A 60,948-nucleotide genomic window follows, 5' to 3' on the forward strand; every position below is an offset into this window, starting at 1 on the left:
CAGTGGGTTAAGCCTCTGTCTTCAGCTCAGATCATGATCTCAGGGTCCTGGGATCGAGCCCCGCATCGGGCTCTCTGCTTGGTGGGGAGCCTGCTTCCCCTTCTCTTTCTCTCTCCTGCCTCTCTGCCTACTTGTGATCTCTGTGTCAAATAAATAAATAATTTTTTTAAAAAAAGTGAAATATTTTAGTTAAAATGATGTGTTAAAAAGAGTAAAGTGAATGAGTGGTTACTAAAGACAAGACAAATATGGTGACAATAATGAAACCACCTTTGTGACCTCAGAACCCTCAGTTCCCAGGTGATTATCAAGAGATACTTCCATTCATTCATTCATTCATTCATTCAATTAGTGTGACTTGTATCACATATCATATAATATAGGTGTTAAAGTAAGGTGAAGTCATTAGAGTTGTGTTTTATCATTTTTATATTTTTCTACAACTAATATACATAGCTTTTATATAAAAATGTGTAAAAATACCTCAAACCTAAAGCACAGTATCATATAATGGTTAACCCCTAATAGATTAATAGATTAAACAGAACTGCAAAAAACATTCTCTCCCTTATCCAGTAAGTTCACTCAAAAAATTTCCAACCACCCACTGAAAAGAAACAAATTCAAGATAATCCCTGCCCTAGGCGAATCTATATAGTAATCTCTTGTCAACCTCTGGGCTCTCTCTTCCTGGGGAATCTTACTTTTGTCAAACTCCAGGTTGGCACAAATGAAGGTCTCATATAAAATAGTGAATTAAAAATGACTGACATGGCATTAAATATATTTTTAAAAGAATAGACAAATATTTCGAAAAGCAGTTTCCAAAACAAGGCAGATCCATCGTATTAAAACCCAGTCATATTAGATAACATTTTTCATGAATCACCTTCTGTCATTCAGGATACATTGCTGTGGCATCATTTTGCTAAGGCAAAATTGATTTCCCTGCAATTTCAATATCTTGCAAGCCTTTTGGGTCTTCCTATGTTTGAACTAGCCCTTACTGGCTTGAAATGTAATGTCGTTAACACTTGCATTCTTGCTGTTTTGTTTCAACATGCTCTGTAACACCTGCCTTATCCTAAATGATCACAGTGCTTGAGGGCAAGGTTTTCCCGACCTGTAGAGAGGATGGAGCTTACACACACGTATTTTCTCTCTGTAATATCCTCATTAATTATACACCTGTGATCTCCCAAGAGCGAGGAGCTAAATTTGGGTTCATTAACAAGACTGAACTAAACGACATATATTTTTTTCATCAGTGTTGTTTATATATACAAGACCTCATTATCTTTGTTAAAAAAAAATGTCCAAAACCTAGTATGAGACAGAACCCTATTTTATAATGTTATTCCAGACTTCCTTCTGGGAAGAAATTAGCCCTCCTGAGAAAAAAATGGATAAGCATTTCCTCATGAGGTTTAATAGGTTTAAGACTTGTTCTGGGAAAGCAGTCATCCTGCAAGCAGGAGCCTGATGTGGGGCTTGATCCCAGGACCTGAGGATCATGACCTGAGCCGAAGGCAGACTCTTAACAACTGAGGCACCCAGGTGCCCCCAAAATATTATTTCTTACATTTAAACAAAGATTAGATAATCACTTCCTTTTCCTATAGGTGTTTTTACCCAGAGTGAATCTTTGAACTAAACTTGTGATGCCTTTTTGCTTGTGTCATGCTCATAATTAGTTCCTCCAAAAACTTTTTAAACATTAGCATCATGGTTTACAAGAGATTCTTACAATAAAGAAGACAGCAAAGTAAGCTTATAATTACAGTGCAGTGTAATAAACACCACTTTATATTTTTTTAACTTACCTTTTTTTTAAAGATTTATTTATTTATTTGACTGAGAGAGAGAGAACACAAGCGGAGGGAGCAGCAGGCAGAGGAAGAGGCAGAAACAAGACCCCTGCTGAGTGGGGAGCCTAACGCGGGGTTCGATCCCGGGACCTGAGATCATGACCTGAGCCAAAGGCAGATGCTTCACCAACTGAGCCACCCAAGTACCCTAATGCCTCTTTATAAATCTCTCCAGTGTGCCATGAAAATAGAGGAAACGTGTTGAAAATAGACTGGGGCCAGGTTAACATAAAAATTGAAGGTTGGGGAATTTTTGTGAATATTTTGTGGACCACTTTTCATTCAATGCATTTGTTTTGTTTAAGTATTAGTTGTAATACAGCTACCACTTCTACCGATTTTTGCTGAAAGTACATGGTTTTACCTAGGTTACAGCTCAAAAAAGTCTTTTGGGAATAACTTGCAATTTAACCACCATGGTAATATCATTACTTAGGGGAAAATGTTCCAAATTCTAACCAAGAAAATCCCAAGTCGGTGTTTGAATCACAGCCAGTTAGTAAATCAAAACTTCTTGCTATTTGTATAGGACAATACAAAATGATGGAAGTAATACTTAGATGAATTCAACTGGATTTTGCTCTGCAAGGTCATTCTCAAAAAAGCAACTTTCTGACTGAGTTAAAGTCCCAGTTATTTGATAATACGAAGGGTAATTTCAGCTGGTGGACATGATGATAACATTAGTCACAGCATATAAATCTTTTGTTATAACAACCCATTGGCATTCTGTTATATGATGGATTAGACTTTTTTAAATTTTTTAATTGTTTTTATTTTTTTATAAACATATAATGTATTATTAGCCCTAGGGGTACAGGTCTGTGAATTGCCAGGTTTACACACTTCACAGCACTCACCATATCGCATACCCTCCCCAATGTCCATAACCCCACCACCCTCTTCCTACCCCCCTTCCCCCGGTCACACTCAGTTTCTTTTGTGAGACTAAGAGTCTCTTATGGTTTGTCTCCCTCCCGATCCCATCTTGTTTCATTTATTCTTTTCCTACCCCCCAACCCCCCCCCACATTGCATCTCCACTTCCTCATATCAGGGAGATCATAGGATAGTTGTCTTTCTCTGATTGACTTATTTTGCTAAGCATAATACCCTCTAGTTCCATCCACGTTGTCACAAATAGCAAGATTTCATTTCTTTTGATGGCTACATAGTGTTCCATTGTATATATACCACATCTTCTTTAATGGATTAGACTTTTGTAAGTCAGAAAAGGCTGTGTTAATGCTAAAGTCGAGTCCATGTATATATACACATGGTAACAGAATCAATCCAACTGCTTGAACTAAATATTGACTCTGTCCTTGGTGCTGTCTAGTTAACATTTCTTATTTGCTTCACTGTTTATTGTTAATGACTTGGATAAAATGATAGCCGAAAAATTTCCTGATGATAGTTTTAATGAGATTTTTTTTTAAAAGACCTACATGAACTAAGATGAACCAAATATTCACCAATAAGAAGTTAACTACAGACAGCGGCACCTGTGTGGCTCAGTGGGTTAAAGCCTCTGCCTTCGGCTCAGGTCATGATCCCAGGGTTTTGGGATCAAGCCCCGCCTCGGGCTTTCTGCTCAGCCAGAAGCCTGATTCCTCCTCTCTCTCTCTCTGCCTGCCTCTCTGCCTACTTGTGATCTCTTGTCTGTCAAATAAATAAAGAGAGAAGTAAACTAAGGACAAATATAGGAAACAATTGCAGAAATATAAGAAGATGTGACTTAGTAGCAGCAGGTATAATAATAATTTTAAAAATTAGTTGGGCTTTGATTGAAAGCTTATTATGGGTTAAATGTAGGATACAGAAAAAAATATTAACTTAGCCTATTTTCAAATGCAATTAATATTCAGTAACTTCTTATTTTACACTATGCTTGGGTCCTCCATATCATTATTAAAGATTTATAGTGAGAAGGGGGATCAATCAGTTTTATTCTTTGAGGGTCAGACCCCATCTGAAGAACAGGGCTATGTTTAGAGTGAAAGAAACATTTCTGTTTATTGGATGGAATTGGGAGTTTGGGCTTGTCCGTTTTTAGTGAAATAAAGTCTGCAGGGTGCCTGGGTGGCTCAGTGGGTTGAGCTTCTCCCTTTGGCTCAGGTCAGGATCTCAGGGTCCTGGAATTAAGCCCCGCATCGGATTCTCTGCTCAGCGGGGAGCCTGCTTCCCCTCCCACCCCTTTGCCTGTCTCTCTGCCTATTTGTGATCGCTGTCAAATAAATAAATAAAATCTTAAAAAAGGAAGCCTGCATAGAAAATGTCTACCAGAGCATTTATTATAGAAAGTGTTTAATACAGAATTTCATGTTTACCATTTGTTTTGAATTCTAAAAGGCAAAATGATTAATATAAAAGGATGAACTTGCATGGAACGTTGTTTAATTTTTACCATCTGAACAGCGCTCCTGAAAATACCTCAATCTCAGGTCACTTCAGCCTGGCAGTCTAATGACTGAATCAACAATTTCTGACATTGGCTGGGAACTGATTTTTGTCTGTATCACATGTGTTAAAAAAAAAATTCACTTAATCCCATACAGACATCTTCTTAAAGTAAAATAGAATGAGAATCACCTAATTAAATCAATGAACAAACTGTGGTCTTCGGCAAAACCAATCTCAGCATAGCAGCAAAGGTTTTTTCCATCAGGGAAAAGGACTTTCCTTCAACCCTGAATTTAGGACAAACTCTACAGAACTAGAGTTCCATGAACTATTAATTTAACAGATAAGAACTAACTCCAAGATGTTTCATGCTACTTAAAGTGAAAGATTCACTTGCCTCTGAGCTACACTCAGAAAACTTCAGACAGTAAAAGGCTTCTCAACATAAATGAACTAAGAAAATTACATGAAAGTCAATTCGCTCTCCTACTTGGAAACTTTCAACTTCTGAGATGAAAAAAATGAGTATAATTTTCTATAAATTTATGGATTCAACCACATGAATGCAAGCACCAATAATATGTATGGGAACATGGGAAGTTATCGCTGGCTCCTCTACTTTCCCATTAGAAAACCCAAAGACTCCCGCTGTCCTGTATTTCATAAAGTGGACTACTTGGTCTCTATGGTCTGTATTTGGAACAAGAATAATAAATGTCGTCGGGGATGAGTTGTAAAACCATATGAGATGTGCTGGAATTGCACAATTTAAAAGAGACACTGGATTCTTGATCCTATCTTAGACTTCAGGCAGAGTTTTTATTTCCTTTTATTGGGAAAGACCTGCAGGATGCAGCAGAGACCACTGGTAAAATTAAATTTCCAAAAGCCAAGTAAGTATTACCTGACAATTGAGCACATGGTTATGGAGTCAGACAGACCTCAGTTCAAAGAGTGTGCCTGCTACTTATAGCAAATACTTAAACCTCCTCAAGTCTCAGTTTCTCTTATCTGTTATATGGGATAAAAATATTAACTATAGCAAAATAAATATATGTATATAGATAAATATAAATATATAAATATAGATAAAATGTGTGGAGATAACATAATACATGCATAAAATAGTTTATTTCTTTCAAGAAACTAAATGGTGTCATGTCTTTCACTCACCACCTATCAAAGCTCCTCTAATTAAATAGAAAATGCTCAAGAATAGCAGTGATTATCAATATCATGATTACAACTACTGACAAGAATTAACAACATTAGCCCAGTAGTTAAAATTGCAGTCTACGAACCTAAATTTTCAAGATTTAAATACAACCTCCACCCTATTCTAGTAACCTTGGATAAGTTACTAAACCTCTCTGCTATCAGTAAAAGGGGATGACGAGGGCGCTTAATTCATAAGGTTTTCAAAAGTATTAAATAAATTAACACCTAAAATGTGCTTAGATTTTCAACAAAAGGGTCTGAAATGAGTAGATAGCCACATACAAAAAAAAATAAAAAATAAAAGGGAGAGAGAGAGAAAGGAAAGAGAGAGGGAAGGAGGAGGAGGGGAAAGAGGAGGTAGAACTTAAACTCTTCACAAAAGTTAACTTAAAATGGGGCGCCTGGGTGGCTCAGTGGGTTAGGCCGCTGCCTTCGGCTCGGGTCATGATCTCAGGGTCCTGGGATCGAGTCCCGCGTCGGGCTCTCTGCTCATCGGGGAGCCTGCTTCCTCCTCTCTCTCTCTGCCTGCCTCTCTGCCTGCTTGTGATCTCTCTCTGTCAAATAAATAAATAAAATTAAAAAAAAAAAAGTTAACTTAAAATGGGTTAAAGACCTAAATGTAAACCACAAAACTATAAGAAAATTTAAATGATCTTCAGTTTGTTGATGATTTTTTAGATAAACCAACAAAGGCACAATCCATGAAAGAAATAATTGAGAAGCTGCACTTTATTAAAGTTAACACTTAATGTTCTGCAAGACATTATCAAGATAATAAAAAGATAAACATGGCAGGGAGTATTTGCAAAATACATATCTGATAAAGGAGTGTTACCCAAAATATACAGAGAACTCTTTAACTCAACAATAAGAAAAGTACCTGATTAAAAAATGAGCCAAGGATTTTAATACACACCTCACCAAAGAAAATTCACAATGACAAATAAACATATGAAAAGATGCTCCACATCATATGTCACCAGGGAAATGCAAGTTAAAATGAGATACCACTATGCACATATTAAAATGGTCAAAATCCATTGATAAGCCAAATGGTGGTGAGGATGTGGAACAACTTTCACTGCTGGTAGGAATGCAAAGTGGCACAGACATTTTGGAAGACAGTGTGGTGGCTTCTTACAAAACTAAACATAGTCTTACCATCAATCCAGCTGTCATGCTCCTTGGTATTTACCCAGCGAATTTTAAAACTTATGCCCACACAAAAACCTGTACACAGATGTGTTTATAGCAGCTTTATATTTAATTGCCAAAATTTGGAAGCAGCCAAAATTTGCTTCAGTAGGTGAAGGGATAAATACGCCGGTACATCCAGATAGTAGAATATTTTTCAGCACTTTAGAAAAAAGAGCTGTCAAGCCACAATGAAAAGACACAGAGGAACCTAAATGTATATTACTAAGTAAAAGAGGCCACTCTGTAAAGGTTCTATACCGGATGATTCCAGCTATCTGGCATTCTGGAAAAGGCAAAACTATGGACACAGTAAAAACATCAGGCATTGCCAGGGGTTGAGGGGAGAGGAGGGATGGATAGATACAGCACAGGATTTGGGGGGCAGTGAAAATACTGTGTGTGATGCTGTAATGGTGGTTTGTGCTCCTCTAGCTCATTGTCCCACTGGACATGTTTCAAGAACATTATTACGATCCATGTTGGACCCCATTGTCCATTGAGCATGTGAGTCTTGTCCTTCTACACTCACCCTTTTACAGCCATTCCTTTTATTGATTGAATTGTTTTCCTATAAAGATTGTTACCAAGTGTAATCCGCCCATGTTGTAGCCACGAAGAGAAATACAAGCCACAGAGTAACTGAATCGCTCTCATGACATTTTGGAACCTTGAGAACTGCTTGGCCAAGTTTGAGCCAAGTTTGAGTTCCTCCTCTTCCTGATAACATTACGCAGGCCTGATGACTTCAGGGTTCCCCAAACGGGCTTGGACTCCTCTTTATTTCACAGAGTAATAGGAAATCCTAAGGATTACACATCATTCACTTTCTAAACATGCTTTGACTCTGTATTTTCTTGGTTCTCCTCCTTCCTTTTTGATTTCTTCTTCTCTGGCCCAGAGAAGAAGAAATGGTAAAGTGTCAAATACTACAACTGCCTTTCTTTTGCTGTCTTTTTTTTTCCCCCATTGTCTTATGCTGCAGTGCCTTGTGTCTTTCCGGCTCTGGCCTCAGCAAGCAGCTCTTTTTTTTTTCTTTATCTTTTTCTTTTCTTTTCTTTTCTTTTTTGTTGTTGTTGTTGTTGTTGTTGTTTGTTATTTCTTTAATAATAGTCAGTCTACTCCCTTGGAAGATGATTACCAAAAGTATGTCTTTACCTGTATCTTCTCATGAGGATTCTGGTGTCATATACCTAGAGGATACCTCCTTTTAGTTGCCTGTTTGTTAGACTTATATGTGGCAGCAAAGACCCCTTTTTAGCTCTACAATGCCCAAAACAAAGTCATATTGTGATAATACAAACTCCTATTACCCATAAACATTTGCCACCACTGGTGAAATTTTGCTTATGCTGTTCACCATATCCGGCTCTCTCATTCGTGTTTTTTTTTTTTTTCCTTCCACCCACCTATGCATTCATCAAGTGGCAGCTCAGTCCTTCTCCCTCCCTGAAAGTCTAGTTCATATTCTTTTCTCTCTTTTAACAAGGGTCCCTAGTACAATTGAGTTCATGGCTTTTTTTTTCTTTATGATTTTATATATTTATTTGACAGAGAGAGACACAGCAAAAGAGGAAACACAAGCAGTAGGAGTGGGAGAGGGAGAAAAAGGCTTCCCGCTGAGCAGGGAGCCCACGGCAGGGCTTGATCCCAGGACCCTGGGATCATGACCTGAGCCAGAGGCAGATGCTTAACAACTGAGCCACCCAGGTGCCCCAAGTTCATGATTTCTTATTGCTTCATACACAATAGTTCTTTTCTGTGCAATTATGTAATAAACTATTCTAAGGACTCAAGCCTAAACTATTCTAGGACTCAAGCCTAATCCTCACTTTTATTTCAAAAGTGCAGTAGCCTATTGCTAAACCTGTCATAGCAATGCAATAAATATCTGGTGACTGACTGACTAGGATTGTGATTTGAGTCTGACAGTGAGAGACACAGTCCCTGCCTTCCAGTATCTTACAGTCTAGTCCAAGAAACACATACTAAAATAGCAATTATGACCAATAATTATTTAACTAGAGTTGTAGTTAATACTAAAACTGTCTCTGAGATCCAGTTTTTAATCACTACGTCTCTGTTCTGTGAGTTCTCATGCTCCCAATAACCATAAGTTGTCTCTTCCAGATTTCAAGCTCAGATCAACTTTAAAAAATTGTATCACTCCTCTGACTAACTCTGTGGTCCTCAACCTGGGGTATTTTTGCCCCCAGGAGATATTTGGCTATGCCTAGAGACATTTTGGGATGCCATTTAGGGAGGGGAAGGGAAAAGTTACTGGCATTAGTAGGTAGAGCCCAGAGATACTGCTATAAAGGTCCTAGGCACTGGAAGGCTGCCACGACAAAGAATTATCCAGCCCAAAATGACAATAATGCCAAGGCTGAGAACTCCTGCTCAAATGCTCACTCTCTCACGTGTCTTCTGAGTAGTCTTCTTCCCAGCCCACCTTCCACATCTCTTTTAATCCCTAGACCTGTATACAATTAAAATGACAGTGGTTTTTACAGTAAGATCTCTTTTGTCTCAGACAGAAACTAATATTCATAGAATATGTATACTATTTGTGAGGGCAGAGTATTTGTCATAAAAAGATAAATGTAAGCTGCTGTCTCCTACAGAAATGAATTTATTTTCTCCCTTTTAGCTTTCCATTGAAAAGAGGTAGTGTGTCAAACCTACCTACTATTCTCCACCATTAAGACATGTTTCTATGATGCATCTGACAACTTATATACAGATTTTCTTTAGATGTAATAACTGTACTGTAATAAAGATGAAGTCTGTTCACATGAAAAACTGCTCCACATCACTTGGCATCAGGGAGATACAAATCAAAACCACAATGAGATACCACCTCACACCAGTCAGAATGGCTAAAATTAACAAGTCAGGAAATGACAGATGCTGGTGAGGATGCGGAGAAATGGGAACCCTCCTATGCTGTTGGTGGGAATGCAAGCTGTTGCAGCCACTCTGGAAAACAGCATGGAGGGTCCTCAAAAAGTTGAAAATAGAGCTACCCTACAACCCAGCAATCACACTACTGGGAATTTACTCTAAAGATACAAATGTAGTGATCTGAAAGGGCACGTGCACCCGAATGTTTATAGCAGCAATGTCCACAATAGCCAAACTATGGAAAGAACCTAGATGTCCATCAACAGATGAATGGATAAAGAAGATGTGGTATATATCTACAATGGAATACTATGCAGCCATCAAAAGAAATGAAATCTTGCCATTTGCAATGACATGAATGGAACTATAGGGTATTATGTTGAGTGAAATAAGTCAATCTGAGGAAGATAATTATCCTATGATCTCCCTGATATGAGGAATTTGAGAGGTAAAGTGGGAGGTTTGGGGGATTGGGAAGGAGAAAATGAAACAAGATGGGATCAGGAGGGAGAAAAACCATAAGAGACTCTTAATCTCACAAAACAAACAGGGCTGCTGTGGGAAGACGGGTATGGAGAGGGTGGTTGGGTTATGGACATTGGGAAGGGTATGTGCTATGGTGAGTGCTGTGAAGTGTGTAAGCCTGATGATTCACAAAACTGTACCCTAGGGCAAATTATACATTGTATGCTAATAAAAAAAAAAAAGATGAAGTCTGTTGTAAGAAGCCCCTAAATGATAGATTTAATAATGTAACTCATTAATTCTTCGCACAAAAATGTTACATCAAAGACATGTATTTTAAAATTTTTCATTGATAACATCTAAAACAAATAAGGAAAAAAGTACCAAACTACATATGACATCCTTAATAGCACACTGTGTTATTTGAAAGCACAGTGGCTTGAAATATATTGGTATTAGTAGATCTGTTCTTTCATCTCAAAACATATATTAATTTGAACACTATTCAAATCTTTGAACATCCTGACTTAAAATACATGCAATTAATATAGCAAGCCAAGTGATTAATTACATAGGAAATCTCTGAAGAAATTTCTACTCTGGAATAAGTGTGAATCTCTGACAAAGGGCTCATCTCTTCACTTTATCCAGCCATCTGGTCTCCTTACTGCTCCTTGGAACTTTAGGGAAGCTTCTAACTCAGAGCCTTCTCACCTTGTCCCCTCTCCCTGAACCCCCACAAGGCTCATCCTCTTACTTCCTTCAAATCTTCACTATCACTTTCTTGGGGCGGGGGAGAGGGACCTTCCCTCACCCACTCAATACTCTCCACATTTCTTGCACTATTTTTCTCCCCTGTGCTTATCCCTCTCTAACATGACAAATATTTTACTCATTTATTGTAGTAAGTATTCAATCAATGTGTGTTACATTCATTTAGTAAATAAAAAAGAAGGAAGATGAGGATACCACCAGCAACATCCGTTGTGCTGGAATGGATTTAGTAGGTGTGGTCTGGCTCTGGAGTACTAATGCTTGTGGCAGCTTCCAACTCCAGTCCAAAGCCAAGGCGGTGTGATTACGGAACCAAGTGTCCCAACCATGCTTTTCTGAATTGTCAGCTTCCCCATAGTGGCAGAGATGATTTTTTCTTAGAGGGTGGTTCTCAGCTGATATTCTGAGAGCCACACCTGGAGACCCAGCTAGAGCTAGCCCTTCTCCACAATCTGTCTCATTTGCCTTAGATTATCTGGATGTTTCCGATTATACACAACTGAACCCTGACTAGTAGTATGTGCCCATTTTATGACAAGAAAGCTGAACATCAAGAACCCTAAAGGATAGCAATAAGTCAAGCACAAGTTTATGTGATCCCACAAACAAAATGAACATTTCTAGATTCTTCTTTCAATGACTCAGAATAGTTAAAACTTACTCAGTCCCAGAAATTCCTCCTACTAATCCCTCAGAAACATCAATTTCTGGAACCGATGAACACGTAAATTCTTTCCAGCCCAGCCCTCTGCCTGGAATAGCTTATTCCTGCTACTAATGCCTGTTACGACCGCTCCCAAGAGGCAAGAAATTTTGCATCTCAGTATCTGAGTGTTTTACATAATGTATCCTGTATGATATTATTGTGGGATTTTCAATATATGTTGTACTGGGAAACTCAAATTGAGTCACAAAAATCAGCTTGGTTTGGTTATGAAACATCTGTGTGGGTTCACAGTGCATATTATGGATTCAGATCTTCTTGCAACTAAAATGGCTTGTTTTTCTTTTCTGATTACTCAGTTGATGACTTGTGTGATTTGGGACAATGAAAGACAGAATCTAGCTGTTGCTTCCTGTCTTTTGCACATTCTGTTGAACCAGCTAAACTGTTTTGGTGTCTAGTTATTTTTCATGGCTCTGTAAAGTTTGCTTTTGAAACTGAAAACATTTTTAGAGAGAAAACCATCTCAGAAAAACATCATGGGGGGAAATCCTCTCCATAATTTATATAGTGTTATTCAGAAAGCCAAGGAGGGACTACTCCTCTGAAGAAACAAACTTATTAAGAGGGGATTCCATAATATAGAAAACAAATGAAGTGGAAGGTATCAGAGGATGAATAAAAGCAACATTTTTTTCAGGGATACTTGAAGCTCAGTAACACAAGGTTGTCAAATACCATGTGTTAACTATATTGCACTTTTTTTTCCAATTTATTTATTTTCAGAAAAACATTATTCGTTATTTTTTCACCACACCCAGTGCTCCATGCAACTATATTGCACTTTTAACATACTGTTTTTTCTGTTTCCTTGAAGAGTATTCCATGAGTTTTTAAGAATTGGTCCAAGAAATTACAGAAGGAATGAACAGCCCTTCTAAAGTCGTAAAATAGATAATCATTAATAAAAGTTATTAAGAAATATTCTGGTTTTGCCATCAAAACCAACCATAAATTTCCCATTGCTCACATTGAAATTAGACTCTAACAACAAAGAAAATACCTCTAAAAAAATTGCACTTTCATATTATTTAGCATAATAGCTTATTAGGTTTAAAAGGAGGAATACAGAGGAGGGTGAGAATAAAATCTTTCCTATCATCAATAGAAATTATACATATATACATATAATTATAAATATAATTTATATAAATATATCATATAATATATAAAACCATATTTATATTATATAAATTATATAAATAAATATATAAGTTAATGTTTATTTGTAAAGGAATCTTTAAATATATATAAATTATACATATAAATAGATACATATAAAGATTTATTTGATAGAGAGACAGTGTGTGAGTGGGGGGGGCAGAGGGAGAGAAACTTAAAGCAGACTCCCCACTGAGCATGGTCGGACCCGGGGCTCAATCTTACAACCCAGGAGATCATGACTTGAGCCAAAACCAAGAGTCAGACATTTAACCAACTGAGTAACCCAGGCTTCCTGATAGAAATTATATTAAAAAAAAAAAAAAAGATTTTGTAGTAGTAAACTGTATCATGAAAACCCATTACAAAAAAGTCATCCTTGGGGTGCCTGGGTGGCTAAGTTGGTTAAACTTCTCAGCCTTTGGCTCAGGTCATGATCTCAGGGTCCTGGGATTGAGCCCTGAGTTAGGCTCCTTGCTCAACAGGGAGTCTGCATGTCTCCCTCTCCCTCTGCCCCTCCTTTTCCCTCCCCCTGTTCTCTCTCTCTCTCTCTCTCTCTCCCTTTTATTTATTTATTTATTTGACAGAGAGAGAGAGAGACAGAGAGGGAACACAAACAGGGGGAGTGGAAGAGGGAGAAGCAAGCCCCCTGTAGAGCAGGGAGCCCAAGGCAGGACTCAATCTCCAGACCCTGGGATCAGGACCTGGGTCAAAGGCAGACACTTAATGACTGAGCCACCCTGGTGGCTCTTTCAAATACATAAAATCTAAAAGAAAACAAAAAGCTATCCTAAAAACATTATATAGTAAGAATAAATAAATAAGATAACTGCTAGGATGTACCAGTTGGACTCAAGGCAGAGGAATTGCCTGAAAGTGTGTAGGGGTTGGAGAAAGACTCTGCTATGCAAAGTCAAGCGTGTATAGGGTAGAAACGGAAACCCTAGGAAGGACAAGTTTCATATCTGGATCTGTAGGAAGGGCCCACAATGTACATTTTTATAAAATCATTAAATTCCACAGCCTGACACATTGCCACACACACAATGGTTCAATAAACTTTTTGTCCAACAGTTTGATGGCAATGATGTCTACTGAGCGCAAGTGGACATAGCAACTCCTTTCTTCCTTCTTCTTGTCTTAAATACTGAAGTGATACCAGGGGCAACAGATGCCATGTTCCAACCATGAAGCCACAAGCCAATATTTTAAGGATGAAAGAGCAGAAAGATGTAAAAGTTGTGGGTCTTTGAGGTTATCAAGGAGCTTCCTCCTCCAGATGTTTCATTATATGAAGTAATTAGATGTCTTATTCTTTATTCCTGCAACCACTGTTATTTATTACTCACAGGGAAAAAAAAGGTCATTTATTAATTTCAGGGGAAAAAATGTATTCTTAATTGATACACACCTAAAAGGAAAAATTTATCTTTTATCCTCATAAACAGGCCTGGTCTAATTTCAAGTCCTCTTTGCCACAGCACTCCCAAAAACAAAACAAAAAAACAAAAAAGTCTTCTGCTTGCTGATATCTGCAGTTCTTCATTTAATACAACACTTTATCTTGATCATGTGCTATTGGTTCATTCTTCATTGTATCGCACCTGCTTTTGGCATTGCCTTTGGGTCTGATGCAAAAGAGAATTTCCTGTTTGGGGAACTTTTGGCTCACAAATTCAGATAATCCTCAACATATCTATTTTTTAATTATTACACGTTTCCTGGTTCAGCTACGGCTAAACTTTAGTACTCACATTAATCACGGTGCCATCATGCATTGCACAATTAACCACCTTTGAGTTTTTTTCAGCATCCACCATATTTTTTCCTGGATTCTTCTCTCAAACAGTCTCAAAACACCATGTGTGCCAGTTATCAGTCCAAATCCACCTTTCCTGGTCTTGCTCTGTGACACAGGAGCTGAACTATGTGAACATCTCCCCTTCAGCAGCTGGTGCACTGTCACGCTTTGCCAGCAGGGAGCGTAGAAGGGACATTCTTGGAGAAGGTCCAGGTGGCGGGGAAGAGGGGGGTTGCTGGTTTGCTCCCACAACCCTTTTTTTTTTTTTTTAATGATTCATTTATTTGAGAGAGAGAGAGAGCACGAGAGGGTGGAAGAGCAGAGGGAGAGCAAGAAGCAGACTCTCTGCTGAGCCGGGAGCCAGGTGCAGGACTGGATCCCAGGACGCTGGTTTCATGACCTGAGCTGAAAGCAGAAATTCAACCAACTGGCCACCCAGGCACTCTGCTCCCACAACTCTTAAAAGCAAGCAACCTGTGGGACACCTAGAAGTGTTCATGCTCCACCAAGTTTTGCCAGGACCACTGCCAAATCTCACTAGCACCTCAGAGGGGAGCTTCCCAATGAGTTTCCCCAACATCCCAGAATACTGATTACCAGCTAGTTTCATTGGTGCCCCAACTGGCGGTTTCTAGTCAGCCATGACTGGTCACACTGCAGTAGACTTCTCTGCCATTAAGTAGGCCACAGCCACACCCTCTCCACCATGGTCTGGGTATCAGTGTTGGCCTCCTTTCTTTTCATTCCATGGCTACTGGCCCTCAGCTGTAGAGGTAGCAGCTGTTCCCTGTGTCTACTGTTCTTGTATTCTGAGTTCTCTTTATTGCTTAGTCATTAATCCTCTGTTATTAGTTAACTATTAACTATAAATCCCTTAGTAGTTAATTCCATGCTATAAATTCATTATTAGTTCATTATGAAAGAGTAATTCTTTTTTTTTTTTTTTTTTTGACAGAGAGAGATCACAGTAGACAGAGAGGCAGGCAGAGAGAGAGAGAGAGGGAAGCAGGCTCCCTGCTGAGCGGGACTCGATCCCAGGACCCTGAGATCATGACCTGAGCCGAAGGCAGCGGCTTAACCCACTGAGCCACCCAGGTGCCCCATGAAACAGTAATTCTTTATATTAAAATGTACCACTCAAATTACTAAGTGATTTCTATCTCCTGGGTAGACCCTGATCGACAGGTCATCTCTAGGACATTTATAAGACTTCTGCATGTGGTATCTTTATTTCACAAAATGTCAAGAGTCTATTGACTTCCAAATATCAGTTGTAATGTCAGGCCAAATTTCCAAGCCTGGTAATCCAGTGCATTAAATTTAATCAATATGTATTATTTCACCAAGGTCCAGCAACCGGAAAGACTCAAAAACATTGAATTTCAGTTGTGGTGTTCTTCCTTAAACCCATTAACATTCATTTTAATTGTAGTCCAACACAGTATTTCCAGTATCAGTCTGAGAATCAAATTGCTTATCTAAATACTTCAATATTCGGGGAAGTGTTAGGTATTAGAAATAGATCCTACTATGGCTTACAACTGAAGAATTTGAAATATTTTTTATTTCTGCTAATAATGAGACTATAGGCAAACTACAGTTTTTAATCTATACTTTTAGCCCATGCTATTGAATATCAGAACATTAGAGATCCTTAGGCTCTGCACTGTCCTAGAATGACCAATCATAGAGAAACTATTTGCAAATCATGTGTCTGATAAGGATCTATCATTCAGAATATGTTAAGAATTCATACAGCTCAACAAAAAGACAACCCAATTAAAAATGGACAAAGTATTAAAATAGACATCCTTCAAAGAAGATATATAAATGGCCAACAAGCACATGAAAAAAATGACTAATGTCATTAGGAAACTACAAATTAAAATCATAATGAGCTATCACTTCATATCCACTCAGATAAATTTTTTTAAATGAAACATAAAATAACTAGTGTTGGTAAAGATATAGAGATACTGGAACTCTGGTACATCGCTGGTAAGAATCTGAAATAGTGCAGACACTGGGACAGAGATTCACTGTGCCTCAGTGATTATCATGTGACTTAGCAATTCTCCTCAGCATATATCCAAAAAGAATTGAAAACAAGTATTCAAACAAATATCTGTACCCAAATGTTCATAGCAACACTATTCACAATCGACAGAAGGTGGTATCAATCCAAATGTTCATCAACTTATGAATGGATAAACAAAATCTGGTATATCTGGAACATTGTTCTGTCATAGAAAGGAGTGAAGCAAGCACACAATGACAATGTGGATAAATCTGGAAACCATTCTGCTAAGTTAGAGAATAAGACAAGAGGGGCACCTGGGTGGCTCAGTGGATTAAGCCTCTGCCTTCCGCTCAGGTCACGATCTCAGGGTCCTGGGATCAAGCCCGACATTGGGCTCTCTGCTTAGTGGGGAGCCTTCTTCCCCCCTCTCGCTTCCTGCCTCTCTGCCAACATTGTGATCTCTCTCTCTGTCAAATAAATAAATAAAATCTTTTTAAAAAAGAGAGAGAGAGAATAAGGCAAGAAAAATGTCATATATTGTGTAATTCCTTTTATATGAAATATCCAGAATAAGTAAATCCTTGGATTAGTGTTTTCTGGGGGCTGGAGGGAAGAGAAAATAGGAAATGACTGCTGAATGGGCATGGGGTTCTCTTTTGAGGTGATGAAAATATTCTAGATAGTAGTGATGGTTGTTCAACATTGTGAATGTACTAATGTCACTGAATTATATACCACAAAATGGCCAAAATGGTGAATTTTATATGTATTTTACCACAATAAAAAGATAAATTGTGGAAGGGAAGGAATTGAAGGTTGGAAAACATAACCAATTCTTTCAAGATGTTTTGTTCTAAAGGGAAACTGAGTAGAGTAGCTGTAAGGGGATATGAAGGGAAGAATAAGTTTTTAAAATATGGGAAATCTTATCTTCACATAACATTTTATCAAAAAGATACTTGTTGAATGGATGATTGGATGTATGGTTACCAGACAGACACAAAGGCTGGTGGAGCTTACCTCAGGATGAATAAATTAAGATCACGATTGACCTGCTAGATCCTTAACAGATGAAATCATGACCCACCATTGCCTCTGGTATTCATGGTCTCACTATGATTAAAAAAAAAAAAATGATGACAGTAGGGAAGCAACATAAGGCATGAAAGACCATCAGACTAACTAATGCATTGCTTAAAATATCAGATAGATGATTTCACCCAGTTCTCCTTCCCATAGTGAGAGAATAGATAAAGGGTCTGTGCTAACAGCAAGGTGTGTGAATGAGAAATTCCATTTCTAATTGATTGTTGATGAATGAAAGAGATGAATAACTTGTCAAATTGGGTGGAGATATATATATTATATTTTAATAAATTCCAAATGGCTGACAGTAAATGCTGTTTGAAAAACATTCTGTAAATCCTTGGAAATTTGTTTAAGGTTAAACTTATTCATGTCTCAATCTCATATTTTTACTTTTTTATAAAATTTTCAATATTTTAAGCATATGCAAAGGTAAAGGGATAAAGTGATCCTTTATATACACTTCACATATTCGACAACTATCAACTCACAGCCACTCCTGTTTTTATTTATAATCCTACCCACTCCTCTTCCTACTTTTTGGGGATTATTCTGAAATACCTGCCAAACATCCTGTCATTTAACATGTAAATATTTTATTATGGATCTCTAAAGGATAATGGTGCTCTTTAAAAATACAGCCACAAATGGAATAACAAGATGGCAGCAGAATAGAAGGACCCTAGGCTCATCTTGTCCCATGAACACAACTAAATAACTATCAAATCATCCTAAATACCCCATAAATTGGCCTGAATACAGGCAGAACAACAAATAAAGGGAGAAAAGAGGCCACACCAAAGAAGGAAGTAGAGAGATGTGGTTTATGGGAGAAACGGATTGTGAGTGCTGTGGAGGAGAGAGAGCCATGGTTACAGAAGAGGGCAAAAGAGAGGAGTACACAGGAGAATGCACAAGGAGGACATTTTCTCAGTCATTGGCTTGGAAACTGAGAGGGGCTGAATTTCATGAGTTCTTAAAACCAACAGGGCTTAAAGCTGGGAGTTTTAAAGGTCAGTGAGCTTGGCTGGTATAGAGCCTGGAGGGCACTGTCTTGTTCCTAAAGAGAAGGCAGGCAATCAGTCCAGGGGCAGACAGCATGGAAACCACAATCTGAAGAATGCCTGGGGCACACAGTGGGCAGATTATTCACTAGTCAAGGAGCACTTTCCTGAGAGGCATAATTCATGGAGATGCCTCTCTGGAAACAAAGGACCTGACTGGTGCCATTTCCCTCACCCCTCTCTCAGCATAAACACAGAGCCACTTGCAGGAAGCAGTGCCGCTCTGACACTGGCTGCCTAACTTGCTTACACCAAGCCCCACCTCTCTGCACTGTGGAGGGACTGCCCTTTTCAGTCAAGCTTGCTTCAGTCCCACTGTGGTGGTCCCCTACCCAGAAGACCAGTACAAAGCCCTGTCCACATTGTATCTCCTGACCAGAGTTCTAGAGGACCTCAGTACTGGTAGGGTTGGGGTCAGGTGTTATTTCACAAGCCCACCAGAGCACACCTGGTGAAAAATCACCACATTTAGGCCAGGGATCAAACACTGCCCACAGCAGGCAAGGAGAACCTCTGAAAATGATTGTCCTAAAGGATAGAGCAGCCAAAACAGGGAGCACATACAGCACACACTGGAGACTCCCTGAAGTACCAGAGCCTGGGCACTACATGACCTTGTCTTTTTCATAAGGCCATCACTTTCAGGAGCAGGAGACATAACTAGGTCTTCTAACACAGAGAAGAAGGCAGAGATTTAGACAAAATTCCAAGATGGAGGAATTTATCCCAGATGAAAGAACAACATAAAGCCATAGCCAGAGATCTAAGCAAAATAGGTAAAAGTTAACAAGACTAATGGAGAATTTAAACCAACAATCATAAGGCTATTCATTGGCTTGAGAAAAGAAGATATCAGTGAGACCCTTAGAAGAGATAAAAGAGTTAAAAAAGAATCAATCATAGATGAGGAATGGAATAAGTGAGATTGGAAACAGGCTTCATGCAATGAACAGCAGTCTGGAAAAAGCAGAGGGATAAATTAGTGACCTAGAAGATAAAATAATGAAGCTGAACAAAAGAGAGAAAGAAGAATTATGCAACACAAGAATAGATTTAGGGAACTCAGTGACTCCATCAAATGATTGTCAAACATAATATTCATATTATTGGAGTCACAGAAGAAGAGAGAGAAGAGAAGGCAGAAAATTTATTTCAAGAAATAATAGCAGAAAACTTCCCTAATCTGGGGAAGGACACAGACATCCAGACCCAGGAGGCACAGAGAACTCACACCAAAATCAACAAAAGCGACCAACCCCAAGACATACTGTAATTAAATTTATAAAATATAGGGATAAAAAATCTTAAAAGCAGCAACACAAAAGAAATCCTTATCTTACAAAAGGAAATCCATACAGCTAGCTAGAGATTTCTCAACAGATACTTGGCGAGCTAGAAGGGAGTGGCGTGATATGTTGAGAGTGGTGAGTGTGAAAATCTATAGCTAAGTAGTGAATAGTAGTGAAAATCTACAGCGAAGTATATTCTATCCAGCAAGACTCTCATTCAGAACAGTAGAGATAAAGAGTTTCCCTGGCAAACAAAAACTAAAGGAGCTTGTGACCACTAAACCAGCCCTGCAAGAAATATTAAAAGGGACCTTTGAATGCAAAGGAGACCAAAAGCAACAAAGACAAGAAATGATCAGAGAAAATCTCCAGAAACAGCAACAAAACAAGTAATAAAATGGCAATAAATAATTTCTATCAATAATTACTTTAAATGTAAATGGACTAAATGCTCCAATCAAAAGACATTGTCAAAATGGATTTTAAAAAAAAAGATGCATCTATACGCTGTCTAAAAGAGACTCGTTTTAGACCACAAGACACCTGCAGGTTGAAAGTGACAGGATGGAGAAACATTCATCACACAAATGGGTGTCAAAAGAAACTCAAGGTAGCAATACTTATATTGGACAAACTAGACTTTTTTGTTCTTGTATTGTTTTTATCCTGCTTTGGTATCAGTATTATTACTGTCCTGATGGAGTGTTTTTGAATGTGTTCCTTCTATTCCCTTATTTGTAAGATTTTTATAAAGCTTGTCATTTTTCTAAATGTTTGGTAGAATTCACCAGTGAAACCATGTGATTTGGGCTTTTCTGTGCTGGGAATTTTTTTTTTTAATTTAAATTCAATTCACCAATTTTCAGTAATCATTTGTTTCAGATGTAGTTTCAGATATAGTACTTTATCAGTTTTGTATAACACCCTGTGTCCAGTGCCCAGTGCTGAGAGATTTTTGATTCCCAATTCAACTTTAATTCTTATTATTGGTCTAAGAAGAACTCCTACTTCTTGGATTCAAGATGCATGATTCAGTCTTGGTAATTGTGCATTTTTAGGAATTATCTGGGTTTTTCCTCTGAGTTATCTGACATGTCCATATATAATTGTTTATAGTAATATGTTATCACACTATGTATTCCTGTGGTTATCTGTTGTATTGTTTTCTTTTCCATTTCTCATTTTGGTTTTCGAGTCTTCCCTTTTTTTTTCCTTAGTTAATGTAGTTAAATCATTGCCAATTTTATCTTTTTTGGAAAATACTGTCATTATTTTCAATGTTATGTTATTGTTTATTCTGGTCTCTATTTTATTTATTTCTGAATTTCCATTGTTATTTCCTTCCTCTACTAAATTTCAATTAAGTTTCTTCTTTTTCTAATTCCTTGTAATGTTGTTTATTTAAACCTTTTTCTTAGTATGAGCATTTACAGCATAAATTTCACTGTAATATTTGCTTTTGCTGCATCCCATAGGTTTGAGAATATTTGTGGGTTGTTTTTTTTGAGACATATTTTGATTTGCCATTTGACTTCTGATTTGGCCCATTGTTTTTGCAGTAGTGTGTTATTTAATATTTATAAATTAAATATTTAATATTTACACTGTAGATTTTCCAGCTGTGTTTTATTGTTGATCTTTAGTTTTGTACCATTGTGGTTGGAAAACATACTTGTTATATTTCAGTCTTCTTAAATTTGTAGTATTTGCTATGTCTCTTTTTACTTGATTTAAGCAGGGGATTCTTCTGTGTGTATTTGAAGAAAATGTGCATTCTATTTTTCTTGGATAGGATGTTTTATATGTATCGTTGAGAAACATGTATTCTGAAGTATGCTTCAAGTAAAAAATATTGAAAAAGAAACTTTAACTGAGGGTACTCACTTAAAATAAATAAAGCATATCAGAGGGAAAGTGGGTGGGCGGATGGCTGAAGTAAGTGAAGGGGATTAAAAGTACACTCACCATGATAAGCATGAATAAAGATGTATAGAATTGTGGAATCATCATATTGTACATCTGAAGCTAATATAACAATGCATGTTAACTATACTAGAATTAAAAGATTTTAAAACTTAATAAAAACTTTTTTCAGTTTTTTAAAAGATTTTATTTATTTATTTGACAGACAGAGATCACAGGTAGGCAGAGAGGCAGGCAGAGAGAGAAAGGAGGAAGCAGGCTCCCTGCGGAGCAGAGAGCCTGATGTGGGGCTTGATCCCGGACATGGAGATCATGACATGAGCTGAAGGCAGAGGCTTTAATCTAATCCACTGAGCCACCCAGGCGCCCCAGAACTTTTTTTAGTTTTTTAAAATGTAAATGACAGGGGGCATCTAGGTGGCTCAGTCATTAAGCATCTGCCTTTGGCTCATGTCATGATCCCAGGGTCCTGGGATGAGCCCAGCATCAGACTCCCTACTCAGCGGGAAGCCTGCTTCTCCCTCTCCCACTCCCCCTGCTTGTGTTCCCTTTCTTGCTGTCTCTGTCTCTGTCAAATAAATAAAATATTAAAAAAAAAAGTAAACGGACAGAAAAATACATACCATGTGAATAGTAACAATAAGAAGAGTGTGGTGAAATTAACAGCAGATAAAACAGAATTCAAGACAAAGATCATTATTAATGATAAAGATATTTTTATAATAATAAAAGGAATCTTTATTAGCAAGTGATAACAGTCATAAATGTATGTAAGCCTAAGAACAGAGTTTTAAAATACATTGATTAAGAATTGATAGAAGTAAAGGGAGCGATAGTCAATTCCATAATTATAGTTTGAGATTTTAATGTCTTCCTTAGAAACTACTAGAACTAGATAAAAACAATAAAGATGTAAAGTATCAGAACATTAAAAAAATAAATAAAACCATATACTATTTCACACATAAACTAAGTAATTTTTTACTATCATCCTTTTTTAAAAGGATTTCATTTTAGAAAGAGAGTGAGCATGCCTGTATGAGCAGAGGGAGGGGCAGAGAGGGCAGAACAAGACAAGCAGACTCCGCCGTGCTGAGCTTGGAACCCAAGGTGGACCTCAGTCTCATGACCCTGAGATCATGACCTGAGACAAAATCAAAAGCCAGACGCTTAACCGACTGAGCCACCCAGGTGCGCCTACTATCATCTTTTTGAACCTGACCTTCCTGAGCTAGTAGACAAAGAATCTGCCCTGTTTTAAAAATTTTATTCTGTAACTTAAGATCCTGTCAACAGTTGAAGCAAAACATTAACATAAATTAAATCCAACAGATTCCATAGAGAAAAAGTAGTGCATAAGAAAAGTTTTACACCAGATGCACCTTTGCTAATAAAGGATGATTGATTCTGGACCATCCGGAGAAGCAGCTATAGTTACCTACATTCAATATAATCCTAAGAAAGAAAAGATTCTAGTGAGAAAACTCTGTCCCAGGAATAATCCATGACTGTTGCACCTTGATAATTTTACAACATTTACAGAGACTCTCCTATATGGGCTTGACATGGGCAAAGAGAAATGCTGTTTGGTTTAGGAGACAGCATCTTGGAGAGAAATGTAATAAAAAGCTTTCTGGGCTCAACATATTCATCATCTCATAACAATTTCAGATAACATGAAAAGCTGCCTTCAAAGGAAACTTGTGAAGTATTGCCAGTGAACCTAAAATCTAGAATAGGGAACTGCCAAGTCTTGGGATTAAACATGTAAATTTATTTCTTTACCATGAAGCTAGGGACTGTGAAAGCTAAAGAAAAATGCTGGAGAAACTGACCATGACTATTGATTCACAGGTCCTGGTTTTCTCCTCTATGATTTAAAAGTGGTTTTAAAAGAAGAAATGGAATGTATGACAAAGATTTGAAAGAACACATTTAGTCGGGGGCACCTGGGTGGCTCATTGGGTTAAAGCCTCTGCCTTTGGCTCAGGTCATGATCCCAGGGTCCTGGAATTGAGCCCTGCATAGGGCTCTCTGCTCAGCGGGGAGTCTGCGTCCCTTCCTCTCTACCTCTGCCTGCCTGTCTGCCTACTTGTGATCTCTGTCTGTCAAATAAATAATATCTTAAAAAAAAACAAAACACATTTAGTGGGAGACTCATCTGCATCATCAAAAAATAATAATGAGACAGGGTGCTTGAAAGTGACGTTTATAGGTGACAAAATTCTTTCAATGAAATTATAAAATATAAAATATTAAAATATATTATAAAATATATAAATATATAAAATTATAAAACATATTAAAAATATAAAATACTCTATGAAAGACCACTAAATGATATAACATAGAAGACTGAGGTACTTGAAGGTAGAGACTAGACATTCATTTTTATATCCCTTGTATCATATAAAGCACTTGAACCAGGTAAGTGTTTGTATCAGTGGAGGACTGAATACAGCTGCAAATAATAGAAGAAACAAAAATATCAAGGAAGGCATGACTTCTCTTATTTTGTAAGAAAGAAGTCTGAAGGTGGGCACTCGAGAGGTCACATGAGGGGCTCTACAAAGTTATCATGGATCCAAACATGTCCATCTCACTGCTCTACTACCCTTAGCATAACCCTTGTGGCTCATGGTTCTGACTGGCTGCTGGAGCACCAGCCATCACATCCACATTCCACATTCCTTCATCCAGCAAGATGAAGGAAAAAGAAGTCTGGGCTGCTCCTTCTTAAATCTTTTATGAACACTCACATATCACTAAATAGAACATATTTACTTCCCCACCTCTACATGCAAGAGAGGTTGGGAAATGTAATGTTTTACCTGGAGCCATATGCCAAACCAAAGGAAAAGAAGAAAATGTTGGGAAGCAAATCTCAGATTTTGTCATGGAACTCAATATAGATCTTTATTCTGTGGGAATAGTGAAGGAGAAAATTATCAGATCCAACTACAATGATATTAGAATAGTAACTGTTATTTACTGGGTTTAAATAATGTGCCAAGCACTATGCTAGATACTTTAGATCATCTTGGGTAGTGAACACCACAACCAAGAGGGTATAGATATAATTAGCCTGATTTTACAGATGAGAAAACTGAGTCTCAAGAGAAGTTGAGCAACTTGTTGAAGGTCACACAGCTACTAAATGAAAGAGCCATGATATAAACTCAGGTCTACTTCGTTCCAAAGTCTGTTCTGTAAAAAATCTTTGTTGCTTGATGTGGTCCATGTACTAGCATGGGGAAGCTTGTCCCCCCCAACCACCAAAAAAAAAGAATTTGGGGCCCCACCCCAAACTGCCAAATGCAAATTAGCAATTTCACCAAGTTCCCAAGTTATAAGCCTATTAAAGTTGGCCAAGCATCATTCTCTGCCATTCTACCATGAATATATCAGACCTCATTGAAAATAAAGTTTGCCTTTAGTCTTAGGGAAATAATTTTGGTCCATTCTTTTTCATTGTGAGTTTATTTAATAGTGTTAATTCCTCACACAGGATTAGCAGATAGGGAAATAATTTCCAAATTACATGCAAGTTACAATAGTTCAAGTATGATTCCTTTCCCCAGCCCATTAACTTTTTGTCCCCATCAAGTTAAAGCAAAGCACATTTACACAGCTGAGGCCACGGAGGACAGGGGACTGTACATGATGCCTATTTACTTCAAGTCAGCTCTTGGCTCGGTTTAGCCACAAGCTGTGTCTCTGAAGTGCTTACTGCTAGAGTTTCATTTATCTCTGTCCCTGTCTCATAACTCGGCAGCTTCTGCCTTCCTTTCCACCTCTTCCAACAAGTCACCGTCACCTTCTACTTAGGAAAAGTACTATATTTATTGCATGACTTCTTTATTAATGGTAATTTAACGTGTCTTTTTTAAGTTGGCAAGGACTTTTCATTAAGATGTTAGCTTGTTAGTCATATAGGATTTAAGAGATCTACCCAACCTTATTTGCTTCCAAATTGTCCTACTATTTTTAGTAAGCAGTTTCGCAGAATGAAAGGAACAAAGTGAATCATGTTACAATAAAAATGTCTGCATTCTGCAATGGCTGGAAGGGTTCAGAGGAAACACTATCCATCTGCTTTTGAATAAACACCCAGTCTCAAAGGTGCTGTAGGACGCACAGAAGAGATGATGGGCTTGAAAACAGAAGGAATCAATCCAAACGGTCACAGACAAAAACTCCCAGCTTAAGAGTTAAAACTGATCTCAGCGTTGAAATGCAGTTAGCAGGAAGATATTTTCTGAGAGAAGTCTAAGTAATTAGCATAGACCCTGACCCTGCTTCTGTGTCTGCAGCACTCCCTGGTCTCAACCTTAACCTTGACAAACCCCCAGTCGCACCTGCCCCATACACCTGCAGACCCCAGGGCCTGCTCTGGCCCTTTGCGATTCTTTGCTGAAACCTACTTGCCCAAGCAGACCTTTAGTAAACCCAGACAGAGATATTTACAGCCACCCTAGAGAGCACAATACTGACTCAAACCCCCGTGCCCCACGCTGAGCATGTGGCTATGAATAGGGTCTACCATTTCTGTGACTTACAAAACCCTCCCTCACACCGCATTACCAATCATTTTCTTAATATCTAAGCATAGTAAGAATTGATATTTCAATGTTTTGTCCTTAATCTGTCTGCTTCTTATATAACTTCTTTGTCTGATTATAACATTTTTGACTAAAATTGTTGTCCTTAAAATGCATTAAATGTCCTTAAAATAGTACATTCTCTTTTAGAGATAAAAAGAATATTGACAAGAAAAACCAGAATCTACTATTGTTTTTTCAGTTACTTTCTATCCATTTCTCTGCCTAGTCCCAAATCTGAAAGAAGTCTTTCTGGATTTTCTTTTTCTTTTTTTTTTTTTTAAAGATTTTATTTATTTATTTGACAGAGAGAGATCACAGTAGACAGAGAGGCAGGCAGAGAGAGAGGGAAGCAGGCTCCCTGCTGAGCAGAGAGCCCGATGCGGGACTCGATTCCAGGACCCCGAGATCATGACCTGAGCCAAAGGCAGCGGCTTAACCCACTGAGCCACCCAGGCGCCCCCTTTCTGGATTTTCTTTAATGAGGTTTAAGAGTCTCATGCAACAAATATTTTATACTTTGATTTTTCTTTGTTTAAAGAAGACTTAAAATTCTGGGGCAAAATGTTCACTACTCACCCATTACTATCATTGAAATACTCCTGAAAATCTCTCCATTTTCCTTATTTCTCTCCTAATGCTATACCTCCTACTTAATATATATACAAATAATACATAATTAATTCTGTTTTTGAAATTTGGCAATTCAGAGGAATAAGTCTACAGAATGGCGTCTAATTCTTAAATAACTCTGCTATCAGTTGGTTGTCTTTTCCTGTAACGTGTCTTTTTCTGTAACAGTTTTTATTTCACACTAAGTCTCAGTTATGGGTGTGTATGTCATTGTGAAGTAAGACAGAAAGAGCACAGCTGCTTTCATAAACCTATGATGATATTTATGTATATGATGATCGGGATGATGGCATCATCATTCAGTGATTGTCCCAAATCAGACAAGTCATCAACTAAGTAATCAGAAAAGCTGACTGTTTTCAACTAAAGGAAGATTAAAGCTGTAATTTAAATCAGCCCCATCATGGTTTCCGTTAAACAAATTCACAATTATTAAAATGAACTTATGCAGATTCATCAAAGAAGTCTTTCCAGATAAGTCTTTTCCAGGTAAAGGAGATGCTGACTGCAGCGAACTTCTGTAACAAGAAAAGTTAACTTGACATTTTAATACACAGAAATTAATGAATATGTTGATAGGATGGGACTCTGCGCCAAAACAGAACATACACCTTGTTCAAAAGAATTAAATCAAGCAGATTTAGGGGACTAGGGATGTATATGAAGAAATTATATAAAATCCACGAAGGGGAAGAAGGTGGGCTTGGGTGGAGATCTAATGGATAAGAATAAAAAATAGTTCCAGAGAGAAGAAGTGATAGTACCTTGAGAAGTCAGTACTGGAGGGAGAGAGGAAGGGGGAGGAGAAACAGTGGGGAAGAGAGAAAGGGGGAGAGAAAAGGAGGGGAGAGTGGAGAGGGAGATAAATTTTCAAATAAGGATTACAAAATGGGCCTAGAGCAAGTATAGTTAAGAGGGACATTTAGAGATACAAGTATTTTCAATGTTCTTAAAAGTTGGGTATCTGATAAAGCTTTACCCTACCTTGCTGGCTATTTCATTGTTCAGAAAATAGAGGGAACAAGAATAATAGCCACAATTTACTGAGTAATTGCTCAGTTTCCAGCATTATGCCATGTACTTTGTACATATGACCTCATTTAATTCTTTCAGAAATCATGAAAATTATTATTCCCATACAGGTAGTAAATGGCAGGGCCATCTTGCAGAGCCCTGAAATTTGGGGTAAGGAGGGGGATCTATTTTATAGTAATAGCATTACCCTAAATAATATGGAGGATCAGGGAAGACTCTCTTGAGGAAGTGACTGTGGAATTAAGATGTGGAAGATGAAGAATTAGACCAAGGGGAAGGGATGGAAATGCAAGACTGTTTTAAGCACAGCAAACAGCCAGTGCAAAAATCGTGAGGCAGAAGTGCTCATAGTGCATTTAATGATTTAGAAAGTGGAGTGTCTGGAGTAGTGAGAAAGTGGGAGAGCAAGCAGCAGAGGAAGCTAGAGCAGGAGGCAGGGGCTACATTAAGTATTCTGGGTAATAACCTGAAAGCTATGAAAGAGTTTTTAGAAGGGGAGGGGAGTGATTAGACATGTGTTTTGCAAAGGTTCTTTAGGTTGAGAAAGGTTCTTTGCAGGGAAGTGATTAATTGAAGGAAGACAGGAATGGAAGTGGAGAGACCAGTTAAGGAGGCCACAGAGAGAATGGAGACTTGATGGTGGATAGACAACAAACTGAACAAAACAAAACTAATCTTCATATAACCTTCCTCCATCTGTTCTGTCTCGGTGTATGACTTCCCAGTCCAGTCCATTTAATCCTTGCAAGTAAGTCCCAAACTAGAGGAATCATCTTTGGAACTCTCTCTACTACAACACCATAAGGAATCTGTTGACCAATTCCTGCTGGTTTTATTTCCTTAAAAAAAACTCCACAAACGTGGGCGCCTGGGTGGCTCAGTGGGTTAAGCCGCTGCCTTCGGCTCAGGTCATGATCTCAGGGTCCTGGAATCGAATTCCGCATCGGGCTCTCTGCTCGGCAGGGAGCCTGCTTCCCTCTCTCTCTCTGCCTGCCTCTCCATCTACTTGTGATTTCTCTCTGTCAAATAAATAAATAAATAAAATCTTTAGAAAAAAAAAAAAACTCCACAAACGAACATAAATTACACCTAGACATTTACTCAAGTCCTCTCCAATATGCCTGAATGGTCTTTCTAAAATGAAGAAGCCTCCATTATGTCCAGACGCATAAAATTCTGCCACGAGACTTTTGCACATGATGACATGATGTTCTCTCTTCTTGGGAACTCAACCTCCACATCCCAGCTCCTCCTCAATTGCTCAAGGAAGACCTTCTCTTCCATTCCCAAATTCCCCACTTTTGGGTCTCCTTGTACATTTGGCTTTTTTGTGGCACAAGTATTTCCAAAAATTCCTCCCTAGCTATACCGGAAGCTTCATGAAGGCACGTACCATCTCCTTCAGTTTCATCATTATGCCCTGGACCCTATCTGTCACAATATATGGTTCGGAGAAGACCATCTATAAATATAGATTGACTCAATGAATTCCCCAGATTTTGTGGATCTTAAGGGTTTTATGTTATCCTCGTCACTATGGAACCATTAAAATTAATTTTTGCGTCCTGGCAAACAAATCTGTACAACATATACTCCCTCTAAAACAAGCGTAGGAATAAAGTTAAACCCAGATATTCACTCCACTGGCAAGCACTGCGCGTGCGCTATCTGCCAGGTCCGCAACACTTGAAGACCCTCGGGCGAGAGAATCACTTTTGCGCTTGCTCAGTTTGGGGCCGCACAACCAGAGGGCGGGGGGCGGATGGGGGGGGTGAAATCCGAAGAAAAGGAAATGGTCACTGCGCCTGCGTCGCTCCTTCTAGGGCTCAGGCTGGCTGCGCAGGCGCATAGAAACCATTTTGACCGTAAACATCCTGCCGATTTGAACCGAGGATTTGGGCGGCAGGAAGAGCCGCGGCGTAACGGCAGCCATCTTGTTTGTTTGAGTGAATCGGAAAGGAGGCGGTGGCTGTTGCCGCGGCGGGAGCTGCTCCGAAGCTACACCTCACAGGGGCTCCCCCCCCTTTCCCCGCCCCCTCCCCCGACCCTTTTCCCCTCCCCAGGCCACCCAGCCCGCCCAGCTCCCGGCGGAGAGCAAGGTAAGATACTGGGCCAGCCCCTCTTACCCTAGGGCTCCCTCCGCCTACCCTTTCCCTGCCGCCTTGCTGTCTAGGAGCTGGACTGGGGGGGCCGGGGGGCAAACCGAGGGAGAACAGCACTCGCCGCGCCCCAGGACGGTGGCCGTGCTGCCACCCTCCGAGCTCCGGAACGGCAGCGCCTCCCGCCCAGGCCTCTTCCCCTGGGCCCGCCCTCGACCAGGACCCGCGCAGCCTGGGCCCGCATTCTCGCTTGTTTGGTAACAAATGGTTCTGGTCCGTTCCAAGGCGGAAAAAGCCGTTACTCCACCAGTCCCCCCGGGAGCCGCATCTCCTGGAGGAGGTGGAGGAAACCCCGGGCGGCGGAGGGAGAGGCGGAGGTTTGAACGAGCCCGCTCTGGGGACTGGGCCGCCTACTCCGGTAAAAATGGCTGTCTAGGAAGACGCGGGGCGGGAGGCGGCGGCGGATCGACGCCCGCGTTGGTAGCTCCGAGGGGGCAGCAACCGTGCGCCGAGCTTGGGTTCGGGGGTCGGAGATGTGCGGGCGCAGCCTTCGCGGGCGCTGTGGGGCCTCAACACCGCCGCGGGCCCCTCTCCAGGGACTGCTGCTGCTCCCCCTCCCCCTTTAGAAAGGACAGTTTTGTTGGAAATATTGCATATTGGACAGACCAATAGAAAACCCGACCAGGGGAAGTTGCCTTTGATTCCTAGGGAATTAGCCTAATTGGTCCCCCCCCCCGACTTTTTTAATGATGAGGATATTGAGTGTTTTGATGCTGATACAGGGGACGCTTTGGGAAGGTGTGTGTTTCTGACAAATACTTGACGTCATTTTGCTCGCCGGGAAAGATGGATCTGCTGTGATAGAGCGGGGTGACACTGTCTAGTTGTGCTGCCAGCCCTCGCAGCCTCCTTCAAATTTGAAAGAAGAAAACGCTGGAGGGCTTGTCTGCCCACCCTGTGATTCGTTAGGCTGTCTTAAGCGTTCAAAACGCGCTGGTTTTTTTTTTTTTAAGGTTCTCTGGTAAAGGCTTGCGTTGATCGGCTCTCTTTGCAAGCGAAGATTAATATTTGCTCTCATAATGCGGTTTAGAATCATCGCTGAATTCCAGAAAAAAAAAATTCTTATTTTCGTAAAATGAATGCAAATGCCAGTGACTTGTGTGAGTCGGCAGAATTTTGGAAACGGGGACTGGAGAAGCTTTCCTAAGTTGTAGTCATTGAATTTCCTTTTTTAATGTTGGAGGCAACTCATAATTATTTTTTAAAAACACACTGATGACATATACCATATCCAGTGATTAAATTATTAACAGTTCGTAAATGGTTGAGGTGACAGCCGTGCATAACTAATGAATATCGTGCGTTTTATACAAAGTTAGAATTACATTGGTGAAGTGTCACCTAATTTAATTTTTGTGTTTATAAAGATAGTACATTAGTACACTCAAGAATTAAGTTTTCCCCTTAGAGTGGCATATGTTTAAAGTCTTTTTAAAGTTGATTATTTCTTTCCTGATGAATTTCTATTTACTGGGACACATACTCTGAGAAGTTTTATCTTTTATAGTTTTGTACAGAAGGGAAATTTCTGATTTTTGAGAAATAAAGGTTTTGTGTTATTTGTTTAAATATGATGTCAGGTTGTTAGGCATGATCATGCTGACCTGTATATGCTCTGCTGTGTGATTTTTTTTTTTTTTTCAGAGTTACTGTTTACTTACATCTAGTGGGATTGTGTTTGCTGTTCCGTTTCGTTCTCATAACCCTGCTTGGTAAATAGCTTCAATTTATAGATGTGTAAGCTAAGACTCAAATGTTAAGTAACTTTTAACCCTTACTGAAGAACTAAGGAGGGAGTCGAATTTGAATCTAGGACCTTCTGATTATAAAACTCTTGTTCAAAGAACGTTAGTACCAGTGTTAGTGTGCAGGGTTGGAAATAACTTCTGTTCCTGAGACACTCCCCAATCCCTCAGAGGTAATTACATTCTTACATGAGTTAGGTATAGTTCTCCGAAGTTAGTAAATCCCTGAATTTCAGTCTTCAAGGTGTTTATGGTTTGTGAAAATGAACCACACAGACTAAGGAGCTTTACTTTCCAGTTAATGGCAAAGCAGGATTGTGTCTTGACATTCAGTATATCGGTATTTACTTTGAGTGCGTGGTATTTGTGTATGTTCTCAGTTAACAGTCAAAAAAGGTTCCCGGTGGACTCACCTTCCAAAGGTAACCACTGTCATCAGTTTCAATTGTATGCCACAGATACTTTATGCAAGAGCATTAAATATATATTAGGGCCCTCCTTTTAAAAAAAAAATGTATATCATTTTTCAAGGCCACACAAAATTCTGTTATATGGCTGTATTTTATTAAAAGTCGCTAAGTAGCAGCTAGGTAAGTTATTTCTAATATTTTGCTGTTAAAATTCATGCTGGCAGGGCAACACAGTGTTGCAGTTAGAGATGTGGGCTCTGAAATTTAAGTTCCCACTTGAATTCTATGCTAGCGACCTTTGGCACATTGTCCTCTCCTTTTCTCCGTTTTCCTGTCTGGTTGAGAGTTTTAAGATTTTTTTGTTCTTATAAATATTTTACACCTCCCAAGTATATCTTTGGTATTGTTACTTGAAGTACATTTTCTGGTTTAAGGGTATCAGTGTTTGAGGTTTTCATAAGATGTTGGCAAATTGTTCTTCAAAGAGGTCATACCAATTTATACAACCATTGTCCTGCCCTGTTTTCTAACAGTGAAATATCATAATTCATATTGTAAAAACATGAAATTACTTTTAGGGATATTGAGAAAGGTTTGCTGCTTCAGGGGAAAAAAAATGAGAAATCATGAAATTGCTCAACTATGCTCTGGTACCAAATGCAGGCGTTATGCTAAGATCTTTTGCGAAGGAGTAACAGAGATATACAGAAATTCAAAATCTACGGAGATTAATCAACTTCTTTTTCTAAGATTGGTTAAAGGATAGTGATACTAAGGAAAAAGATTGTTTCGGAGCAATGATTACACTTTCTCCATATTTAGATATAAGCCAGTACTTGAGCCACCACTGCTCTTCAGGCTTCCTTTAGTTATTAGGGTGATTTCCTCTTGCTAATTGTTTCCCAGAATGATTTTAGCACCACTCTACTTCAGTTACCCCCATCCCATGCCAAGAAAGCATCTATTTAGGAATCTCTGCCTCCGCATAGCTGGGATATTTTAGGCATGGTACTCTGACTGGGAGCTTAAGTCCTGGCCATGAGCTACTGACACCTGTTGAAAAGAGCCAGTATTAATTTCTAAAATCTCTAGAATTTTTTACATGTGTCAATTATGAGATCACTTGGTGTATCTCATTTCCTTATTCATTAAGTACGTATTTAGTAGTTGACATGCAGTGGGCAATATTCTAAGAGCTAAATATTAAGGAGATTTTTTTTTTAATACAGCTATCTTCTGCAGTGAAATTTAGGACATCTTGTGTATGACAGTGTCCATGTTTCTAAGAACAGACTGCCATTTTGAATTTCTACAAAATCCTGTAGACTTTATAGTGCTGTAGATGGAGCTTAATTTTCATACTAATAAATGTTTAGGCTTAAAGTAAAAGCACTGCTTTGCAACATAGATTCTTTGGTTATGGGAAGCATATTTTGAACTATAAAATACTGCTGAGCAGAATATAAGATACACTTATTGAATTCTTCTACCTTAGAGTATTTGATATGAATTCTTCCTAGTTTCATATTCCTTAGTTCTTTTCTTCACTTCACATTTGAGAGAAAGAGGTCACAACATTGAACAATTGATGAAGTCTGGTTTTTTTTTCCCCTTTGGAGACAATTTTTCTTGTGTAAATTAGAGATCCCCTGGGAGCATCTGGTTCAGCAAATGAGAATTTCAGGACCCTTTGCCATTAAGGGAGAGGAGGCAAACCTGATTGAATTACTTTTGCACCACCACCTCCACCCTTTCGGACTTTGTTGACAGACATGAAGTCTCTTGCCTATGATATGTTTAACTAATAAGTATTTTCTGTACATTACTGGAAAGAATGGACACAGTTCTTAATTCACAGTAAAGTAAGCAAAATCTCATTTTTAAATTTACAGTCTCTCTATAAAAACATGAAAATTAGCGTTTATTTACTTTGGATTTTTTTTTAAGCTAATTCAAAAAGGAATTTTTATTCTAACTAGCAGTGTATAAAGGTTGAAACTTCTGTATAGCCTCACTGAACTTTGGTGTTGCCATTACTTTTTATTTTAGGTCTTATGATAGATGTGCAGTGATTTCTCATGGGTCTAAATTTGCATTTTCTTAATGACTGGTGATGATGAGCATCTTTTCTTGTTCTTATTTGCCATTGTTATATCCTTTTCTGTAAAATTTTTTTGCCTGTTTCCTAATTGGACTTTTTTACTTGAGTTTTTAGAATTCTTTGTTCTGGATCCAAGTCCCTGTCAGATACATCATTTTTAATTTTTCCCCCATTTTGTACCTTATCTTTAAATTTTCAGCTCTTTCCTATAACAAAATTTCCTTATTTAGGTGTTTTGTTTTTTTTTTCCTTTATGGCACATGATTTTACTGCTCATCTGAAAAAACTTACTGGGATGCCTGGCTAGCTCAGTCAGTTAAGCCTTTGCCTAGGTCTTGATGGTGGGGGGCTACCCAGCAAGGAGTCTGCTCCCCTCCCTGTTTGAGCACATGCGCTCTCTCTGGTGCTCTCTCTCTCTAATTCTCTCTCTCTCAAAAAAAAGTGTGTATGTGTATATATATACACCAAACTTTAGGTATACCAAAGGTTTTTCCCTCTGGTTTTTTCTGAAAATTATAAACTTTTACATTTAAGTCTGTGATTTATTTTGAGTTACTTTTTATATAATGTGTGAGGTTTGGATCAGGATTCCTTTTTTTTCCCCCACCTGTGGATGATGTCCTGTCACCCAAGCATTATTTGTTGAAAAAACCATCCTTTCCCCTTTGTCAAGCTTCTTCATCTTTGTGAAAAATCAGTTGGACTTACTTAAGTGGATTTCTGGGTTCCCTATCCTATTGTATTGATCTGTGTCTTTTTCTGTCTGCCATACAGTGTTGTTGGCTATTGTAGCTATGTAAATCTTGAAATTGGTTAGACAAATTCATCCCAGTTCTTTAAAAAAAAAAAAAAAAGCTATTCTCATTCCTTTGCTTTTTCATATAAATTTTAGAAACATCTTGTGAATAGCTATAAGAAAACTCACTAGGATTTTGATAGGTGTTAAAGTTTCTTTTAAAACTAAACATAGACTTATCATGCTATCCAGCAGTCAAAGGTCAGGACATTTGTCCCAGAGAAATGAAAACTCTTGTTCACTAAAATTCTGTATACACAGATATTTATAGCAGCTTTATTTGAAACCTCCTCAAACTAGAAGTAATCAAATATCCTTCAATAAGTGATTGACAAAGCAAATAGTGGTATACCCATCTCATGGAATGCTACTCTGTGATAAAAAGGAACATACTACTGATGCTTGAAATAATTTGGGTGGATCTCAAAGAGTGTTAGATGGTTGGATCCAAAAGGTCACATACTGTATGATTCCATTTATATAACATTTTCAAAATGACAAAATCAGAGATAAAAACAGAGTGTTGGTTGGTGGGGCTTAGGAATGATAGAGAGGAAGGAATGGGTGTGACAATTTAAAAGGATGGGAGAGGGAGAGCTTTGTATTGATGAATTAGTTTTGCATTTTATTCGCTTACGATGTTGGTTACACAAATATGCACATGTAATAAAATGGCATAGAATTATGTTTACACATTGTACCAGCGTCACTGGCCTGGTTTTGATACTGTATGTATGTAAGATGTCACCATCCGGGGGGAAAGTAGTTAAAGGGGTAAGTGGGACCTCTCTGTACTATTTCTGGGACTCCTGTAAATCTATAATTATTTCAAGGTCAAAAATATTTTTAAAATGTTTAAGTACTTCTCATGTGGTATGGATGTGCTTGAGTTTATTTATGTAAAAACATGACATACGTCTTCTAGTTCTGGGCATTTTAGAAAGAAATTCATCTGGCAGAATAGATTTTTTAAATCTTCTGTGAAAGAGGGAAAATAAATAATATAAGGGAACTATTGGGGTGCCTGGGTGGCTCAGTGGGTTAAAGCCTCTGCCTTCGACTGGGGTCATATTCTTAGGGTCCTGGGATCGAGCCCCGCATTGGGGGCTCTGCTCAGCGGGGAGCCTGCTTCCTTTTCTCTGTCTGCTTGCGATCTCTGTCAAGTAAATAAATAAAATCTTAAAAAATAATAATATAAGGGAACTATCAACACAGGAAATATAGGAAACATGCACAGTTAATGTACCCTCCAAGCTGGAGTTTTTAAGCTGCTTTTTTTTTCCCTTTATGTATTTATAACATAGCTTGCTGAAAGAAAAATAAAATGTGAATAAAATAACTAAGGCTATTTTAGTTGTAAGATAAATATTACAATGTGTCATTGTCCTGAATATAGTATTTAAATTATAACTGGACAAGTGCTTTTCAAGTTTCTGAGTTGTGAAAACTATATATAAAATAGCTTTTAAGCCTCAGTTTTTCTAACTAGTCACTTGTAAAATGTAGCCGACCCACCTTCTTATTTTTACTTGGTACAATATGAATGTGTATTATCACAGTGCTTGTCATGAGATAGTTATTGTATAAAGCTTCTAGGTGAGTATCAGTTGTAAATGGGGTTCTTTAAAAAATGGAAACGTACACATTAATTAATATCTGTTCCTGAGTGTTTTTCTTCTTGGACATAGTTTTCTTGCCATGAGCAATGTATTATCTAGCTTTTGGCCACAGTCAGACTCCACAGTCAGTAATCAAGCTAGGAATGGAATGAACACTTGATGGAACTTCAGAATGAACAAGAGTTGTCTGGTGACAATTTTTACTAAAAAACTAAACAAAATCCTGGCACTTTTATTTGGAGTATAGAAATGGTTTGGCTCCTGTGTCCCTTTTCCCTTCAGCTCTTAATATATTTTGAGGTTTTTTTCCTTCCCCTCTCAAAACTAAGCAGTAGGTTCTTTTAAATGTGTATTGTACTTTACTCACACCTTTCAAAGTTCTTATATTTAAAAGAATTGGAAACTTTTATTTTCAGATTTCTTACATGTCTTGATAAATCTTTGTTTTCATATGGTATTTATATTAACTCTTTTTCCCTTTCAGGTTTCCTCCTGTTTCATAATCAGCCAGAACAATGTTCTACGCACATTTTGTCCTCAGTAAGAGAGGGCCTCTGGCCAAAATTTGGCTAGCGGCCCATTGGGATAAGAAGCTAACCAAAGCCCATGTGTTTGAGTGTAATTTAGAGAGCAGTGTGGAGAGTATCATCTCACCAAAGGTATGTTTGATATTGATACTTTTTATTCAGTTTGTTGATTATTTGCTGATATGTAAAATAGAATTCTATAAAATTAGGTTAACATCTGTGTATATTGGAGGCAAAGAAAAAAATCTGTAGATTATCCATAGTTCCAGTTTGATACTCTGTTCCCTTTAAAAATTCTGTAAGTGCACTGATACTTTCATTTGCCAGTTTTCATGGTAGGTTAAGTATGAGGTCAGGCAGTACCCAGATATTTTATATTTGTCTTTCTAGATGTTTTTGTACTAAAATATGTATGTAAGTGTTTCTAATTTGGGAATTTAAAAAATATTCAAAGAAAGGATCCATTAATTGGGAAAGGTTGTAGGGATCAAGATCTAATTATCTTATCCATCTGGTAAATTGTGTCCATAATGCTTGTTCTTCCTCAGCTCCATAGGCCTGCTTGCTCAAAAATACCCAGATTTTTGCTGTTTCTTGAAGATAATCCAACTTTTTCCCTGTCTCAGAACTTTTATACTTGCTGTGCTCTTCTCCTAAATATTTAATTACTGTCTCCCACTAGAATGGAGGCCTCATGAACGTCCTTACCTTATCTACCTAGTTTACTGCTTTGTACTTAGAGGAGCTTTTACTGACATCCTCTGAAACTCTTCTGAAGCAGTGGTTTTTCACCCTTGAATTTCACAAATAGTGTAACTAAGTAAACCAGGGTTTTTGTATTGCCAAGAAAGGACTTTAGAACACATGATTACATCTATTAACATCATTAGCACTTCATTGAAAAGCAGATAAATTGACTTCAAAAATGTGTAAGGACTGATCTCAAAGGAAAAGTCCTTAAATATGATTTTATAGAAATATCTGTGTTTTAATGGTCCTTTCTTAGACTTTGTATTAACACACAAACACACCCATTGTTCTATTGAGAAAATGTTCCAGATCACAGCTGTCTGGATCAGCATTGTGAGCTACTCTTAGATTTGGCAGTTTGGATGCTGCCGGTTGCCATAGTGTGTTAAATAAGAGTAATTCTTGATTGCTGAAAGAGCAAGAGGATCTCAAAGGAATAAAGCTGGGATCTAGACGAGACTTGTTCAGAAAAGTCGTGTGGGAAAGGATATGTTTTAAGTGAAAAAGTGAAAGTTTGTATTTTTAATTAGAGCTGAATTACAAAATTTCCATCTGTCTGGAATTTTGGCTGGTTTTAGAGTTAGAGTTGGTGGAATTTGTTACTAAAGACATTTCTATCATGTTAAAATTTCTAAGACAATATTAAAATAAAAACTTTACAAACTGGAAAATAGGTGATCTCTAGTCCTACAACTTAGAGAAACCTTTAGGGTTTTGGTATGGCTTCTAAAACGTGTCCATGTTTTCTACACGTAATTTTTCTCCTTATTCTACGTGTACACAACTCCATTATACGTTTTATAACAAGTCTCTGTTCAGGAAAACCTCTGCTCATAGCTTTATCATCATTTTTGATACTGCATTATACAGTGTCCTAGTCTCTTATCCACAGAATTTAAATACAGAAAACGGGAACAGACTTGACAAAAATTGAAGTGAGGTCACTTGTATATTCATATATTCAGTATAGAACCACTAATGGATATGATTATTAGAAACTGCTCTAAGTAGATGCTACTGGGAGTGTCTTAATATATATTCTATGTGCTGTGTTATCTTTATGACCAAGAGACTCTGAATTCCAAAACACCTAAGATTTAAGATAAAGGATTATGGACCTGTAATTCATTGTTCTAATTGTACATGATTTATTTTACCAGTCTCTTCTTTGGATAATCTGTTTTTTAGGGGTTTTTTTGTTTTTGTTTTTTTCATAATTTCTTGAATTTTAATTCCTCTGACCCTGTACAGTGTATTAAAATATACAAAAGAAAAAAATATATACAAAAGATTTCTTTAGGTAGTAGGACAACAGGTTTATTTTCGTCTTCTTAAAAAATAACCATTGAATAAATACTGCTTGCAAATATTTTGTTCACATCTGTGTCTTTCTTGACTTAATCTTTATGTGAGATTAGAATACATCAAAACCAGTATTGCATAGAGAAGCTTCATGTTCAGTGATCTTTTGTTCTTATCTGTAAGTTTTCCCTTAATGTTGATGTTTTGGAACATAATCAGTGGGCCAGGTGATACACCTAATAGACTTCTGGTAGACATTCGTAGTTTGCTGCATAGGGAGATAGTGCCAGTTTGCACTGCTCGTCAAATTTTATGAGAATATGAAGTTTTCTACTTTTTATAGGTATGCTTACTGAAGTAAGTGAATGGAAAAAGGAGAGGTTGAGTTGTTTTCTTGAAATTAATATGTGCAACTAATCTTTAACATCTATAAACATATTGAGGGTGATTTGGCTTAAAAGAATAATAAATTTTTTTAGTTTGTGCAGAGTATTTTGTACTCTGTCAGGGAGGCTACAAAAGAGTACAAGACAATCTGATAAGGTATGTATGAATAGCCACAAAGCACGGCACGCAGTTCTGGAATAATGTAAAAGACTGGACTGTGTGAGAGAGAAAGAATAACTTATTTTTTAAAAACCATTTCTAAGTGGGTTATTTGATTGATCTTGTTTTATTTTAGTAGACTATAAAGATACCTCCACAGAGTGAATGAACTTGAAAATTTCTAATGTTTGTTCTTGATATGCAGTTCTTGTTGTGGGTGAATGTTGGTTTAGTTGTTTGCAGCACGTGTGAGATATATAGCTCAGTTGCAGCTGCTTGCGTTCTGCCCTTTCTACCCCCACCCCTCTGCTGGAGCAGCCACTGGTTACCTCTGTAGAGCTTTCTCTGCATATATAGCCCGTGTTCCTTATTACACCTACACTCTTAACATGAGCTAGCTCATCAGATATGGCATACTTCATTTTACCTACTCAATTCTGAACCAAACTAATATACAGGGAAAGTTTTTGCCCATACTCCACCTTTTCTCATAGTTGCTAATCCTTTACAAGATAATTGCACGCAAAGGGTTTTGAAACCCCCCCCATCCTTTCTTAAGTGAAGGTGCAGTCAGTATTTTAAATTTCCTAAGACCATATCATAAAAGTAGATTCTCTTTTTCCATGAGGTGCAATATTTTAATTGGGTATTTTCATATCAAGGATTTTTCATATGATAAGTCCTAGATTTGGTCACAAGTTTGTAATTTTAGATACCTAAGAATTTATAGCAGTAAATTTCATAATTTGTGCTTTAAGTCATGTGAATTTTTCCATAAATGTAGAACCTGAGAGTCATTACAGATAGAATCCTAGGCTGCTGTAGACAGTAGACATATAACTTAAAAATATACTGTTTCATTTTTTAAGTAACATAATGTATTAATCATAACTTAAGCAAATGATTAACAGCTTTATTTGCTACTTCATAAATTGAGGACTCTGGTATAATTTGGAAAATGATCTGGGGAAGTTTGAGTTCATGTTGTCTTGCTCTCAAAAAAATTTTTGTATTATATTTTGGATATATAATTTTGAATCATTCTGAACTTTGAATTCATTCTGTTGAGGAGTGAATCATTCTATTTTTTGATTTTTGAATCATTCTGTTTAGATTCCGTATTTACTTTTCTTTCTTTTTCCAACTGCTGTATCTCGTCCCACACAGTGGCTCTCACATAAGTGCTGAATGAGATCTACCTTAAAAAAAAAAGGAAAAAAACAGGCTGAAGAGTATATTTTCTTGTGAAAAAAGATGGGTTACCATTACTCCTTATTAGCTTGCCTTCCAGTCAACTAATAAAACTCGGTGAAAAATGGCTTAAACAATAAGGAAATTAATAGTCTTACTTAACTAGAAGTGTAGAAATAGGGAGACTTAGGATTATTCGAGCAGTTCAATGATGTCATTCATCTAAGGGCTCACCATTTTTTTTTTCTTTTTAAAGATTCATTTATTTTGCTCAGGAGGTGGGGGCAGAGGAGGAGGGAGAGAGTGCCAAGCAGACTCCACACTGAGCACAGAGACCCATGCAGGGCTCAGTCTCATGACTGAGATCGTGACTTAAGCTGAAACCGCGAGTTGGGTACCCAGCTGACTGAGCCACCCAGGCACCCTCGGACTCACTAATCTTGTGTTGGTTTCTTGTCCTTGTACTTAGGCCTCACGACTACAAGGCGGCTCCAAACCCCACCTGCGCACAACACAGAAAGGGAGAAGAAAGAGGCAGGCATTCTTTTCCTGGGAAAATCTTTCCCAGAAACTGACCTACTTCGCTCTTCTTTCTCGTTGGTTGAGAACTGGGCTTTGTGCCCGCTCAAGAAGCATTAGCAAAGAAGAATGAGTCAGTTCTTCAGGGCTGGGGACATTCATTTCCCAACAATATCAGAGTTCAGTTAGCCAGCAAAGAGCAACAGTTATGGGGTAGCAACCAGAGTGTTCCATGTTCCTTCATGTGCTTATGACAGCAGTCTGTGGAGTACCTTACAACCTGCTTCATAGCTGCCTTCATATCTGTGTTAACTGGTGAATTACTACCAGTCTGTTCTTTGTGGATATTGAAGATTTACTGGTGAAGGCATAAATAAAACATAATATAAGTGATTATAAGGAAATGTCAAATAAATGATTAAAAGTGTAAAGAGAGTAAAAGCTACCTATAAATTGCTCAGAATACAAGCGTTTGAAGTATGATACCTATAAAACCAAGAAAAAACTTGATAAGTTAGATTAATATTAATGTTTTACTCATAGGTGAAGATGGCACTCCGAACATCAGGACATCTCTTACTGGGAGTAGTTCGAATCTATCACAGAAAAGCCAAATACCTCCTCGCAGACTGTAATGAAGCATTCATTAAAATAAAAATGGCTTTTCGGCCAGGTATTGTTGACTTTTTTTTTTTTTAAACCTTGGAGTTTTATGTAGTGTGAAAACCTGCAAAGCGTATGTTCTAGATACATTCATTTTAATTGTAGAACAAGGAACCCTTCAAAAATAGGGCAAGGCTTGGAGAGGCAGTGGGTCAAGGGAAGAAGTGCACATTTTTCATGCATTTGGAATTATGACACTCTACTCTTTTTTAACCCCTTTTCGTTAGTTTTTGCAGAACAGAGTTGAAATATTGAAAACTAATTGTTACATGATTTTTTAAAAATGTAGCTCCAAAAAGAAAAATCTTGGGATTTAAATTTTTTTCCTGGATAATTTTAGCATATTCTTAAAATTCACTTTTTTTTTTTTTTTTAAAGATTTTATTTATTTATTTGAGAGAGAGAGAGTGTGAGAGAGAGCATGAACGAGGAGAAGGTCAGAGAGCGAAGCAGACTCCCCATGGAGCTGGGAGCCTGATGTGGGACTCGATCCCGGGACTCCAGGATCACGCCCCGAGCCGAAGGCAGTCGTCCAACCAACTGCGCCACCCAGGCGTCCCTTAAAATTCACTTTTAACCTGAGAGTTTTATTAAATGTTCTCTGTAGTTTTTTGCTGTTTTATCGTAGGTCATGATTCTAAAGCTGAACTCTAAGAACCAGATTTCCATAGATAGTAACTACGGTTTTTATCTGAATTCATGTTTCACTTCATAATTTTTTAAAGCACTGATGAGATTTTATTGTAATTAAAGTAATCAGTGTATAGGAGAGATGCCTTTTAAGGTAGTTCCTGCTGTGGTCGTATTTTAGTACTATAATATGTGAACAGTGAATCTTTTGAGATCTAAGATCTTATTTAAAATAATAGTTATACAGATGGCTAACAGATACATGAAAAGATGGTCAGTATCACTCATCAGGGAAATACAGATCAAAACTACAATGAGATATCACTTCACACATGTCAGAATGGCTAAAATTAACAACACGGGAAATAACAGATGTTGGTGAGGATGTGGAGAAAGGGGAACCCTCATACACTGTTGGTGGGAATGCAAACTGGTGCAGCCACTTTGAAGAACAGTGTGGAGGTTCCTCAAAAAAATTAAAACTAGAACTACCTTATGATCCAGCAATTGCACTACTAGGAATTTACCAAAAGGATACTAAAACTAATTCAGAGGGCACATGCACCCCAGTATTTATAGCGGCATCATCTGTAATAGCCAATTATGGAAAGAGCCCAAGTCCATTGACTGATGAATGGGTGAGGATGATGTGAGGTGTGTGTATACATACACACATATACATATGTGTACATACACGATGAAGTATTACTCAGCCATCAAAAAGAATGAAATCTTGCCATTTGCAGTGACGTGGATGGTGCTACAGTGTTAGCTTATGCTCAGCAAAGTAAGTCAGAGAAGGGCAAATACCGTATGATGTCACTCATGTGAAATTTAAATAAAACAGATGAACAGAGGGGAAAGGGAAAAAAAAGAGAGGGAGGCAAACCGTAAGAGACTCTTAATTATAGAGAACGAAGTGAGGCTTGCTGGATGGGAGGTGGGGGTGGGGGTAGGCTAAATGGGTGATGGTTATTAAGGTGGGCACTCATTTAGATGTAAGTGTTAAATATAAGTGATGAATCACTAAATTCTCCTAAAACTAATACTAAACTATATATTAACTAACTAGAATTTAAATAAAAACTTGAAACAAAACAAAAACCAAAGATGTTTAGGCAGAGGCTGACCTGTAGCTACTAACTGCATTTTGCTTAAATAACCATGCGTTTTGTTTGTCTTTTAAAGCAATGCATTTTTAGTATAGATCACTTGAAGAATATAGAGAAATAAAACAATGCTGTCCTGCTTATCCTAAAGTAAACAACTCCTCTTTAACACGGAGAGTGCTCCTTTGCAGTCATTCCTCTTCTTACAGATTTCGTTACTGAGAAAACGGTCATTAATATTTTTAGTTGATACATTCTTTTAAAGACATCACTTTAATGCATAGGTAGTGCTTTGACTTTGTTGTTGGGAAGCAGATAGTTTGGCTTATGATTATAGAAAAACAGAAGTACTTGTCTTTCAGTGGTACGTTGTGTATATTATCAGTCTTTCTAGACTATAAATGTACTGACTTTACCTTCCTTTGATCTCTGAATAATCTCTTCTCTAACCGTTAGACCTTTACGCTTACCATTTCTTTTCCAGGTGTTGTTGACCTGCCTGAGGAAAATCGAGAAGCTGCTTACAATGCTATTACCTTACCTGAAGAATTTCATGACTTTGATCAGCCACTGCCTGATTTAGAGTATGTCCCTCCTCCCTCTTTTAATTGTTGACTTGGTCTACAAATAACGTTACTTGCATCAGACATATAGTTTTCTTGGAAATACTTTGGCATCAAGTTAACAGGTTAAAATGCATAAACTTTCAAATAGGATAGTGTATACATATGGAACATAAAACTTAGAATTGTTTTTTCTGTAAGAAAGTTGTATAGATAGCAACTTTAACAAAGCTAAGATAGGAGAATTCTGATATTCTTAGGCCAAAGCTTGTATAAACTAAACAGTTTTCCAGGTATGTGCTTTACATAATGAAATCAGCGAACATGAACTAACTACTGGTTATCATTTTCCCAGGTTATACTCAACCATAATTTCTTTTTTTTTTTTAAAGTAAACATAAGAGATAACTCTTTGAAGAGCAAGAAAAGGTTATTGTCACCACATAAATTTAAGAGGGGAAAGTTGTACAGAGAAGGCCATTGTAGCAGAATACTGTAGTGTGTTCCCCTTTTCTTAAGTCTTCAAAACTCAGCTGTCTTTGTATGACAGGGAATGTGCCTGTAATTTCCTGTGATTTAGTAGCACAACTGACAACCAAGAAACCCTCTGTACCAGGCCCCACCCCCCCCTTTTTTTTTTTTTGAGAAATTTCTCTGCTTCTTAAAATGATCTATGACTCCTATTTATTATTTATTTTGATGTGTGTGTGTTATTGTAGGTGCTATCTAGCTGCTTTCCTTTTTTTTTTTTTCCCCTCTTCTAATACAGTTTTTAAAAGTTTTCATCATGGAAATTTACCAGCTAAAAAGTAGAAAGATTAGTGTTAGGAACCCCATGTACTGATCACCCAATTTGTTTAATTACCAATATGTTGCCAGTTTTATTTCATATGTGTTTCCACAACTCACCTTCCAACTCCCAGTGGATTATTTTAAAGAATAGATATCTATCTTTGTAAATACTTCGGTATCTCTTTTGAAGGAATTTTCTAAATCTATCCACAATAACAGCCCACCTTTAAAATAAGTTACAATAATTCCTTAATGTAATATTCAGTCAGCATTCAGATATCCCCAGTTGACACACAAGCCTTTTTTTCTTCAGTTTGTTTAAGTTAGAATCTCTATAAATTCTCCACACTGTATTTGGTTGATATGTCTCAGAAGTCTCTCGTACTTCCACTTGCCATTTATGTTCTAAATTTGGCCAATGATAATTCCACATTGTTGCTTAATATTACATGTCTTGTATTTAATATTTTTAAACAGTATGAGATTACTTTGTTAGAGGAAGAAACTGTCTCAGAAAAGCTGGGTAACCAGCGTTTACACCACGACCCTGATGAAAACCCATACCTACCTAGACGGTGCATTTTTAAGTTTTTCCTGTGTATACCATATTACCTAGGTAGTGATTTCAAATGTTAAGGCTTATAAACCATGATGACTTTTGTATGTATGTTTTTTCCTTGTAGAGAGAATTAGGATTTTTTTCTATATACATTGCAGTGAAATTTGAGATGAAAATGTATTTGAAATTCTTTTAAAGTGACATCGATGTGGCCCAGCAGTTCAGCCTGAACCAGAGTAGAGTGGAAGAAATAACCATGCGAGAAGAAGTTGGGAACATCAGTATTCTACAAGAAAATGATTTTGGTAATAGAGAAACCGATTACTAGCCACTAGCTAGTAATGTTAGAATTATGTTGCAGCACAACTAGTGATTTGAAAAAGAAAACCCAGACATATGCTACATTCATTGATGACAGAAGGACAACATTTCATCTCATGCTTTTTCATCAAGAAAAGAATTTGCCTTCCTACCAGTATATTAAGCATCAGTTATTTCCGTTGATGCACCAAACTTGAGTTTATTCTTTGCCTATTCCTGCTTCCTGTATAGTGATAGATCCTACATATGGATCTGTGTGAAAAGTCCCAAGTCTGAAGTAATGCCCATTTTTAAACTAATCACTTGGCAACAATTTTAGTATGTACCTACCTTTGTTTTTTTAAGATTTTATTTGTGAGAGTGGGCTGGGATGAGGTGGGGTGGGTTGGGGTGCAGAGGGTGCCCCACACAGGGCTGATCCCAGGACTCTGGGATCACGACCTGAGCCGAAGGCAGATGCTTGACTGAGCTACCCAAGTGCCCCATCTACTTCTTGAACAGTGTTTAAAACAGGTAGCCAAATGGTTTTCTTGATGAAAACACAGAACAAGGTTTAAGTCTGAATGTTTATGCAATGTAACTTATAGACGTATTTAAATTTACTTAATATATTTAGGATAGCCTAAATTTTAGTCCTATGTTTGAATGGGCTAGTCATGCTCCAGAATGAGTTTATAAAATAGAGATGCTATAGGTTTAAAGTTTTGAACTGGATGTTTTAATACTCAAAAGTAAATAAGGTTTCAGTTAGCAAATGTGACATTCCAATTATAATCATTAGCTGTTTTCTTTCATGACATGTTTTTTTCACTAACAACTAAAATTTGTTCAGGTGACTTTGGAATGGATGATCGTGAGATCATGAGAGAAGGAAGTGCTTTTGAGGATGATGACATGTTAGTGAGCACTAGCGCTTCTAACCTTCTGTTAGAGCCTGAGCAGAGCACCAGCAATCTGAACGAGAAAATTAATCATTTAGAATATGAAGACCAATATAAAGATGACAATTTTGGAGAAGGAAATGATGGTGGTATATTAGGTAGGTGACAACAAGGTGATTATTCTAACATTTCTTTGTTCATTTGTGGTGTTTAAGAGAAGTCATGAATTCTGGGTTGTAAGCAGCTCTTCAGGTATACATGTGTGGATTGTGACTGGTTGATTTCATTCAAGTTCTCGTGCAGCTGAAGCCTAAAAATGTTATGACATTATTGCATTTTTGTAAAGGTGCTTGTCTCGGAGTTTTAAGTTTTACTAGTTCTTAAACTGCTCCATTTGTGTTTGATACCATATATTAAGTATTTTAAATAGAGATGTGAGCTAGAAAATAGAATTTTTTTTCCCTAGACCATTATACTTTTATATGCTACCTTGAAGAAAAACACAAGCTGAATACAAATTTTTAGCGTTTCTTTTTCAAGTTCTAACTAAATTTTATTCCCTATTTCAGATGACAAGCTTATAAGTAATAATGATGGTGGTATCTTTGACGATCCCCCTGCCCTGTCTGAGGCGGGTGTGATGTTGCCAGAACAGCCGGCGCATGATGATATGGACGAGGATGATAACGTATCAAGTAAGTGCCTCCTTGTTCGGTGATGTGAGCATGATTGTGTGCAGCTAGAAAGGTACTGAGTGTAGAAGACCAAAACTGAAAGTTCAGCTCTTAGTGAATTATAAATATAATTTATAAATATAAATTATAAATCTCCTTAAATACAGCACTTAGGATCATTCTGATTCTTTTCAATGTTTAACCCTGCACCGCTCCCCCTTTTTTAGTACGTTCACCTCTTAAGGGCCTCCTTCATAATTAGAAAATGTTTGTTACTGGTACCACTGTATTTTCTTTATTTCTCAGAGGGGTTTTCCCCATTTGTAGGATATGTATTTTGTATGCATGCCTTTTTTAACCAAATTTCTGTTTTTATAGTGGGTGGGCCTGATAGTCCTGATTCAGTGGATCCTGTTGAACCGATGCCAACTATGACTGATCAGACAACACTTGTTCCAAATGAGGAAGAAGCCTTTGCTCTGGAACCTATTGATATCACTGGTGAGCAAGCAGACTTTTTGACTTGTAAAATTCAGAACATAAGGTCTTAATTCTGGCTCTTCTCTATTATGTTACTCTTGTTTTAGATAGATCGCTAAGCTTCTTTCTCCTTTGTCAGTCATCTGTTACAGAGTCTCCAGTTACAATCTAAGTATCTTAGAGAATACCTGTAGAAGTTGCTTTGAAATACAGAAGTATAGAACTAGGTTTTTTGCTGACCTTTATCTTGGTCTTTTGGAGTTCCCAAAAAAACAGGTCCCATGCGTAAAAATTAAGAAAACATTACAGAACATTTTACAGTGAAGTACGAGATGGACTATTTGTTCCGAGTTCTAGATTTTGTCTGATAGCTGGGCTACAATCTGGGAAAGCCTAAGAATATTTTTCTACCTGGAAATTTGATAGATTTTAAAATCAGTGTTATAATTCTTTAAGACATAGCAAAACATACTGGGGTGCTGCTTCTCAGTGAGAGAAGCAAGATGTGTAATTTGGATGTGAAACTAAAATTTCTAGATCGTTTATGGGTACAGAATACTTCTATTTCAGTTATATTTGAAATTAGAGTGTAATTCAAGATATAGTTGATATTTTTAAGTAGAACAAGACTACCTACTCTGTTTAGAAACTAAATAACAATGAACAAGTCTTTACCCTCCTGCAACTTAAGTACTAATTAGTGGAGCATGGATAAGTAGATATGTACCATATTATGTGACAGATATTACAGAGAATGGTAAATGAGCCAGGATGGTGGATACATTGCACTGTTTAAAATAGGATGATCAGACTTTGGTGGCCGTGTTAAGAACGTTGACTTTCAGAGAAGGATGGGAACTCAGAAGCTGGAGGAGAGAGGTTGGGCAGAGGCTGTCACTGAGTAACGTCTCTACCTGGATATTTTATGCAGAAAAATCTTTAGGCATGTAACATTTCTGACAGGATGAAATGTTGAACTCTCTTGTATCTGAAGAAATTGAGATAATGCTACCTACTTAGCAGTTTTAGTAAGGATCGGAAATGAGTATACAAGAAGTAACTAGGATGGAGTTCCACATCTATCTAAGGGGCCGTGGACTTTTTTTCTTTTCACTTAATCTGCTTGTCCAACTGTCATATATGAATTGTAACTTTTCCACTAAAAATCATGGTAACTGCAGCCGTTTATGGAGAACTTAGTAAGTATTTTACAACTTCTTTGTAAAGAGGAAATAAAGAGATAAGCAAGATGAAGTTAATTTTTCTCAGTGGTCACTCAGGTGGTGTAAGAAGTTATAAAACCCAGGACTTAAGCCCAAATCTGAATCAAGTGTGACATGTTTTGTATTTACAGTATAAACTTACATGGGCAAAACATACTGGCTTTTACATTATTTTACTCATTTTTGCCCAAAGTTTGTATATATTCATTAATTCAGCAGATTTTTATATGCCAGCCTGTAGTCTACATGGAACTGCAGAAACATTAGTTGAAACAGACTCTCCCCTCTTAAAGCTTTTCTACCAGGTATACAGAAAAGCAGGGATACAATGAGACCAGGTCTCTAGGTTTCATGATGGCCTCACGGGAAAATGACCTTACTTTCTTCTGTCATTCCAGTCAAAGAAACAAAAGCCAAGAGGAAGAGGAAGCTGATTGTTGACAGTGTCAAAGAGTTGGATAGTAAGACAATTAGAGCTCAACTTAGTGATTATTCTGATATTGTTACTACTTTGGATCTGGCACCACCCACCAAGAAATTGATGATGTGGAAAGAAACGGGGGGAGTGGAAAAACTCTTCTCCTTACCTGCTCAGCCTTTATGGAATAACAGACTACTGAAGGTAATACAGTTTGCAGATTTTTTTTTTTTTTATATATACATTTGGCCATTTTTAAAAACTAAACCTTTAAAACATTTGATCAGGTATTCTCAACTATGTGTGGCATGTTTTTTAAATTAAATCACAGTATAAGATCCTGCTGATGCTTGTATTTTTAAGTGATGTAGAAGGAATTTTTTTCTATACTAAAAAGCCATTGAAGTTTTTAATACTTACACTCTTTTCAACTTCTCTATAATGATTTACTCTACCATTGCCTTAGTGTACACTGTGCTTCAAGTCTGCAGTCTTTAGATCTTGCTTTCTAGAACGCTAAACTGTGAAGTGGTTCTCCTTTTTTCCACAATAAAGAATTCTCTGGCTTTATGAGAATCATTTTTCACCCATAAGCCCTTTTCTGCTCACTTTAAGTTCCAGACTATTTCAAAACAAGGTTCTGAAGTGAAAAACTGAGCGAAGCAGTCTATGAGACTTTTATTCTGAAGTTGAAATATGCATAGAAACAGGATTCTGCTGTAGACTTTATATGATTGTTATTCTAATAAATAGTAATCATTTGGAGGAAATTCCTTAAACTATTTCTTTGACTCACTGATCTCATTGGAAGTAAATCAAAATGTGGAAAAAACCATTTCTGTGAAGACTTTCATTACATTGCTTGCAATTAAAGAAAAACATTGAAAAATGTTTCAAATGTGAAATACACACCCATATAGATAAGTGGATCTCCACTCTGGAATATTATGCAGTCATTAATTATTAAAAGTGATAGTTAGCAAGATTTCCATACTATTAAGTGAAAAAACATGTAAAAACTATTTCATACGATTCCATTAGATGGAGTTTTAAGTGTGTGAATATGAAAATAAACTGCAAGTAAATTTAAAATTTTCATGTTATCTTCAGGTTACAAGACAGTGGATAATTTCATTTACTTTTGACTTCAGTGTGATTTATTTTTATAATTGAGATTTTTTTTTTTTTAATAGCTCTTTACACGCTGTCTTACACCACTAGTACCAGAAGATCTTAGAAAAAGGAGGAAAGGAGGAGAGGCTGATAATTTGGATGAATTTCTCAAAGAATTTGAAAATCCAGAGGTTCCCAGAGAGGACCAGCAGCAGCAGCACCAGCAGCGTGATGTTATCGGTGTGTTCTATTGGAAGAGTTCCCCAAGGAAGTTTAAATGAGCATTTGGCTAAGATTTACCTGTATATTGCCAGAGTAAGAGAAATCAGGAACAAAGGAGTATATTCAAATTTTCAGACAGGGGAGTAATTTGACTGCTTTGTTAAATAGAAAGCTTTCTGTTTTTGGAAAGGTTTAAAGATTAGGACTGGCTGAGTAATCTGCTAAGAGGATTATCCTGCATTAGATTACAGGTGGTAGAATTTTGCCCTTTTCCATCTTTTATGTGTTTTATTATTACAAATTGAGTAATCTTTGCAGAGGTAAAATTTTTATTTGGCCTCCTTCATTAGAGAAAGTACTTTTGTCTTAATGCATTAGTATTAAATTCTGAAATATTGTTAAAGACCATATAATTCACATCTCTTCATATGACTAATTGCAGATGAGCCCATTTTGGAAGAGCCAAGCCGCCTCCAGGAGTCCGTGATGGAGACCAGCAGGACCAACGTGGATGAGTCAGCCATGCCTCCACCACCTCCTCAGGGAGTCAAGCGAAAAGCAGGACAAATTGATCCAGAGCCTGTGATCCCTGTAAGTAAGCACATCAGTCATCAAGAATTTTACATCCCTTGTAATAGTATTATCTTAAGGAGCCCTTCTGAAATATTTTGGTTGAGGAAAAAATTGACAAGGAATGGGTCCAGAGAGAAAGAATGGCAGCCAAGGATGTGAACACAGTTGTGCCCTGAGGGAGAAAAGATATTCCAGGAGTTTGAGACTTCTTAGTCTTGTTTGAGGGTGGCCTAATAATGTGACCATCCTTGTCTAATGTGGAATCTTTGAGTCTAAACTTGGTTCCATTTTAGCACAAGGTGAATCTGACAATTTTAGATAAAGATGAAAAACAATATAAGGAACCTGTTAATTTCTTCAAGCATGTCATGAGTTAAATATGAACATAGATTAGATTATCAAACTTTCTAATTAACACCTAGTTCTTCTTTTTTTTTAAGATTTTATTTATTTATTTGACAGACAAGGGACCACAAGTAGTCAGAGAGAGAAGAGAGAGGAAGGGAAGCAGGCTCCCTGCCGAGCAGAGAGCCTGATCCGGGGCTCCGTCCCAGGACCTGGGATCATGACCTGAGCTGAAGGCAGAGGCGTTAACCCACTGAGCCACCCAGGCACCCCCACCTAGGTCCTTTTTTAAAAAATACTGGTTTTCCTTGTCAGCAAGATTGAACATTTTTTCTCCAGTCTTAATGAGATAAAATTGAAATATAACATCATACTGGTTTATGGTGTACAACATAGTGATGTGATATTGTGGCATCATTTCACAACGTGTGTATGTGTATAACATCTATCGCTTTACATAGTACATTTTTTTCTTGTGTTGAGAACTTTCAAGATCTATTCTTAGCAACTTTCAAGTATATGATATAGTATTAACTATAATCACCATACCGTGTATTAGATCCCCAGAATTTAGAAATGGAAGTATATTTCTAACCCCTAGTAACCACTTCTGCACTCTGCTTTTGTGAGTTTTGCTTTTTTGTTTTTAGATTCTGTGTAAGTCGTACCATATATATTTGTCTCCTGTTTCACCCGTATTGCCTTCCAAGTCTATGTTGTCCCACTTGCTTATTATTTTTTACTCTTCTCGCCTTCACTGTCAAATCCAAAAATCATTACCAACACTTATTTTGAGGAGCTTACCTGTCCTAGTTGTTTTAAGGTTTCAGGTCTTACATTTAAGTTTTTAATCCATTTTGGGTTGATTTTCATGTGTGGTGTAAAATAGTGGTCCAGTTTTCTCAGAACCATTATTGAAATAAGATTTCCCCATTGTATGGGTCGATTCCCCAGCTCTCTCTTCTTTTGCAGGTTCCTGCAACATCAGACAGTTTTAGGCTACCTTACTGATTAATCAGAATGTACTTGTCAAATTGCTTTAAAAAAAAAAAAAAGTAAAGCAACATCTGGCTACTTCATGCAGACTTTCTACCATGAAGTTCATTTAGGATCGGAAAACTAAACTACAAAGGAAGTAAGGTCTAGTGTAAGGCTTCCCAAATCTTAAATTTCTAGAATAACCTTGGGTTCAGTTCAGCCTCCATCAAGAGGTATAGGCTGAAGGTTCCTCTGTAATTTTAAGAACTATTTTTTCTATGCCCTCTGGTGGTAGAATTGTCCAAAAGAGCATCTTTTTGTATGCGCTCAGTAATGGGGGTTGGGGGGAGGTAACGAGTAGGTTACTCTAGTATCACAGTCCTGGAAGAACTTGTTTTTTAACATTCTCAGCTATTTATATTAAGCCTGAGAGGAAGAATTCAAGAAATGGACTCAGAAAAATGGTCTCCTCATTCCTATTATTTGCTGCCATAAGAACTCCGAGGCTCTGATTTAGAGCCCAAGCTTAGTTGTGATAGCCTTAAGACAGTTTCATGCAGTAATGGTTGACAGTACAAGCTATTTAATGTTAAAGCCTTTTTGCATTGTGTTCGTGGTTGGTTCTGTTCTGTGGTTTTTCTTAAAATGCTGCTATAGAAAGTTTGGGTGTTTTTTTTCTGTTTGTACTTTGTCTTGTCATTTACGAATTTCTCACATACACTTTATAACCCTTCGGTTTCTTCAAGTATAAGAACAAAACACTTCTGTTAATTAAATTCTTCTGTAAGAACAACAAGATATAATCAATTTTTGATTGTGAGAAGGTACGGCAGCATGACCCCAGCATTTCTTCCCCTTGCTTTAAGCCCCAGCAGGTAGAGCAGGTGGAAATGCCCCCTGTAGAGCTGCCCCCTGAGGAGCCTCCAAACATCTGTCAGTTAATTCCGGAGTTAGAACTTCTGCCAGAGAAAGAGAAGGAGAAAGAGAAGGAGAAAGAAGATGATGAAGAGGAGGAGGTAAGGAGACACTGTCAAGGAGACTTGAGGAATAAATGCCATCCCAGATTTAATGCTGATCTTCAGCCTGTTCTCTTTTACGTTCATAGTGGAGCCAAGGTAATTGATGTTGAGCATCACAGTGATGAAAGATGTTCAAACAGAAACAAAATTTAACCAAATTCTTAATGATCTAGATCATTATTAACATCAAGTTTTCTGCTGTGCTGTAACTCATTGGCTTCCTTCTGGGCTTTTGAAGGACATAGGACTGACTGCCCTTTAACTGATTTCTTAGTTGACTTCTTGACTGTAGCTGACTTTATTATTTGGGGGCCAATTTTTACTGCTTTTTTAGCATCTGCCTCTGGTCTGACATCTCACTGTGTGCCTGGAAATCTGATCACCATTTTCCATTGGTAGGAGGTTTGTTTTCATTAGACTGGGGTGAGATGTGACCTGGCTAAAATAGATTGAGTAAAGGTTTGAATGGCTTTTATTTTTTTTTAAATAAAGGCACTTTTGCAATGGATTTCCTTTTCAGGGCCCTTATTTCGCTGTTCAAGGTCTTCCCCCACCCTCCTTTTTTCAAGATCTTTATTTAAATGTAAAATAAAACATTAAAATATTTTCTAGGAAGCATTGAATCTATTTAAAATTCTTCTAAGACTAAAGGTTGTGGACTGGGTACATATTTTCATTAGTATCCATTTGTATTTGTAATTTATTATGGCAGCCATAGATTTTACAGCCATTTAGTACTGGAATACTGTGGGTTTTTTTATAGTCAAAATTTAGCCCCAGAGCTACTCTAGTCTAAGGTATGCCATTATCTCAGACTTAGTGTTGAATCAGTATTTAAAGTTGTTAAACTTTCTATTATGTATGAATCCCTTAACTCCTGGCTCTTTAAATACAGCATGTAGTGCCAGCACAGTATGGAAACATCTCAACTCTTGCTCTATGCCAGCTTCAGAGTTTAGAAAGTCATTTAGAAGGCAAGTCCTGTAGGGCACTGGGAGCTGGGCAGCTCAGTAAAATCAAGTATTATGGATTATAGCCCCTCCCCCCTTTAAAAGATTTTATTTATTTGACAGAGAAAGAGGTGGGAACAACAGAGAGTGAGGGAGAAGACAACAGTCTGCTGAGCAGGGAGCCCAAGTGGGACTCGATCCCAGAACTCTGGGACCATGACCAGGGCCAAAGGCAGGTGCTTAACCAGCTGAGTTACCCAGGCACCCCTATACCCCATTTCTCTTAATACTTGTCTGCTAATCTGTGCTCTTCAATGATTGGGATCTGCCAGAATATAAATCATCTAGAAAATCATGCTCCTGGAAAAAATAAAAATACATACAGTGGAAATAAGTAGTGTGCTTAGTGACATAAGTTGATTTATATCCAACATAATTACCTTAATGGGGGCCAGTCAGTAACCAATAGCTCACCACCCAGCAGTAGTCCAGGGCCCACACATCCTTTATAGAACAGTATAGAATCCTATATTCATCCAAATGTTTGCTTGCCGATACAGAAGACTTTCTTCTGTAATTTAAAAAAGACAAGCTTCAGAGTTAGTACTGGGTGCTAAGAGATTTACAGTTTTCTGTTACTCAAAGTACACAATTTAAGTTTTAGGACGTACGGCAATAGTTCATTTTGCAGTAGACCACTTTTGTCAGCTTTTTTATGTGTTGGGGCCATTTTCAGGATGAAGATGCTTCCGGAGGTGATCAGGATCAAGAAGAAAGAAGATGGAACAAAAGGACTCAGCAGATGCTTCATGGGCTTCAGGTAGGTGTACCAGTCCTGCCTGAGACTTCAGCAAAGACTTAGCGTTGCTCCCTTAAAAAAAACAGTGACATGCTGAGAGCAGAAAGCCTACTTACCCAGCACTGTGTATTTTAATACATAAATTGGTAGGTCCAGAGTAAGCCTGGAGAGCATCCAGGTGAATGCTTTGCTGTGGTTATGCTGCAAAGGGAAGTTGTAGTGGTGGTTTATAGGACACCTTTGTGTGTCTACATCTTGGTTTTCATTGAACATACTATTAATACGTTGAATCATTATATTTGTCAAGTCAGATACAGATGAAATATTTTGAGCATCTGATATACCAGGCAAATTGTTCAGGGTTTCCCAAAATAGAGTCAAAGGATAGTTGGATTTTTAAAATAAGTTGAAATTTTAGGAACTGTATGTGTTCAGTTTTACTATTATTATCACTTTTGTAGGAATGTTGTTCCTTGGATCTTTGATTTTAGATAAGCCATAATATACTTTGCTTCATTACCTTCAGACTGTTCAAAAAGTCCACTCCCAGCAGAATATACAGTGTACTTTTTCTGGTATCCAAAATTGGCACCTTTTTAAAATTACCACTTTACTACTGTGAGATTACTTTGATTTCATTCTTCCTTTGGTTTTATTTCAGCGAGCTCTTGCTAAAACTGGAGCTGAATCCATCAGTTTGCTTGAGTTATGTCGAAACACAAACAGAAAGCAAGCTGCAGCGAAGTTCTACAGCTTCTTGGTTCTTAAAAAGCAGCAAGCTATTGAGCTGACGCAGGAAGAACCATACAGTGACATCATTGCAACACCTGGACCAAGGTTCCACATTATTTGAGCAGCTAGAAGCATTATATATAGCTAGTGTGCATTTCACTAGTGTATACGAATCGCCCCCATGTGTAGGGCACACAAAACCCTTTGAGGAGATTTAGATTTTTGTCTGTACAAAGTCTCTGCCTTTTTCTTCATTTTTTTCCAGTATTTTATCAATTTCATCTTTGAGGGAAACTGCTTATATGGATGTGTTTGTGTTCTGATGGAGAAAACAGGCACACCCAAGGACCTGGAAGATCATTTTAACAGTTGAGAACAGATGTGTGCAATATTGGCGCAGGTAAATGTCGAGTAGCAGTTGAAAATCAGGATTTTTATCATAGTTCCCCATCACCGCATTGGAAAGGAAAACATGTCAGGGAAGAAAGTCTGACAATTAAGTGTGAGTCTTTGAGAGAAGTAAGTCGTCTCTTCCCACTAGTAACACTGGTGGTCTTGTTAGCAGCTGTTTGGGGGGCGGTGCCCGAAACAGACTGTCCTCTGGAGGTACTATTTTAAAGTGTCATTCCGTAATGACCAAGAGGGTGTGTGAAACTGTGCTGTCAACTAAACCCCTTCAGCTACAGAATGATACGCCTCGGTTTAAAATATTCTTTGGTAAGTCATTCCATTTGAAACTTTTTAATGAACCTGACTATCCTAAAATCTGTTGTTTTGTTTTAGGAGGCTCTAAAATGAGCAGAAGTAGACTTTTTAGAGTAGAATATAAAAATGTTTATAACTTTTCAGAAGCTCTAAATCAAAGTTTTAAAAAGATGTTTGGATATATTTGAGTACTCGGATCATGAAAATGGAAATTGCTATGCCAACTAAAAGGACAGACTGATGGGAAATGAGACACCTGGTTGACTTAACCCTTAAGCAGACAATGCTGTTAATAACTAATGGCTTCTCTGATATTTATTAAATGTTTTAGTACTGATCTTTTCCCAGTGCTGCACACTCCTGTGTTTGAAACTTTATTTTAATGGCTTTGCAACAGCAATCCTATATCCAGTTTCCGGTAATTTAAGAAAAGCATCCAAATAAAGGCTTTATTATTAACAGACCAGATAGCACCAGAAATTATGTGACTGTTATGATTATCAGAACATGTCTTAACTTTTTAGGGCAAAATTACTCACACACTGAAAGTTCTAGCTTAAGTGTTGGCACTTTTGTGGGGAAAAAAAAAATCACTTTTGAAACTCAGACTTCAGTGTATACCCAGTAGTTTTAAATTATGTGAAATGTTTTAAATTAGTGAACTCGTAATTACTGTTTTGGTGATTCAGTTTCTTGAGAATGGTAAGTGTATAAAATTACTATTGCAGCTTTATTTTCAATATGTGCCTGTAAACCATGGATTTTTCTCCCTTTGTAAAAAGTTATTTGTAGATAATTGAATGTTTGATTATAGAAAGGTCATTAGTTTCTTGTTAACACATTTTGTTAGTCTGGTTTTGTTGCTTATCGGGTTTAATATTGTTCTTGAAAATAGTTGATGCTATGTTATGTATAACTTTTCTAATAAAAGTTGTGGTATAAGCTGTAAATTTTGCACTGTTGAGTAGTTGGTTGATGGTGTTCCCCCAGGAAAATGTTAACTAGGTGTCATCTGTTGTTTGCCATATCTAGAATAATTGTCCATACAAATAGTAAGTGAATTTTTCAAGAAGTCTTAGGTTAAAAAAAGAAAGAGTGGTATGTCTTTTAAAGAAGAGCCACGTGATCTGAAACTTTGATAGAATGTTCTAATACACATCATCAAAGTTACATATCTAAGATTAAAATGGAAGTAACAAATGGCCGGTCCTGAGGAATCTTGGGGGTACAGATCTATCCCTGTTAACTGCCAAGTACCCACAAATTATGACATGCCTGTCAGTGTAGCCAGTGAGCATGTACTGGAAATTCTGGGTCTGAGAAGCCTACTGCAAGCTGGGGCATTGAGCAACTGAGAATGTACCTTCCTGGGCCTTTAAGCCTTATCCTGCTCCAAACCATGAGCCTTAAGACCCTAAGACTTTATGCTTATGATATAATAAATACCTGGGTCACTCATTCGGTTAAGCCTCTGCCTTTAGCTCAGGTTTTGATCCTGGCGTCCTGGGGTCAAGTCCCGCATCCGGCTCCCTGCTCAGCAGGGAGTCTGCTTCTCCTGTTTACTCTCTCAAATAAATCAATCTTAAAAAGAAAACAAAACAAAACAAAACAAAAAACAGCTCTAGAACTCCACTGAACAGCAGGGGAGCTGCTGTAACTGAAGTCAGATTGGCAAGCACCATGGTTCCATGGTTTACATTTGCCCTACACTTTGATAGGGTGGTCAGGAGGTAGGGTCTGGGTGCCCTAGCCAGCTTAGCCACCTCCGTGAGTGGAGCCCCCTAGTCTATACCAACCCCAGCCGTCTCAACAACACACCCAGGGTGGCACACATGAGGATACTCCTGATCACGACTTTGGATTCAGGCCCCTTCTCGGGAAGTCCCAGCAAAGAGCACTCTGGGACCTCCCAGTCACTGCAGCTGCCTTACCAGATTACCCTCTGTGCAGAGCACCTCAGGAACCCCCAGCCCATGCCCACCTTGATTCCAGCCACCCTGCCAGGGTGCCCCCTGTGCAGAACATCCCAGGAAACCTGGGCCCATAACAGCCTCAGCTCAGCGGCCCCACCATGGCACTCCTTGCACTGAGGATCCCAGGAAGATCCCAGGACATGCCAGCATGCACCCACTTCAGCTTCAGCTGTCCTTCCAAGACATCCTCTGCACAGACTCCCACGATCACCATGACTCATGCCCATTTTAGCTACATCATGCCAGGGTGCCCCCTTTGGGGATGACCCCAAAGCCCCCTCCAGCTACACTGCAAAGGCACCCTCTGCACAGAGAGCCCCAGAACACTCTGGCTTACACCCACTTCGGTTACAGCTAGCCTGCCAATGTGCCCTCCGCACATAGAGCCTTGGGCCCTCAGCTAGTACCCACTTTTCAGCTTTACCTGTCCTGACCGGGGAACTTCTGTGCAGAGAGCCCTAGAACTCCTTAGCTTAAACACATTTAAGCTTCAGCTGTCCTGCCAGAGAATTCACTAAGCAGAGAGTGTCAGGACCAGTTCATCCCATGCCCACTTCAGCTCCAGCCATCCCCCTAGGGAAGCTCCAGCACAGAGTGCTCCAAGGCTCAGTCCACACCAGCCACAGCTCTAGCCAGCCAGTAAAAAAGGCTTCGGGCACACACAGTCGACGGATGACCATACACAAGACTGTTCTTTGAAGTTTAGGGGAACTGTTGCACTTAATTCACAGAAACGAATACAGAAAGCTCAAATGGAGAGAAATACGCTCCAAACAACAGAACAAAACCTCACAAAAAAATAAATGAGTCAGATAAGCAATATGCCTGATAAAGAGTTAAGTGATCTTAAAGATGCTTGCTGGACTGGAGAAAAGAGTGGTAGAATTCAGCAGGAGCTTCAACAAAGAGAAAATCTAGAAAAGAATCAGAGCTGAAGAATACAAAAACTGCATGAGGGGCTCCTGGGTGGCTCAGTGGGTTAAGCCGCTGCCTTCAGCTCAGGTCATGATCGCAGGGTCCTGGAATCGAGCCCCGCATCGGGCTCTCTGCTCAGCCGGGAGCCTGCTTCCTTCTCTCTCTCTCTGCCTGCCTCTCTGCCTGCTTCTGATCTCTCTCTGTCAAATAAATAAATAAAATCTTCAAAAAAAAATAAACTGCATGAAAAGTACACTGGAGGGAATCAACAGTAGATTAACAGATGCATAATAGATACGTTAAGTGATTTCTTGGAGAACAAACATTCACATGTTTGTGATCCCAGGAACAGAAGAAAGAGATCCCAGAAACAGAAGAAAGAGAAAAAGGAGGAAACTAACTTAATAAATTATAGCTGAAAATTTCACTGACCAAACAAGATGAATCCAAGGAGAGCCACACTACAACACATAATAATTAAAAT

The 60,948-nt window shown here is 38.0% G+C and overlaps 1 protein-coding gene across 1 annotated transcript; it reads left to right on the forward strand.

Moving 5' to 3' along the window:
* Positions 1 to 30,117: 30,117 nt before the first annotated feature.
* On the forward strand, positions 30,118 to 58,526 carry RAD21 (RAD21 cohesin complex component). Its single transcript, XM_044245060.1, has 14 exons — positions 30,118 to 30,261; positions 37,477 to 37,651; positions 42,371 to 42,500; positions 44,714 to 44,813; positions 46,342 to 46,448; positions 47,297 to 47,503; positions 47,915 to 48,040; positions 48,398 to 48,520; positions 50,121 to 50,344; positions 51,334 to 51,493; positions 51,918 to 52,066; positions 54,238 to 54,387; positions 56,077 to 56,160; positions 56,801 to 58,526. Exons 2-14 carry the CDS (start codon positions 37,508 to 37,510, stop codon positions 56,990 to 56,992), a joined length of 1,896 nt encoding a protein of 631 aa, XP_044100995.1. The 5' UTR covers positions 30,118 to 30,261; positions 37,477 to 37,507; the 3' UTR covers positions 56,993 to 58,526.
* The last annotated feature ends 2,422 nt before the right edge of the window (positions 58,527 to 60,948 follow it).

The sequence above is a fragment of the Neovison vison genome, chromosome 4, assembly GCF_020171115.1.
Source record: "Neovison vison isolate M4711 chromosome 4, ASM_NN_V1, whole genome shotgun sequence".
In the NCBI taxonomy this organism is placed as follows: Eukaryota; Metazoa; Chordata; class Mammalia; order Carnivora; family Mustelidae; genus Neogale; species Neogale vison.

Coding starts and splice junctions, on each gene's coding strand:
- RAD21 (XM_044245060.1), top strand. CDS start 37,508: ATGTTCTACGCACATTTTGTCCTCAGTAAGAGAGGGCCTCTGGCCAAA. Junction 44,814..46,341: donor CAGCCACTGCCTGATTTAGA/GTATGTCCCTCC, acceptor ATTCTTTTAAAG/TGACATCGATGTGGCCCAGC. Junction 46,449..47,296: donor TCTACAAGAAAATGATTTTG/GTAATAGAGAAA, acceptor AAATTTGTTCAG/GTGACTTTGGAATGGATGAT.